At 27.5% G+C, this 72,089-nt stretch overlaps 5 protein-coding genes and 1 long non-coding RNA gene across 7 annotated transcripts in view; 1 reads left to right on the top strand and 5 right to left on the bottom strand.

The window, feature by feature from the left end:
• The window catches only part of LOC105848420 (uncharacterized), a 15,211-nt gene extending 666 nt beyond the window's left edge, over positions 1–14,545 (bottom strand). The window contains exons 1-4 of the mRNA XM_065790924.1: positions 14,400–14,545; positions 14,122–14,314; positions 12,812–13,041; positions 1–1,141 (exon numbers count right to left, since the gene is read on the bottom strand). The exon at positions 1–1,141 is cut by the window's left edge and continues 351 nt beyond it. Coding sequence (XP_065646996.1) covers positions 1–1,141; positions 12,812–13,041; positions 14,122–14,314; positions 14,400–14,475 — 1,640 coding nt within the window. The 5' untranslated portion in view covers positions 14,476–14,545. The remainder of the gene's footprint in view (positions 1,142–12,811; positions 13,042–14,121; positions 14,315–14,399) is intronic.
• Positions 14,546–24,160: 9,615 nt separating this feature from the next.
• On the bottom strand, positions 24,161–32,053 carry LOC136076941 (uncharacterized). The gene is made up of 3 exons (XR_010636705.1): positions 31,916–32,053; positions 25,181–25,256; positions 24,161–24,617 (listed from the first exon to the last, which is right to left on the bottom strand). It is a non-coding gene; the product is annotated as an uncharacterized LOC136076941 (long non-coding RNA).
• On the top strand, positions 26,530–33,859 carry LOC100208243 (hemicentin-1). Its single transcript, XM_065790923.1, has 7 exons — positions 26,530–26,654; positions 27,107–27,373; positions 27,480–27,524; positions 27,651–27,908; positions 31,938–32,105; positions 32,181–32,255; positions 33,537–33,859. Exons 1-7 carry the CDS (start codon positions 26,609–26,611, stop codon positions 33,710–33,712), a joined length of 1,035 nt encoding a protein of 344 aa, XP_065646995.1. The 5' UTR covers positions 26,530–26,608; the 3' UTR covers positions 33,713–33,859.
• Positions 33,860–35,416: 1,557 nt separating this feature from the next.
• On the bottom strand, positions 35,417–37,907 carry LOC136076064 (uncharacterized). The gene is made up of 3 exons (XM_065789528.1): positions 37,886–37,907; positions 36,010–36,760; positions 35,417–35,915 (listed from the first exon to the last, which is right to left on the bottom strand). The coding sequence occupies exons 1-3, from the start codon at positions 37,905–37,907 to the stop codon at positions 35,417–35,419; spliced, it is 1,272 nt and encodes a 423-aa protein (XP_065645600.1).
• Positions 37,908–39,155: 1,248 nt separating this feature from the next.
• LOC100204000 (transcription initiation factor IIB) lies at positions 39,156–56,971 on the bottom strand. Of its 2 annotated transcripts, none has more exons than XM_065790921.1 (10): positions 56,846–56,971; positions 56,647–56,760; positions 50,536–50,617; positions 50,347–50,454; positions 50,116–50,202; positions 49,291–49,420; positions 49,102–49,211; positions 48,925–49,019; positions 45,166–45,242; positions 39,156–39,572 (listed from the first exon to the last, which is right to left on the bottom strand). In XM_065790921.1, the coding sequence occupies exons 1-10, from the start codon at positions 56,854–56,856 to the stop codon at positions 39,439–39,441; spliced, it is 948 nt and encodes a 315-aa protein (XP_065646993.1). In that variant the 5' UTR covers positions 56,857–56,971; the 3' UTR covers positions 39,156–39,438. The 2 variants fall into 2 exon arrangements, with proteins under 2 accessions (XP_065646993.1, XP_065646994.1); XM_065790922.1 differs by having other exon boundaries at positions 50,541–50,617; positions 56,846–56,908.
• Positions 56,972–57,076: 105 nt separating this feature from the next.
• LOC100200408 (ER membrane protein complex subunit 2) lies at positions 57,077–58,482 on the bottom strand. The gene has a single exon (XM_065790919.1). The coding sequence runs from the start codon at positions 58,411–58,413 to the stop codon at positions 57,565–57,567; it is 849 nt and encodes a 282-aa protein (XP_065646991.1). The 5' UTR covers positions 58,414–58,482; the 3' UTR covers positions 57,077–57,564.
• Between the last annotated feature and the right edge of the window lie 13,607 nt (positions 58,483–72,089).

Here is a 72,089-nt window from a genome sequence, read left to right as displayed (position 1 = left end):
TAATTGTGAAAAACATTAGGCTTCTTTTCTTTAACTGCTACTGATTGATTATATGTTTCTTTATTAGTTGACTGTTTCATTTTTCTAATAATTTTTCTACAAAAATGATTAATGTTCTCATTTAATTTAGGGTTCAAAGATTCACTTGTTATAAATTCTTTTACAAAAAAGGGTGTTACAAACTTAGATAAGCTTGTTAAATTCACAGACTTTAAGATTTTTTGGAATTCAAGTGTGAGTAGTTGAAGCCCCGATACTTTTTTTTTTTTTTTTTTATTGCTTTTAAAGATGTCTTCTAAAACTAATACGCCATCGTTAATTGTAGCGTTTTCTAAAGGTTCAAATGTACCACTTATATCAAGCACTATATCCGAAGATTCCAACTTTTTTCTTAGTAAATCATCTAATGCTTGTAAACTTATATCATTTGTGTTGCTAAACTCTTTGTGTTTATCTTCAGGAGTCGAATAAGTGTTTATGTTCTTTCGAGGATAGTATTTGTCAACGCTCTTTGTTCGATTACTGGAAACGCCATAGGTTGCATTTACTTCGCGAGAGTATTTTTTAGCAATGTTGTAAGTATTTATCATTCTTTGAACAAAACTCTCTGTAGATTCAGTATTATTTAAAGATTCAACATCTTGCAAATACTTTCTTATGTTTTCCTTTAGTTTTTTGTCAACGTCACTCGATGATGTTTGGTTTTCATCTAAGATCAAATTAACAAGTTTTATATTTTTAAACCTTGTGTAATTGTAGTAATCACTCACATAATTCTTGTGATTCAATTCTTGTGGTTTCTCGTGGTTCGATTCTTGTGGTTTCTTGTGATTCGATTCATGTTCAATCATATATTGGTTGTTAATATGTTTTAAGTGATAATCGTTTAGTTTTTGTGGATAATTGAGGTCTTTTTTATGGCTGCTTAAAACTTCCGTCGAAAGATTTTTAACTTTCTTAATAGAATTAGTAAAGTCTACTTCAGATGGTTTGCTAATGATATTGAAAATCATTTTGTTTATTTTGCTAGAAGTAGATTGAGGTATAGATAAAATTATCTTCTTGAAATTTTTTCTCTTATTTCTTCTTCTGATCATCTGCATTTTTTTCTTTTTCTTTCTACTGATCATCTGCATTTTTCCTATAAAAAAAAGAAGGACAAAGAGGATATAAACTATATGTTTTAATCTCAGAAACAAATATGAATAAAACAATCAAAACTTTTAAAATTGATAAAACAAAAAAGACAATTATTGGGGCGACTGCCTGAGCAAATTTCACAACTCAGAATCAGTGTAAATAATCTGGGAACTGACAAAGTTACAAATTTTTTAATATTTGTAACTTTGTAACTTTTTAATATTTGTATACATTGAAAAAATACTAAAAAATAAAACTCTAGCTTTTTTAATTAAAACTCAATAGTATATGTAAACATATTTTGCTGTGTCTTGCAAAAAAAATTGTATACATTATTGATACCTTGTTATGTAAAGTACACTTTAATCAAAATTAAATTAAAATTTTGCTCAAATTGCTTCTATTGAAACCTGGGAATAAAAATACCCCAAACTTTGAGTAGTTCTAAATCTTAATGTGAGATAAATGAATAAACAAGATTTTTTGCAATTATGTTTTTCAAAGTTTATATTCATTGACAAGTTTTAAGATGGTTTCCCTAAAAAAAAAAAACTTAAAAAAAAAAAAAAAATCAAAGTTGAGTATATATACTTTTAAATGGCATTCTATAATCTTTCAAATGATATATTATTTGAGGGGTCTTTTGAAGTATAAAGATGAAAAATTTGGATTTTAGAATAAAAGTTTGTATTGTTTTTTTTTGTATTTAAGTTTTTTAATAGCATTTTCTGCGAAATACGATTTTCATACAATTTTAAGTTTTTCAAATCTCATATTTTCATAAATATTAAATCTTATGACTTGAAATTATTTGGAAACATTCTTCAAACATTTACCTAGAAACTGGGTGGAAAGAAAGTAACGACTCATTATTTGATTTCTCTTAATTTAATTTTGTATTTGGATAGAGGGTTTCAAAAGTGTATTTTTTTACGTTGGCCGCCATTATGAGTTTTTAAGCTTGTCTATAGATTTTTTTTTTGCTCATTTCCTTTATACATATGTTTCATTTCATATTATATGCATAAGGTGTTTTAAAATTATTGTGTCTAAAGTTTTTCCTAACTTTGCTCATGAAACTGTAAAAAAATGCTGACTCAGGTTTAAAAAATGCCCATTTTGTTATAAACTTATACTTTTTAAATTCTTACTTATTTCTAGTATTGAAAAATTGATATTAGAGCGTTTCGCAATCACCATAAAAAAAAAGCCTTTTTCTAGGAGTACCGCCTTAAAAATCATTCAATTTTTCTTAATAATAGTTCGAATTAAAAGTTTGAAATAATAGTTCGAAATAATAGTTCGAATTAATAGTTCGAAATAATAGTTTGAAATAATCGTTTCAAATAATAGTTTGAAATAATAGTTTGAAATAATAGTTCGAAATAATAGTTCGAAATAATAGTTCGAAATAATAGTTTGAAATAATCGTTTGAAATAATAGTTCGAAATAATAGTTCGAAATAATAGTTTGAAATAATAGTTCGAAATAATAGTTCGAAATAAAAGTTTGAAATAATAGTTCGAAATAATAGTTCGAAATAATAGTGCGAAATAATAGTTCGAAAGTTTTTGAATGACTATGTAAAGCTTTTAGTTTTCTTAAAATGAGGGGGAGGGGGAGGAGGAGGGGGGGAAGGGGGGGGAGTAGTGTTTGTATTCAAGACATGGTTAAAAACTTATAAATAGGTCAATAGAATGAACGCTCTAAAGGTAATTTTTTCGGCGTTAGTTTTAAAAAAAAAAACACCGAAAAAAGATAAATATACACTTGATTTGCACTTTGCCGAGTTTTTCAAGATTTGCACTATCGAAAACTAAATTTGAAATATTTTAGTTTACAATTTTATTTTGTTACGAATAAGTATTCTATAAAAATTTGTTAAAAATAAATATTTAAAGAAAATTTGGCGCCTTCAAAGCCTTGGTACCTGGGTGAAAATTACCCATTGTACCTGCCTTCCGCCGGGACTTTGTAAATATTAGATTTAGCACTACCGTTTTAAAAAGCATTCACGCAAGAATTCCTTTCTTGCAGAAATTATGTCCACAGGAAACATATTTTGAAACTATATACAGACTCAGAATAACCACAGATATGCGCTATTTGATTAGCTAATTGTGAAAGAAAGGTATGCGCGCATTTGTTAAAAAAATGGAAAACAACCTGAACACAACAAAACAACCAGAAAAACAACAAAGCAACCAGATTTTTGATATAAATAAAAAAGTAATGAAAAAATTGTGTTATTATCAGTACTGAAAGTTTATTTTAAGTACTCCTAGTACTTATTTCATTTTAAAATTTAAAGTTTATTTAAATTTCTAAGTTCTCCTTAAAATTTAGTACTTAGTTAATTTTAAGTACTCCTGTACCAGACTACTGATAAAGTAATCAATGCAAAGTGTAATTCTTAAGCCAGTGGTCTTTACACCGACCTATTGAAAAGAGTTAAACATTACAGTTTTGCAAAAAGAAAACTTTTACTGATATTTTAAAGAACTAGCTTACACGTTCCACGTGAATCTGCAAACCCTGAGACATTTTTGCTACCATCTTGAATTTCGAAAAGGCTGATTAGCATTTTAGTATTTTTCATTACTTAACTCTAACTAAACATCGTTTATAAATCTTTAAAAACAGGTGAAGATTTAGAAAATAATTGGAAGGCACTTTAAGTTATATATGAATAGGATGATAATCGGGCATTAATACTCTATTAGAAAAAGAAAATTTAACAAAAAAAGTTTAAATTTATACTAAAAAGTGATCATTTATACAAAAAAAATGTATAGAAGTCAAAAAAGTTCAATGAATGTGAAAAGTTAAATAAATGAATTAAGGCATCATAAAAATGTTAATGATTGCGCAATTTTTTTGTCTTGTGATAATTGATTGTGAAAAATTTAATTATTTATTTTAATTAATTGTGAAAATTTTATAAAAGCAGGATTAGTTAATAGTAAAATGTTATATTTATTGTAATAAAAAGAACTTCAAATCAAGATTTTACATTTGAGAAAGCATGTCTTCATTAAAAATTTATCCATATTTATGTAAATAAAGAATCACACGTCACTATTATTATATCAGAGATACCCATGGAAATAAGAAAAAACACTTGATTATATTGATTATACTAAAAATTACATTGAAATAAATTATTAAAACTATTATTAAAGTTGGAAATACAGAATATATTTTATTTTAATATTTTTTATTTTTCAGCAGCAGCAGGTTTGTTCTTCAGGAATATTAAAAGTAATATAATTTTATATGATAGCATAATGAATACAAAATTTATCAAAGTTTGTTGCTTTATATAGTATTAATTACCATCAGAGGATAAACATTTTTTACCAATTATAGAATACAATAACCAATATTTTATTCAGATAATAATCTGAATAAAATATTGGTTCCACTGCTCCCAGATAGGGGGTTTAGGTTGAAGATGAAGGTACTTGGATTTTTTCTTCATAGAACTATCAGGTGGATATAGTAGATTAACGCTAAACAAAAATTAAAATCATAGCCGCTCCTAAATTAGGAGTTGGATGATTTTTTTATTTTAAATAGTGATAATATTTTTACCGTCATAACCTTGTTGTCTGTGGTGCTACATATAACTTTAACAGACCCTATGGAACAGAAGCAATCTTACAACTTAAAATTATAATGATAATGTATAAATATAGGTCTAGCGGAACAGGCGGAGCTTAGGGGTCTTTAGCCTCCTCACTTTTAAAATCTTGGGGGCTTTGGTATTTAAAGTCCCCCCTCCCCCACCCTTTAACTTTTAAGACTGTTATTTCAAAATGTTTAATCTTGATAGTAGCAAATGATGCCAAATGATGATAAATCAACAAGAAACCACGGCAAAATTAATATTATTTTTAAATAATTCCAATTATATGTTAACAGTTGTGTTACCATTTAACAACATTTTAACCTATAGGGTTAAAATTATATTGAAGCGATTAAAATTATTTTAATAAATGTATAAAAATATTTTTAGCGCCCTCCCCCCATATTATTTCTTACCGCCACCCCTGTATAAATGTATGATTTTTGTAAAATTTTGAAATCAAGTTTTGATATTAAATTTTAAATGCCAAGAAAAAAAAATTTTTTAATGAATTTAAATCCAAACAATAGCTACAAATATTTTTAATAGTTTAAAAATATATTATTATAGTCGTTTCATCAAAAATTCTCATACCTTTAACATAAATTAAAAAAAAAAGGAAAAAAAAAGATTTGTACTCTCATTGAGCTGTATGTCTCAGCCATTCTTCTCAGTTTTATTCCATGACAAGGATTACTTTCAGAGACACTAAACCTCTTTATAATCTTATTAATGTTCTTGTGAAGAGCTTCTGAGGTTTGTTCTGATTTCAGACCGAGAGACATCTGATGGTGGTCCAAATAATCATTCAATTGATATTTAATGATATGGTACTTCCATCCGAGTGACATACTGATATTAAACCTTTCTTCAACATAATTGTTTATGTAGTCCATGGAGTCTATGAAAACTCTAATTTTGTAATCATAAGACGGATCTTATGTCATTCCAAAACAACTCTCAGTCACTAAAAATAAAATTATACATCTTAAAAAGATCCTTAAGTATGTTAGTAATATTGTATTTATTAATATTTACCTGCTTTAAATTTTCTTAGTGTGTTAATACACTCATGGTACTTCAGCTACAGTTATCATCTCATCTAATGACATTAGAACTGTTTGACAATTAGGTCCATCTAGTCCTCCACCTTTGTAGCCATGCTGAGTAACAGTTTTTTTTCTAAGAACTTAGTTAAGGTCTTATCTGAAAGTAGTACTCTGGACACCTGTGTGATAATATGCTCATATATATGCAGCTCTGGTATAACATCCAATATCAGGCTATCGGGGCTCATCAAAAAGACATGGGTTGATGACATTAAAGAAGCTTTGCATCAACTTGTATGGTTTCCCTGCATCAACAAAATGTTGATACTGATGGGATAAACTACCAAAAGTTCTAAATTCTCCTAATTTGTTCTTTGCACCAATACAATAAGCACAGGCATATTTCCCACCATGGGCAGATAATCCTAGCATAATATTAATCATGATGCAAGGAAGTATTTCCATTCATACAGTTTGCGAAGGTGGACAATTTGGGCTGAATTGTACTGTGTCTAAACTAATCTTTTTTAACTTTACTCTGTTTTTCATCCCCAATAACTGTTTTTATAATTTTTAATGTTACCTGTTTAGGTAATTTAAGATCTTTTGACATAATCATTTTTTCTAAGTTTTCAGCAGTTAATTTTCTATTGCAGGGGTGTCTAATACCTCTTCCTATATATTGAAAGCAATCTCCACACATTGACGCATTAACATGAGAACTTTAATTTGGACTACTTTTTTTTCCTGTGGTAAGATTGAGTCAATGTACTCCCTTAAGTTCATCTCAATGTTACTTCTAGTGTCCCTTGCCAGACTACAGATTGAGCATTGACACAATTCAGACACCACATGTATTCTGCCAAGCATTGAAATAGTAATTCTTCCTCTTTTACAGGAGATTTCTGCACTTTTAACATTTTTTCCTTTCTGTAAAAAATATTTTTATCTTGCATTTAAGAAATAAAAAATATTTTTACAAAAAGTGACAAATTAAAAATGACAAAAAAAGATAAATACCTCTTTCTTATATGTTGCAGTCTTGCACTTCGGACAAATTCCAGTAGGAAAGGAGTTCACTTTAATATAAAAACCTTTATCTATATGTTTCCTTACTAGATTTTTTAAATCAATTCGAGCCGTGTTTTGTAGGGATTGTTTGTTCTTGTTGCAACATCCAAAAAGACTATAAGATTTTTCACTCCTGATGATTTCTTTTCCGATTCATTTTTTTTTTTCAGTAATAATTTTTTTCTGCTAAAGTACATGAATTACTTTACAGACACATTTTAAATTTTAAATATATATGTTTACATATATAACATATATAATTCTAAAAAATAAATGTATTCTCATTATATTTTGAAATTTATTAGGCTATCTGTAGTGCCAAAGACAACAAAGTTTCGGTACATAACTACTTATTATTAAAAAAAAAACAAAAAAACAACGTGAAATTTCAATTTAGGAGCGGATACAATTTTAATTTTTGGCTAGGGTTATTTGAGTATGTCTTTCTAATATTTCTGCCAAAAAAAAATCCCAGGTACCTTCACCTTTAACCTAAACCCTCTATCTGGGAGCTATCTATAATTAACATATATATATATGTACGCACATGTATTTTTTGAAGTAGTAGACCTACAGTCAACATGAGTTTGTACATTTGCATTTGTTCTTGTTTCCAAGCATATGTGTGTTACGTTTTGTCGTCTTTTTTATGTCTTAGACTTTCTTTACAAGGCACAGTGGGCCATGACTGGGCAAAGGTATAAAAACCAAAGTCAGAATTTTGATGACTTAATGGTTTTAAACCATTATATAGATATTATAGAACAATTTAAAACCGTTTATATATACTTAAAATTTCAATAAATACACTAATGATGTGATTGAAGTAGACGCGAATGTAAATTTAAAAAAAAAAAATTAGAAAGAAAAAAATGTTGTTTAAAAAATTGATGGAAATAAATAACATTTACATAAGATATTGCGCTTTTTTAAAATATCATATTATAACTCTATATATTATTTGGATTTTAAAAGTTGTTAGACTAAAATTAGTAAGTAATTAACATATTTATAGCAACTTTAAATATGCCTAATATGTTATATTTTATTGTCTTTTGCTTCTGACAAAATGTTCTTTTTATTGCTACATCTTGCTTTTCAGATATTTTGAATATATGTTTGCTTTAATAATTTTATGAATCTGCCACTTTGGTTTTCTTTCACATTTGAATTCTTGTTCCTAAAAAAAAATCTGCAATTCCGCTTAAAAAATTTTATTTGCTCAAAATTTTAAAAAACGCGGAAAACAGAATACATCTTACTCATACAAAACGTAGTAATGAACAATAATATATATATATATATATATATATATATATATATATATATATATATATATATATATATATATATATATATATATATATATATATATCATCAATATACTCAAATATGTATCGTAGTTTAAATTTTGTTCTTATTAATTTAGCGCTTGTCAAACCAAATGGATTTAATAATTTGTTTTAGTTGGTTTGGTTGGGGTTACTCGTTTTAGATGTTGAACTGCAGTTTTAATTTAGGCTTAATGAGTGTCACAAGAAACGAAATTCACCAATTTATTACACTTAACAGTCTGTCAATAAATAAAAAAGAAGACAGTAGACAACTTTATTAAAGAATAAGATTTGAAGTTTTAAGGCGAAAAGTTTGAGAGTCAATTTCGTTTATTTATTTCTTATTATGGTAAGAGATGGACTCAATGTCAACGAGCTGATGCAAAGTTTATTTGAAAAAATTCAGTTTGGCTTGAAAATGATTTTAATACCAGATTAATGAAGGAGAGTAGAAATAAACAACACGGCAGACCTACATTACCGTTTGAAAATTCATCTTCAAAAACAAAGAAAAGAAAAGTTGCAACATTGTTAGAAATCGCGACTTTTAGAAGTACAACATGATGTTATATTTCATTTTTTTGGGTCAACTTGGCAAAACATATATGCATAAACTACCGATGAGCTGGAAAATAGAAGCATTATCCAAGTAGCACGTTTGTTTCTTACATGCTTTGTACCACTTTATTTGGCAGGATTCTCTGGTCGAGTGGAGAAGATTATTTGGAGAAATCTGCATCCGTCATCAACAATGTACTGCCGAATTACAATACTCAGAGCTGCTCATTTTGTGGTTCACTACCAAGTCAAATGAGCCAACTTAATATCGTTTGCAGTTTGCCATTGACTCCAACCGAATTGAAGTATGGCTTGTCATCACTTGTCATCACGCATGGATTTGTAGCATGGAATGTTTGTATTCGACTGAATTATATTGTACATAAGTCTTATATTGTACTTAAGTATAGAATTATAAGTATGTAAGTAGTTTAAATATATAGACCTACCACTTACTAAGTTTGTACTACTTTTAGCATACATTGCCAAAAATTTTCGGTGAATGTGAGTGCATGGGAACAATAATTAAGTATCTTGTATTTTAAATATATAGACCTATCACTTATTAAGTTTGTACTACTTGTAGCATACATTGTCAAGTATTATTGGTGAATGTGAATGCATGAGAACAATAATGACCAATACAAATTTGAAAGGTTCTGTAGACGCTCGTAAAATCTGCAATAACACTAGTTAATCATATTAAACTTAAATAAGTTTTGTTTTTCGCGAGCTAGGATTAAAGCGAGGATCTTTTAATAAAACGCGTGCTAAATAATGTACATAGCACAAACAAAATATATGCAACTAATAAAAGCTAGTTATTGCAAAGCAAAATTAGGTATCCATAGCGACTAAATAAAAATTATATTCACTTTTTTAAAAAGCGCGACCTCATATTGGTACTTATGTAAAATTCGGTGAACATACCACTCGTAAAAATATCTGCAAATACTTAACAAGAGGCCGGGTGAATAAAAATGAGCAATTGCTTTTACTTAGTAATTGTTCAGCTTTACGTGAATAAAAACTTAAAGAATTTTCGTTAAGTTTTTATTCACGTAAGCTGAACAATTACTGAGTAAATTGCTTAACTTTACGTAAATAAAAATTTGACCAAAACTCTCAAAGTTTTTATTCACTTAAAGCTGACCAATTACTGAGTTAAAGCAGTTGCTCATTTTTATTCACCCGGCCTAAGGTTTTTGCTATCGGAAATTAGATATCCATGGCAACGAATTAAAAAAAGAACACCTTCATAAGAGACGCAGACATCATATTATTACTCATCTTAATTTTAGTCAAAATAGCCCTGATATTAAATTAGTTATGAATTTTGTCCACTAAAAGTGAATTCTGCCCCACTGTGCAAGGTCAACGTAGATGGCAGCAGATGACGTGTGTTTTTTTTGACTGGTGAAAAAAAAAAGGAAGTAAAAAAAAATAAATTAAAAACTGAGTTAATTTTTTTATGTCTTACATTTTACAGCATAAAAAACAAAATAATTGTCACGGATTTTGTAACACAAAGTTAAAGTTATAAAAACCGTTAAACAATTGACTGAATTAAACTGAATAAAAATTTGAACAAAGTTATGTTTTTAAAAATCTTTCATTACCCAATGTTCATTGATTTGTTTACTTTTAACAACATTTTATTTAACTTGTCGGTTTGTTTATTTTTTAGTGTCCGCGCAAAACAAACACGAGGTCTTTTTATTATTATTACCACAATAATAAAAGAAACTGTTAAAAAAAGTAATTAAGTCAAACAATAAAAAGTAGACTTTTAGTTTGGCGTAAATGAAAGAAATCGTTAAAAAAAGTAATTAAAACAAACAAAAAACAACGAACTTTTAGCGCTCTAGTTTTGCGTAAATAAATAGAATCGCTGTTGAATAATAAAAAAAATACACGAAAAAAACTTTTTAAAAATGGACTAAAAAGTAAAAAATAAACTATTTCACGGGACCAAAGAACTTTGTGTATGTACACAACCTGAAGTATCCATTAAAGTCAATGACTGAAAATGTCGGGCAACTAAGTACAACTCGTTCGATTGGCGCCCAACATTTTCAGTCATTGACTTTATTGGATATTTCAGGTTGTGTACGTACACAAAGTCCTTGGGTCCCGTAAAATAGTTTATTTTTTACCTTAACCATTTTTAAAATGTTGTTTTTAAAAAACAAATTTTGTATATATTTTATTATCATTTAATTTGCTTTTTTTAATTAATTATTTTAATGAAGTTTATGCTGACATTCATTTTTAAAATCTTTATTTTTTTATGGTCCTCCTAAAATCACGTTTTGAGTTGTGAAGTTTTGTAAAAGTATAAGTTTTATCGGTTCAGTAATTTCCAACCGGATATATAAGTACTTTTATCGGTTGGGCTCAGTAATTTCCAACCGGATATACTTAACAATAACTCATGAAATATTTAACTAATTAATTCCAAATTTATAGTGAAATTTATTGTATCATTAATAGATTTTGATCAGTTTGTATTTCAGAAAACTGAATTTTTTTGAGAATAGTCATCATGTGCATGAGTGCCATGAATCATGACATAAATGTGCCATCATGACCTGGACCTTGCTTTCATTGACCTTTTTTGATGCTATTATCCATTTTTGTACTTTTTGTCATCTTTCGCTGATTTGTTGCTTTTCAACAAGATTCCTTTTACAATTGCCTAGAAACTCTCGATAAGGCACTGCTAAGTGCAGTTTAGAGAATTCACATCCTTTGGGATGATTTCAATGTCATTTTGGTTGAACTTCTCGTTTGTCTTCTTAGAGTAGTGGATCGTTACCAAATACGGCGAAAAGATAACTGCCTTGCTGCATTTGTAATTAAATGACAAAATAAGTTTCTAAAGACATTTAGTGATCTGCAAATCAAAAGCCAAAGTTTTTCGACTGACGAATGGAGCAATCTTAAAGCAAACAAGAGCAAATCGCTTGCCACACAAAGATTTTCGGTGCAAACTTTTCAGTCTAATTCTACTTAAATTTTTTGGTGACATGGGCACCTTTTGAATGATAATAATATTGATGGCCGGGCAATTCTTTTTGTAAAAGAAATTCTTTTTGTAAAACGTTTTTCTCGTCCTCAATAATGCATAAGTTTTCTCGGTTAAAAAGTTTGACAACTGCATTCGAACTACGATAGCATTAGTAAAACACCAATACAATTAAAAATCTGTCATTATTAAAAAAAAAGAAATCAAATCGTTAAGTATTTCTCGAGTTATTGCTAAGTAGTAACAGGCAGTACAAAATTCGATATAAAAATCCATACAAAGTTTGATGGTACAAAATTCGACATTAAAATCCGTACAAAGTTTGGTATACAAAATTCAATATAAAAATTGTAATTTTTTTGGTCATTATTATTTGATTTTTTATATAATTATTCGATTTTACTTTTTACATCTGTCTTGATTTTAACAAATGGACGTAAGTATGTACCTCTTGTAAAATCAGCAAATCAGGCTGTGCAAATCTTTGTCTATTTTGAGCCTGTGGAAGGTTTCAAAGTATGCCCACAAGAATTATAATGCTGCAATTATTATTTGTTAAGAGGAACGTAATAATTATTACAAAAAAAATTAAACAAAAATAAAATACTACACCACTTTGTAAATATAAGTTTTTTTAAGGTATTTTTAATATTTTATTTAACTTTTGTCTATAAAATGAAGAGATATTTTAAATCTGGAGCAAGCAAGAAGTATAAAAAAGAAATAAAGGAAGCTGACTCCAATAGTTGACTTCAGTAACAAAACATAAAACTTTTAGAAGAGCCTCTAAAATATAAAAAAGTTTAGGGGGCTCTTAAGTATTAGTTAACCCGGGTCTCACTTTTTCTCCGATAGGCTCTGTATATATGTATGTATATATTAAAAGTAATATGTTATATAAAAAAATACAAATGTTTCTAAAAATGATTTTAAACACATTGTTAAACTTAAATGTTTATTAATGATGATAAAAAGCAAAACAAACTATCAAAAAAATCTTACGCATTTTGTTTTTGATTAAAATATCTTCATTTTTGATTCGGTGATTTTGTATGCTGACATTTTTTAATAAATTATACGAGATTGGAAACATACTTGTGTCATCAGGTAAAAGAACACCAACAGATAGGTTTGGAACATGACTTCCGTCTTTTTTGTATATTGAAGATGCTCTTAAGTAGACTGGTACTCCAGCTTGCAAATAAATTAAATGCGAAACTTGATTTGGAAACCTTGTTATATTTAAAAAATGAACTATTTATATTTTGTATGTATGATATAGAACTAGCATAAAATGTAATTACAATTTTAATTATCCAACATCTAAATTTTTGTGTTTTGTTTGCAATCAAAGACTAAAATATTAAAATTTTTACAAGTTATTAAAAAAAATTAAAGAATATTTATTAGGAAAGTAATCTGGTTAGAATTAAATATTGGCATAGAAATAGGTATTTGAGTAGGAATTGGTATTTGAGTTGGACCTTGTATTAGAGTTGAAGCATGTACTTGAGTTGGATTATTTGTACTTGAACTTGTATTAAAAATCTATACTTATTTTAACAAATACGAACAGAATTTTAATTAATATCAATTAAATATTATTTAATATCAATAAAATTTGCTTCACGCAAATTTTAGTATTATATTATTACAGGTGCGGATCCAAAATTTTTTGGTGTTTGAGATAACTTCCAGATATGTACTAAATTCCAAACATTGGTATGTTTATACTTTTCAAGTAATGATTATGTCAGGTAATAATGCTTTGCAAAAAATTGCGATGATTGGAGGCTGGGAACGGAAAAGCCCTTTAACTTTATCTCTCCCAAACCCCCCACCCGAAACGTGAGGGACAACAAGTTGATAAAATATTTTTAGTCCTACTCTCAACTAGACTTATAATCATTAATAAATTTTGAGTTTCATAGTATTATCTTTCAGCGTTCAAAAATTATGACTATATAATGTTTAAGCCCTCCTCAATTTGAGGGGGTTACAAACTTTAAATGGTCATAAGTTTTGAACGCTGAGATAATACAATAAAACTTAAAGTTTATCGATGAATATAAGTCTAGGTGAGAATAGTGCAAAAAATGTTATATCAATTTGTTGCCCCTCACGTTTAGTACATTTGTAAGTACATTTGTACTTTTGTATGAGTTATACTTAGATAGTATTTTGGATGGTTCCATTATTTAGATGATATTTTATTACAGTTCTTTTTTTTATTATTTTGTTAGAATATAGCCAAAAAACTACTCCGTAAAAGGCTAGCTATTCGACTTTAAAGATAATTAAATGAAACTTACTCGTCAAAAATTAGATTCCTAACTTTATTATTTTGACTAATAATTTTTAATAGGCCAACTGATGGATTATTGAAGCCCAAAAACACATTGCATGGTAAGTTGCAGCTACTGTAAAATTTGTATTCACCGGTTTGAGGAGGAGTAAAAGTTCCGGAGATTGTTCTTTCAAATAATGTTATATAACGTACATCAACTAAAATAAACATTTCTAACTAGAATAACACTTTTAATTTTATGTGTTTTATTGCACATAAAATTGCTTACACATGTATTCTTACCTTTTTCTGCGCTTATTAAAAGTGAAAAACTGTATACCAATATTAAAACATTTATAATACTTTGTATCAACTGCATTATTTAAAAATTTCAAATAATTATTTAAAAAAAATACTAAAGTCTACAAAACAAAACAAGAAAAAGTGATGGCTTCTGATATTATACTCAAGTAAAATATATATTGAGAACTTTTTTTGGTGTTTCGGTTTCTCACAAAGGTCATTTGAAAAATAAGTTTTTACAAAAAAAAAATTAGCTGTGTAACAAAACTGTATAAATTGATTATGTTTCAGAAATATTGATATTTATATTTTTATAAATACATTCTTTTAACATAAAAACATAAATGAAACTTTTTTGAAATGCAATAAAATGTTCGAATGTATTGTATGTCTACGGATCAATTAAGGTAAAAAATTAAATAACCATAAATATCAAATTTTTCAAAATATAAAAATTAATTTTTTTTATTCAAAGTTTATCAAAGATTTGCAATCTGAAAGCCATTTTTGTAAATTTAGTATATATCTTTAGAAAATCAATATACTGAACCATTTATATTCTACGTGTTTCTATACCTCTATAGCAACGGTTAAATTAAATAGATTAATCACTGATTTTCTTATTATTAGCTTCCAGAAATTTTTTAAAAACGAGTCTCGGAGTTTTAGCAGTTTAAACTTTGAATGGGTAAAAATAAGTTAAACTTGATGCTTAATACAGAAAGAACATTTTTTTCTTTTGAAAAAATCTGTTTACAATAGATAAAACAAACTTAAAAAAACAATTTTTCTTATTTTCTGATAACATTAATAATGTCAGTTTAACAACATAGCTCAATGACGTAACACAGGTAATACACGTGACACACCTAATAGGTAACTGAGTTTTTTTAATATTTTGTTATCATTCTTGTAAAAAGAAAAAATAATGCTTTATAAATAATTGGACCACTCATTAAGGCGTGAATACAGGTGGTAAAATGGTAATGCTAATTGATGCGCATTGTGTAACGCCTTATTATAATACAAGCACAGCAGCTTGATTTTTCACGCTAACATAAAGTCCATAGCAAATCCAAATTATTCAATTTGTTGCATTTACATCACTAGAATTACATCACACGCATTTGTATTAAAATATTGTCAGTGTAGTTAAAACTACATTCTTGGTAACTTTTCAGTGTTTGTCTCTAAATAAAAGTAAAGTTACATTCACCTATCTCGCCATTGAAATTTTAAAAATCTATTTTTATAAGAACTATTTATAACTAAAGTTGTAAATAAAATATTGACCTTATAATTAAAATATAATACAAATGAAAAAACATATAGTAAAATAGATGCGGTAGATACAAGAGAATTAGACAACTCTGGTTATTTGTTACTCGGATTATCCACAAAAAAAAGTTGCAAGGATATAAATAATAAATTATGCATATTTATAAAATCAGCTATACTGACCGTTTGTATAAAGGTTGCTTAAACAAAGTCAGGTTTTGGCGGAGCCCGCACAACTTTAATCGAACTCATCCAAAGCAACATTCTCTTTACAAACCTGACCCTGGATTATAAGCCTGACTCTGGATTATAAGCCTGGCCGTGGATTATAAGCCTGATCTTGGATTAACTTTGATATAATTGAGATGCTAAATCTAATTTATGAAGAATAAAGCTTATTATATAATCAATAACCAAATGAGAGACGGAAACAAGTACCAAAAACTTTGTTTCATATTATGTTTAGAACTTATAATATTCCCCAACTTTCTAACCATTTCAAATATTATTATGGTTGGAAATGCATCAGTAATGATTTTTGAAAAACTTAAGACGATTCCGGAAATTATTACTGGAGAATTAATGATGGCTGCAAAAACAAAAATAAGTTTGTTATATAAAATTAATTCGAAGTAAAATTGTGTGTACTCCTGTATGTACTCCCAAAACAGCACAATCTGTAAACCCATCGTTAGTGTAAAACATTTATTACACTATGTAATAAATTTTCATTTTTGTTCTGTTCCTGGTTTGAAAGTGTGTTTTCCTAACCAGTTAGGTTAGGAAAACACACTTTGCTTCTATAACCGGGAAAATGAAGTTTGAAAAATTGCGTGATTTCGAGAAAATTTTCGATTTACTTTCAATGCCGAGCTTCCTCTTATAATATTCCTGAACTGCTACAGTTGTCCAGATATTTCTAGAATTCTAGAACTTTCAAGAAACACTCTATAACATTCAACAAACTTGAACGTTCCAACAACAGTTATTAATTATTACTTTTTCAACTAGCTCATCCCCAGTGGGCATCGGACGTAAAAAAGACGTCTTTTAAACGTCTTTTAAACGTTTTGGACGTCTTTTGAACGTTCAAAAGACGTCTTATTTAGGTCCTGTGCCCACTGGGTCTTTACCCATGTCCAGCCTGGACAGCCGCTGCGGACTAGCGAGTTTAAAAAACCCAGCCATCAAAAAATCAATTTCTTTTTTATTATTAGAAAAAAAAACAACTTTTTTCCGATAAATTATAAAAATTAAAATAAGTCACTACTTACTCTTCATTTTTATTGTTTAATGTTGAATTAATTAAAAAAAAAAATAATATTAATATTCTTGTTTACATATTGGAGAAAGAAAATTCTTTTACACCAGGGATAGCGAAACTTTTGCAATAAGACTTTTGCTAAACTTCATCTTAAAAAGTTAGTGTAAAAACCTTAGTTAGTTAAACTTCATCTTAAAAAGTGTAAAAACCTTAGTTAGTTAAACTTCATCTTAAAAAGTTAGTGTAAAAACCTTAGTTAGTTAAACTTCATCTTAAAAAGTGTAAAAACCTTAGTTAGTTAAACTTCATCTTAAAAAGTGTAAAAACCTTAGTTAGTTAAACTTCATCTTAAAAAGTTAGTGTAAAAACCTTAGTTAGTTAAACTTTATCTGAAAAAGTTAGTGTAAAAACCTTAGTTAGTTAAACTTCATCTTAAAAAGTTAGTGTAAAAACCTTAGTTAGTTAAACTTCATCTTAAAAAGTGTAAAAACCTTAGTTAGTTAAACTTCATCTGAAAAAGTTAGTGTAAAAACCTTAGTTAGTTAAACTTCATCTTAAAAAGTTAGTGTAAAAACCTTAGTTAGTTAAACTTCATCTTAAAAAGTGTAAAAACCTTAGTTAGTTAAACTTCATCTTAAAAAGTGTAAAAACCTTAGTTAGTTAAACTTCATCTGAAAAAGTTAGTGTAAAAACCTTAGTTAGTTAAACTTCATCTTAAAAAGTGTAAAAACCTTAGTTAGTTAAACTTCATCTGAAAAAGTTAGTGTAAAAACCTTAGTTAGTTAAACTTCATCTTAAAAAGTTAGTGTAAAAACCTTAGTTAGTTAAACTTCATCTTAAAAAGTGTAAAAACCTTAGTTAGTTAAACTTCATCTTAAAAAGTGTAAAAACCTTAGTTAGTTAAACTTTATCTTAAAAAGTGTAAAAACCTTAGTTAGTTAAACTTCATCTTAAAAAGTGTAAAAACCTTAGTTAGTTAAACTTCATCTGAAAAAGTTAGTGTAAAAACCTTAGTTAGTTAAACTTCATCTTAAAAAGTGTAAAAACCTTAGTTAGTTAAACTTCATCTTAAAAAGTGTAAAAACCTTAGTTAGTTAAACTTCATCTTAAAAAGTGTAAAAACCTTAGTTAGTTAAACTTCATCTTAAAAAGTTAGTGTAAAAACCTTAGTTAGTTAAACTTCATCTGAAAAAGTTAGTGTAAAAACCTTAGTTAGTTAAACTTCATCTTAAAAAGTTAGTGTAAAAACCTTAGTTAGTTAAACTTCATCTGAAAAAGTTAGTGTAAAAACCTTAGTTAGTTAAACTTCATCTTAAAAAGTGTAAAAACCTTAGTTAGTTAAAATTCATCTGAAAAAGTTAGTGTAAAAACCTTAGTTAGTTAAACTTCATCTTAAAAAGTTAGTGTAAAAACCTTAGTTAGTTAAACTTCATCTTAAAAAGTTAGTGTAAAAACCTTAGTTAGTTAAACTTCATCTTAAAAAGTGTAAAAACCTTAGTTAGTTAAACTTCATCTTAAAAAGTGTAAAAACCTTAGTTAGTTAAACTTCATCTTAAAAAGTTAGTGTAAAAACCTTAGTTAGTTAAACTTCATCTGAAAAAGTTAGTGTAAAAACCTTAGTTAGTTAAACTTCATCTGAAAAAGTTAGTGTAAAAACCTTAGTTAGTTAAACTTCATCTTAAAAAGTGTAAAAACCTTAGTTAGTTAAACTTCATCTGAAAAAGTTAGTGTAAAAACCTTAGTTAGTTAAACTTCATCTTAAAAAGTGTAAAAACCTTAGTTAGTTAAACTTCATCTTAAAAAGTGTAAAAACCTTAGTTAGTTAAACTTCATCTTAAAAAGTGTAAAAACCTTAGTTAGTTAAACTTCATCTTAAAAAGTTAGTGTAAAAACCTTAGTTAGTTAAACTTCATCTTAAAAAGTTAGTGTAAAAACCTTAGTTAGTTAAACTTCATCTTAAAAAGTGTAAAAACCTTAGTTAGTTAAACTTCATCTTAAAAAGTTAGTGTAAAAACCTTAGTTAGTTAAACTTCATCTGAAAAAGTTAGTGTAAAAACCTTAGTTAGTTAAACTTCATCTGAAAAAGTTAGTGTAAAAACCTTAGTTAGTTAAACTTCATCTTAAAAAGTTAGTGTAAAAACCTTAGTTAGTTAAACTTCATCTTAAAAAGTGTAAAAACCTTAGTTAGTTAAACTTCATCTTAAAAAGTGTAAAAACCTTAGTTAGTTAAACTTCATCTTAAAAAGTGTAAAAACCTTAGTTAGTTAAACTTCATCTTAAAAAGTTAGTGTAAAAACCTTAGTTAGTTAAACTTCATCTTAAAAAGTGTAAAAACCTTAGTTAGTTAAACTTCATCTGAAAAAGTTAGTGTAAAAACCTTAGTTAGTTAAACTTCATCTTAAAAAGTGTAAAAACCTTAGTTAGTTAAACTTCATCTTAAAAAGTGTAAAAACCTTAGTTAGTTAAACTTCATCTTAAAAAGTGTAAAAACCTTAGTTAGTTAAACTTCATCTTAAAAAGTGTAAAAACCTTAGTTAGTTAAACTTCATCTTAAAAAGTTAGTGTAAAAACCTTAGTTAGTTAAACTTCATCTGAAAAAGTTAGTGTAAAAACCTTAGTTAGTTAAACTTCATCTTAAAAAGTTAGTGTAAAAACCTTAGTTAGTTAAACTTCATCTGAAAAAGTTAGTGTAAAAACCTTAGTTAGTTAAACTTCATCTTAAAAAGTGTAAAAACCTTAGTTAGTTAAAATTCATCTGAAAAAGTTAGTGTAAAAACCTTAGTTAGTTAAACTTCATCTTAAAAAGTTAGTGTAAAAACCTTAGTTAGTTAAACTTCATCTTAAAAAGTGTAAAAACCTTAGTTAGTTAAACTTCATCTTAAAAAGTGTAAAAACCTTAGTTAGTTAAACTTCATCTTAAAAAGTGTAAAAACCTTAGTTAGTTAAACTTCATCTTAAAAAGTGTAAAAACCTTAGTTAGTTAAACTTCATCTGAAAAAGTTAGTGTAAAAACCTTAGTTAGTTAAACTTCATCTTAAAAAGTTAGTGTAAAAACCTTAGTTAGTTAAACTTCATCTTAAAAAGTGTAAAAACCTTAGTTAGTTAAACTTCATCTTAAAAAGTGTAAAAACCTTAGTTAGTTAAACTTCATCTGAAAAAGTTAGTGTAAAAACCTTAGTTAGTTAAACTTCATCTTAAAAAGTGTAAAAACCTTAGTTAGTTAAACTTCATCTTAAAAAGTGTAAAAACCTTAGTTAGTTAAACTTCATCTTAAAAAGTGTAAAAACCTTCAGGAAAATTATTTGTTTAAAAAGCAATAGTAAAACCAGGCTGCGTAATGCAAAAAAAAAAGGAAAAAAATTCTTTTCTTTGAAAATCTTTTTTTCAAAGTAAAATTTTTAAAATAAGTAAAAAATCATCCTAACTTTTAGAAAAAAGTCAGAATTGATCCAGTAGAAGTCTGAAGTGATCAATTAATGACATGGCTCAACCTGGCAAAATAAAGTCCGGTGACAAAGAAAGAGACAATTTTAAAACGTATAGCAAACCTAAATTTTGTAGCGTCCTTGCCAAAAATGACAACATTTTTCGCAAAAAAAATCTGATGCATTATAACAAGAGAGATGGATTTGTAATAGCAATAAAAAGTTGACTTTTGATATGTGTTTACATAAATTGAAAAAAACTTCCTCAAAATATGTCTTTAGCTGCCTTAAGGTGCTCAAAGTTACTAAAATAAAAGGCATTTTTCATGAAAACAACCTGTTTTAGTCATAATTTGGCAGTGTTAGTTACATTGGTTACTTCACTTTTATAGTTGTTCAATAAATGTTTAAAATAAAATGTTTAAAGCTCTTTTAAATCTTATTTTTATCGCTGCAAAGTCGCCATTTTTATCGCTGCAAAGTCGCCATTTTTAATAAAAGTATCGGTTATTTGATGATGTTGTATGTCGTTTTCTTAAGTTTTGCATACATTTTGTTAATTTTTTGCATACATTGTTATATTGCATACATTTGCATACATTTTGTTAATTTTGTTAATATCGGTTATTTTATCGCTGCAAAGTCACCATTTTTAATAAAAGTATCGGTTATTTGATGATGTTGTATGTCGTTTTCTTAAGTTTTGCATACATTTTGTTATAACGGAGAAGAGCAATTTAAATGAGCATTTAAATTGCACGGGCAATGAAAGAAAAGAGCTCACAACAATAGAATGGGAAAAATAATAATTCAATGCACAACAAAATTATTTAATTTCAATTGAAAATACATATAAACAAAGCATCTTATAATAATTGTTAACTTTACGTTTTACTGATGCAAAATGCCTTTTCTCAATTTTTATTTTTGTTTAAAAATAACAGTTTAGGCATTTCAGTGGTGTAAAATGGGGTCAAATGAATAGTTAAGGATTTTAATTATTTGTTTTTTACGGAAATAAAATTTTTAATCTTTTATTTTTTTAAAGTAATAGAGAATATTGAATATTTAAATATATAAAAATCAAATAATTTTTTGTTATAAGTTTTTTATGAAACTATATTTGATTAAAAAAAATTTATTCCATTCTACACTGATATTTGGGGAGAATGAAATACGCAAATATATGTGTAATTAAAACAACATTATTATTAAAAAAAACAAAAAGCAATCAATAATAACAATTAAAAAAAGCAATCAATTAAAATAAAGTATTTTATTCTTGTGATGATGTTGAGTCGCTTAGAGATACTAGAGGTTGAGTTGAGAATTCAGTTGTGCGGCACTTTTTGGTGCAAAAACTCAGCGCTTTTTACCTATATAAATTGGTTTGCAGCAGCAAACATTTTCGTTGGACTTGTTGCTTGGTTTATTTGCTGTTCGCCATTAGAGCTAACCTTACGTTGTTTTTTAACTTTGCTGCTTTTTTGCTCTCAGTATCTTTTAACCTTTCAAGTATTTCAGGTTTGCTGAGATACCTTCCTTCGAAGCTTAGCGCATATACATTTTTTTTTTTTTTTTTTTGTATCAACGTGTTGGATACGAAACATTTGTTGCTGCTACAAGTAGTTTGGCTGATTTGTTGCAAAGCTGCTGCAAGTGATTTAATTTGATTGCAGTTGTTGTTTTTTTTTGTTTTTTTTTTGGTGCCCCAAGAAGTCCTAACGGTCTTGTCACAGAGCACCGCGAAAGTGCATTTAACCGGGAAGTTCACGCCTCCTTCCTTACCGTGACGCGAAAATTTGCCCAGAGCTCGTTCCGAACCTGGATCTCCTGCTTAAAAAGCAAGCGCTCTAACCACTGCCACGGCCACACAACCTCTTTTTGAACTTCTTTTTGAAAAGCCAGAGTTGCTACAACATTGAAGGTTGTTTGCAGACAGGGTGACTTTTGAGGTGACTTTGAAGCTGATGCTATGTGACATATGCTGATGCTAGATGTTGGTGTAGATTCAGAGGGCAGAGGCTGAAGTAGTGTAGTTCCTAGTCCTAGTATTGATGATGGTAATATCATAGATTCTGGTTGTAGAGATAATGAAGGCTCAGGTTCAGATGACGCGATTGAGCTGGTAAACAAAATAAGAAGATATTGTTTTCGATACAAATAAGTACGGCCCAACAAGTGACATGTGTCACATGTCCATCTACGTCTAAAATATGACCTAAAATTAGATAAATAAGATAATAAGATTGATGTAATCTTTTGTGAATGTAAAATTAGATAAACATAATAAGATTGATGTAATCTTTTGTGAATGTAAAGTTAGATAAATATAATAAGATTGATGTAATCTTTTGTGAATGTAAAATTAGATAAGTATAATTAGATAACTAAAATTAGATTGAACTAATTACCTGGAATTTTCCTAATGGCGGGAACATACATGTTAGTGAGCTACTGCACAAGTTGCTTATCTTCCATCCATCCGGATGGAGATATAGCGTATATGGCATCATCTGGACCACTTAAACACCAATCTCTGTATAAATATTTTTTTGATTTAAAAATAATGTATGGAGCAAGACGATTACCAGCAGCATTAATGCTATTTTTATAATGGATTTTTTCATTGTTGCCAACCAATTTCCACGGTTGTTTTGCACCACGCCGGCAAACTATATTTTGCTTACCTGATCAAGGTAAGATCAATCCCACAATTCTCCTTTTCCGTTTATTACTCATAACTTTTTTTCCTAAATAACAAATTTAATTTTGAAAAAAAATTCTTGATCAGCGTAAAAAGTTCTAAGAAAACTTCTAAGTTCAATGATATCCAATTTTACTTTCAAGAGTTTTAAGTTCATTTTTCAAAATAATAATAAAAAAGTCTTATTTCGCTTACGGAAACTTAAAAATTTATAATAAATTTTTTTTCATCAAAAATAAAATTTTGTACCATCTTACTCAGAAAAGTATTTTCTACAACACGATTTAAAAAAATTTGCAAAAAGATTATCCAACAATTAGATAAAAGCAAAAAAATAAACATTGTCATAACTACTTCATTCTATTTCATTTTACTTTGTTTTACTCTACAATTTTTTCAATATTTTTCTTCGTATATCAATAAAACGTTACTACTGTTTGATGTTTTAGTTTAACATAACATTTTATTTATAACTTGCTGCATTAATGTATCAATCAATAATTACTTATGAATCTTATATAAAGTTGGTTCATTGTAGAACAATGTAGCTAACAATAAGTTAGGCACAATTAGGCTGATGGAAAAAGAATATAAAAAACCGCTGCAATGTTTGATTTTTCTTTTGTATGCAAACGAACTCTGCTATTTATTTGGATCGATCTACCATAGAAAAAAAGCCTCTTCAGGTCCAAGCGGTTAAGCATTTGTAAATTGTGAGAAATTACCAGTTGTTGCATTTGAAAAGATTAAATTAACTCTTCCAAAAGTTGAACTTAAAATTATGAGCACAAATAAAAAATGTATGTGGGAAATGTTCTATCCAAGGAAACTATCTAGTCGAGTGCTTTAACTAGCCTAAAAAACTCGGCTGTGGCTATTCCAATTTAACGTAAATTGAAATTGACTTTATTAGAATAGACTTTTTTATAAATGAATTTTTATTGGAATTGGCTTTTTATAAATTAATTTTAACTTTAGTCGATTAACTTATACGTCGGCGGCTTTATGAGTCAATGATATAATCAATATATTACCGATGAAAAAATAATTAATAATAATATTTAATTAAATAAAAATGCATGTAATAATTATTAAACAACAATAATAATTAATACCCATTAGCATAAATGATTATAATGTTAATATAACCTGCACCACAACATTGTCTTATTTAAAGACTCTATATATTTATATAAAAGTTAATTGTTACGTTAAATGTTACGTATTAATTAAAAATTAATTCTCGAATTAGTTTACAATTAATACGTAACTGCTGTCATTAGGTTAACCTAATTTCGGCATGTTTTCTACCTATTGCACAATCTAACATCATGTGCAATCCTGTCCGCTTTCTCTATGCTATCTTTCTAACACGATTACTTCTATCTTTTGCTCTAAGATAACTTCGTTCTTCCAAAACTCACTTTACTCTTGGCCGTAAAGCGGTTATGACGCTCCTTCTTGGGGGGCTGAACATGTCTTTGCGTGCCTTGGTATGGTGGTCTCTGTATGGCAACTAGCCGGAGGAGAATAAACCACAATACCTAAAAGTTAATTAAGTAATATATTTAACAAAAATTAAATATATTTTCGAAGTTTGGTCACTGTTAATTTAGAAAACTTTATATCGAGCTATAGGAGTATAATAAATAAGCTATAAAGAGTATATGTGCACACCTTTTCCCACATACATATAAGCTATAAAGAGTATATGTACACACCTTTTTCCACATACATATAAGCTATCAAGAGTATATGTACACACCTTTTCCCACATACATATAAGCTATAAAGAGTATATGTACACACCTTTTCCCACATACCTATTTAAGTCAGTCGATGTATGTAACTACACTTCGACTACGGCCATATCAATCAGCTTATGACATAAGTTATGTATGCATTGTATACATAATTTACACATAAGTTTTGTATGCATACATAAGCTATGCATGCATAGTTTAATATTATTTTGTGAAAATTTGATAAATATAAATATTAAATAAATATAGTTATAATTAAACGGCAATAATAGTTAAAACATATAGATCAACTTTTTTAAATAAAACACTAAAATCTAAAAAGTTGTTATCCTGAAGAGTCTTACCCTCAATCCTTGTTAGCCGCGCCTCTAAATATGCTGTGTTGATCATCCACGGCTCTGTGCCGATATGTTGTTATAGCTAAAAATTAAAAATTTAGTTTAAAAAAAATGCTATTATTTAAATTTCATATACATAATAGCATTTTTATGGGCTTTATTTGTACGCGCGTATAAGTAATGGCTTTCAAAATAATATATAATAATAAAAATTCATATGTATTTTAAATACATTCATTAGATAATTAGCAGCTAAGAAAATTAAAATAATTATCACATTTAAAACCACAAAAAAAAGTTTAGAATGGGGGGGGGGGGGGGTAGGGGATGGGGTACAATTTTGTTGCGTAATTTTAGGAGGGGGGAATAAAAATTAGTCAAAAAACAGTCCATTTTCATGAAAATTCCTATTTTCAGTAACTTTTTTCCCAATGAGGCAGCTAAATTTTAGAGACATTGAAATTTTAGAAATTTTTTTTTTCTAATATTTGAGTACATACCAAAAGACAATATTTTGTTTTTATTACATATAAATATTCAAATTTTAATTTTTTTTACTGCACGCTAATGTTTATACTAGTGTGCTTGTCATTTTTGCAGCTGCAGTGAAATCGTAAAGCGGCAAGTAAATGTTCAAAGTTGCTGTTATATGTATTACTTACAACTCCAAAAACAATAGGGTTTTCCTTCGAAAACTAAAACAACAGGGTTGTCCTTCGAGAACTAAAACAAAAAGGTTGTCCTTTGAGAACTAAAAGGAGATTAAATAAAACTTAAAACCTGTTGATGAATATAAATTTAATTTAGGATGAAGAATTTTTGTCATTTTAGTAAACCAAGTAATTAAGCGCATTACTAATTTAGAAAAATGTCTATACAACTTTGGCTTAACATAATCTATTGATTAATAGAGACTTGTGGCTGGGGGAGGCGGGATGGCATATATTATCCCACCTTGCGGAGTAGTATTCACAAGCTGTGTAAATAAAAGTATGGTTAAAACGTTTTTATGGTAAACTTATAGAAAAATGTGTTCAATTTAATTTATGTTAATTTATGTTAATCCTCATTTGAAAAAATCGATTTTTATATTTAAAAATCTTTTACGTCTATTTTCCTTTGTAAATTATAATATTTATGAATTAATTTTTTTTATAAATAAATTTTTTTTTTTAAATTAGGAAATTATTTTTTTGAAATCAGGATTTCAAAAAAGATAATTAAGACAAAGATAGAAAGTATTTAAAAAAAAAAGTAAAATAATAAAAGAAATAATAATAAAAGAGGAAAAAGTGTTAGATTTTTAAAAGTTGAGTTTATTCTATTTAAAGTCAAACTGTTTTTAGTAACTTGAGAACATGTAACTTAAAACGCGTACATTTTAAAATATGTTTTTCTCATAATGCAAATTAAAAATATATTCATGTAATCAAAATGCTTTTCTTTGTATTGATTGTATTAGTTTCAAATGTTTTATCAAGTAAGTTTAATTTAATTTTAAATTTCAAGACAAGTTTAAACTACGCTTGTTTGGCGTTTGACTCTCAAAAAACATCGAACGTTTAATTATTGTTTGAAGTATGACGGTTACACGTCAAACTTATTTGCCAACTTTACATTACACACGTCTTTACTTGCCAACTTTACATTATTACTAACAAGTTTATTATTTTTGCTTCTTATAATTTTTTATCTAATTTTATTTGTTTTGCTTTGTTGATTTTATTACGTATCTGCAGCAACTTTTTTTATCTAAATTTTTTATATACTCCTTAAATACATGCTTAAAAATATCTAAATTGTTGTAAATTAACTTTTATATTAACTTTTTTTTGTATATTTTTGTATATTAACTTTTATATTGCTATAAATTAACTTTTATATTACTGTATATTAACTTTTATATTTACTTGTTGTTTTTTATCATTTCAGTTACAAAAGTAGTTAATATTGATTTGAACAGTGAAAAAGAAGTTCTGTTAATATGTTTAACAAAAAACAAAGAAGACTTTGTGACGTGGTACAAAAAAAATTCGAAGACAAAAACTTTTGACGAGTTGGGATTCTCGGAGACGGTTATTTTTCCGGACTTAAATTCTATTCAATTAAAAGATGTTGAAAAAGAAGACTTGGGAATATATGTTTGTAAAGACCCTTTAACTGAAGTAACGTTTACAACTTTTGAGCTTGTTGAAAAAAGTATTTAATACTTATTTTGTTGATTTACACTTTCAATTTTTTCAAAATTGTTGTTCAGAAAAAACAAAAATACTATACAATCTTTAGCACAAAGTTGTTATTTTAGACATAACACAAGTCACCAAGGTAACAATAGAGCCACCAAGCCCACGTAAGTGTTTTTAAAACTGCTAAAATTGCTAAAAACTAAAACGGTAGAAAACAGCACGTAAAATTTTTTTTATTTTTCACGTGCTTTTATTATTACGTAATATATTACTTTTTAAATAACTTTTAGCTCTTCAATGGGTATTGCTACCAAACTCAGAAAACACTATTACAAACGGTAGATTGCATGTGTTTGCATGCAGGGCATCAGGAGGAAAAGTTAATGTTGAGGCTTTTCGCTTGAACAAAAATGGGTCAATTAGAGAAAAACTGCGACAGGGTGGAGTTGTTTTACACAATCCGTCAGAAAATGATACAGGAAAATATTTATGCGTTGCCAACAACAGCGCTGCTTCTATAAAACACGAGTTTAACATCTTTGTTATTGGTAAGTTTTTTATTTTTTAATAATAAATTTTTGAATTAGTTAATAATTAGTTCCCCACGTTTTTAGTTAATAGTTAGTACTTTCCCCACGTTTTTATAGGAAAGATAACTATTAAAATAATACGTGGGGAAAGTACTAATTATTAACTAATTCAAAAAGTGTACGCTTTATGGATTAAGATATAGTTTATTGTTTTGTTATTAAGAAAAAGGTAAATTTGTTAATACGTATTTTAATAGTTAAAACGTGCTAATGCGTATTTTAAGCATAATATATACGTCTTGTATATAAAACATTCAAAAATATTTATATGTATATACACTAGGTATATAATATAGAAATACTTTTGAAGGTTTTATTTTCAATAGATTTGATGTGAAATTTCCATGGTATATTTTCATCTAAGACCACTCCAAGGAAGTTAACGGTAGATTCCTTTTTAATAACCGTTTTATTTATGAAGAGATTCAGGGTAAAATGCAAAAAGCGAACTTAAGTAAAGTTCGACCTGAACTTTGAAGTCTAAAAATTTATTAAAAAGTGTTACAAAAACAACAATTTCTACTTTTGTATTAATTTTTATTAAAGTCCGGTAATTTCATAAAAAAACACTGGTTTTAATTGAACATGTTTAGTTTAAAAATCACTGGGTTTAATTGAACATGTTTAGTTTGAAAATCACTGGGTTAAATTGAACATGCAAGTGTTTTAATTAGTCAAAGGCTTTTCTACCTGGCAGCTGCTTTACATGGAAATGGTATTGGTGATTATATATGCGATACAGTTATCAGCTAAACATATATGACGGACACAAGATTATTGTTATTCATTTTTTGTTTCAAAAAAATTCAATTCCAACAAAGCTAACACTAATTACGTTGGGAATTAATAGAAAATTAATTCAAAAAATTAGACCAAACAACGGTACTCAATACAAGTACGAATAAGATATATAGAGAGGTAGAGAACAAAACCAGTAGTAAGAAAATGATTAATACAAGTTAAATTACATCTAATGTACGTGTTAACGGTTAACAAGTCAGCAATGGAACAATAGGATAAAAAACCTGTGCAGGTTGTCAAAGAGAGGTTGTCAAAAAGTAAGTTTTTTCTCTCATGATTTTGAAAATTTGTTAATTAAAGACTTTGCTAATAAAAATAATTTGTAAACAGCTTGAGATGTCAAAGCAATCTTCAGAGTTTTTAAAGAAATCATTTTCCAGCAGGGGGGGGGGGGGGGAGGATTTCGTACTTGTTAAATAGTTTAGAGAGCAATAAGGAGAGTTCTAAAAATTTTTTAAAATATGTGACAAGAATGTTGCCTTGACAACATATGTGACAAGAATGACAAGAATATAAATGAGAAATAACTACAGCAACAGAACCAGAGTTGTATAAATGTTCAACAGTAGGTTGACTTGTATTGTTGAGGTGACAGGAAGAATGCGGCTATTTGATTCAATATATGAAATCTGATAACAGTTTCTTTAGTGAATTCAACGGTTAACTGTCATTTTATTGATCTAAACTTAAATAGATCAAACTTTATTTTATTAATTTTTGCCTCGGTGTTTTACTAACGTTGTCGGCTAAACGTAAAAAATACTACCTTTGGCCGCTGTAATAACTGATGTTGTGCTTCTGTTAGCCCGACATGTCGGGCTATCAGAAGCACAACATATGTTATTACAGCTATCAGAAAGGGCTATCAGAAGCACAACACGGGCTATCAGAAGCACAACATAGGTTATTACGATATACACATGTTATCAGAAGCACAACATATGTTATTACACAACATATGTTATTACCGTATATAACATATGTTATTACACAACATATGTTATATACGGCTAAACCTAAAAAATATTACCGTTGGCCGCTGTAATAACTGATGTTGTGCTTCTGTTAGCCCGACATGTCGGGCTATCAGAAGCACAACATATGTTATTACAGCTATCAGAAAGGGCTATCAGAAGCACAACACGGGCTATCAGAAGCACAACATAGGTTATTACGATATACACATGTTATCAGAAGCACAACATATGTTATTACACAACATATGTTATTACCGTATATAACATATGTTATTACACAACATATGTTATATACGGCTAAACCTAAAAAATACTACCGTTGGCCGCTGTAATAACTGATGTTGTGCTTCTGTTAGCCCGACATGTCGGGCTATCAGAAGCACAACATACGTACATCAGAAGCCGACAGCGTTAGTAAAAAGACCGAGGCAAAAATTAATAAAATAAAGTTTGATCTATTTGAGTTTAGATCAATTAAATGACAGTTAACCGTTGAATTTACTAAAGAAACTGTTATGAGTTTTTTTTTATTTAGCCAGCATTGCTTACTCAGCCAGAAATGGAATTGCTTACTCAGCCAGAAATGATTAAAATAAAAACACATTTTTTGTCTATAAGAATATAAAATTTTGAAAAATGTTTAAAAGTAAACAAAACCATAATGATTCTGTGAAATCTTTCAGTATTAAATAATTTTATAATTTACAGTACGAGTATGGAATATGGAATTAAATAAATTAAATATTTGGTTTAGGGCAAACAAACTCACACTTAATATTGAGAAAGTTCTATTCCATAAAAAAATACCAGAATTAAACATTTCTTTCATGTTATCCAAACCTAATTTTTATGATAATATAAATAAAGCAAGTATAAAATTCTAAGGAATTCGATAAAAGTTTATCTTTCCAAGAAAAATTATATACAATCAAAAATTGCCTAAACTATTGACGTAGTGCATCAAGTTCAACCATCGTCAATATGCTCAATTTGATTAAAGTCTTAATTTTGGGCTAACTCACTATTTTATTAACTATGCAAATATATTGTGGGCAAGTACGTAAACAGCAAAACTTCAAAAAATTTATACCATAAACTCTAAACATAAACGAGAAAATGCAAAACCTCCAATGCAAAATATGAAAATGATAGATATATTTGAAATAATTATCTATCAGCATCGAATTTTTAAGTATAGGTATTATAGCTACCTCTTGCCAGCAAGCTTCAACAATAAGTTTGAAATAAATAAAAAAAAAGTATAATCTAAAATCAAGCAACAACTCCAAAATGCCTTGGAAATGTAATAAACTCTCAGAATATTGTATATCTTATGGAGGACCTAAATTAAGGAATGACAGTCAAAAAGAATATAAATTTATGAAAGAGTTCTTAAATTTATTTAAGTTTTAAACAAAAAAAGAAACTTTTAAAATTTGATGATCATAAGAAAAGTTATCGTTCTCTTTTTTTTATTAATTTATTGTTGTTTAGCTATTTTAAAGGTAACTTTGTTGTCGTTATTATTATTTTTTATACAAGCAATTTTATATTTTAATGATTATATCATATATATGATATAATCATTAAAATACATCGTTTAAACTTTAACAAAGGGGCTCTATGAAAAAATTGTTATAACGTAATGTTATTCTTTTCTTTGAGCCCCAATCTGCTTTAACTTTATTTTGTTGTAAGCTCAGTATATACTTTTGTATTTTATTTTCTCTATATGTAAACGTGAATTGTGAAGATAATATTTATACTAGGTTAAGCAATGAATATATATATATATATATATATATATATATATATATATATATATATATATATATATATATATATATATATATATATATATATATATAAGTATATATATATATATACTTATAATATACTTATAATATATACTTATATAATATACTTATAATATATATATATATATAAGTATATATATATATATATATATATATATATATATATATATATATATATATATATATATATATATATATATATATAAGTATATATATATATATATATATATATATATATATATATATATATATATATATATATATATATATATATATATATATATTTATATATATATATATATATATATATATATATATATATTCCTCAAAAATTGTTAAATAAAAAAGTTCATAAAATTCTTACTATTACCTATTTCATTACTCTTAATTAGTTCATGGTGGAATTTCTGAATGGTCACATTGGAGCTTGTGCAACCAAAATTGTGGCTTTGGAACACAAGTAAGAACAAGAAATTGTACAAATCCAAAACCAGCCAATGGAGGAATGCCTTGTTCAGAAGAAAGTCTACAAAGGCGCCAATGCAAATCAAGATCATGCTGTAAGTTCTCAAAAAACAACCGTTATATAGTCATTTCATAAAATACCTTTTACGTAATAATATTTGTTGTTTAAGCTGCTCCAAAGTTGACGAAATTTGGTTTTGATTTAACAGATGATAACAACTTGAAGCTTGACTGCTTTGCCACAGGTTTGATAACCTTTAGCTGTTGTTGTTGTTAATGTTTTCCTGTTTCAAATTTAAGACATGTTTTATTTTATCCAAAATAAAATAGCAGATTATGTAAGTGTTTCAGCATACTTGGTGTCACATACCTGTAACACTACGTGTGCTCTTTATTTTTTTTTTTTTTTAATGAAATAAATTTTTCTCAAGAACATTATGTGTCGTTAAATAATAAATTTGATAAAAAATTTTTATTATTTTATATATTTTATCTCCAGTGCGAACAGAAACTCAATAAGGAGTATTATAAATGTCATATAAACTTGTAAACATACCCTTTATTACAGACTATTATAATACAGTGCATAGTTGCTTTTTATGGTTGAATTAGATTCTATCGAATAACTATTCCGACTAGAATGAATTTTACAACTACCCTTAAAAAACCACGTATCAAAGATAATGCTTACTTTAATGCCATGGATATTTTAACGTCTGTGTAACAAAGGTTGTGAAACAAATAAGATTTAAAATTTTGCATAACTAAGAAGATGTTCTGTGGGCAGTTGTTGAGGATACGTAAACTTTTTAATCTTTGGCTCGAATTAATCATGGCCGAGATTATCTATATAAGAAAAAAAACTATTTGCAATCAGAAATTTTATTACTTATTCTTTTTATATATTAGTTTGAAAAATAAAATTTATGGATTTAGTTTTGGCATTTTTAATATTTGAATGATTTAATTAAACAATAATGTTAAAATATTCTTTCAAAATAAGTATGTATAAAACTAAAAACATTTTGTTCATTAATATCTCAAAAGTAGTAATAAATTATGTCCCAAATTACATGAAACCGCGTAGAGTTACTGTAAATGTTACGTTTTCAAAAAAACACTCAAAAACAATTTTTCAAGTTACTGTGTCTAAGCTTTTCTAGGCAGAATATATGATCACGATTAACAATTATTATGTTCAATACTGATATACAATAATGGTAATAACCTTCTATATGGTTATCATTAAAACGTTGTTGTTGCTGCTGCTGCTGTTATTGTTGTTGATATTGCTATTGTTGTTGTTTTTGCTGTTGTTATTTTTGTTGTTTTTGTTCTTGTTGTTGTTGTCGTCGTTTTTGTTTTTGTTGTTGTTGTTGTTTTTGTTTTTGTTTCTAATAATGTTACTATTTTTGTTATTATTGTTGTTGTTTTTATTACTATTGTTAATAATATTATTAATGATGATGTTATTTTTTTATTATTTTTAACAATTATTGCAACTATTTAACGACTATTTATCACAGGTATTCCAACACCTAAAATACTTTGGAAGTACGATGGTGATGATTTGCCAAAAGAGTATGGTAGTGAAGAAACCAGGTTGATTATTCCTAAAACTAAAGCTCGATCTGGAGAATATAGTTGTACTGTAGAAAATCCAGCTGGTTACTTTACAATGTATATAAATGTGGATTTATAAAACTTTGGTTACTACTCTAAACTACACCTTAATTAAAATCAAATAAAACTTAAATATATTTTATTAAAACATGTAATTAAAAAATATTTTATTTTAACATGTAACGAAAAAATATTTTACAATAACATATAACTAAAAAAAAGAAAAGCTGTATCTGTGGCTGGATAGCTCAGTTCGTTTGAGCGTCAAACGAATTGTTTAAACCCGGACTTTTGAGCCATGCGAGTTCAAATCTAGTTACCACCAACTCAGCGCTTGACCCCGGTGCGCTAATTCAATTACGAACGCTAAGTCAATAACGGACAATACCTTAGATTAGTCTTTATGACTATTTCTGGCTGTTCCTATATGCTAAGCCAACAAAATGTTTGGATATAAGAGCATTTTATAGCAAAGTATAGCATGAAATTTAAATAAATAAACAAAAAATTTTAAACAAAAAATTAAAAATTTAAAAAAATATTGTATGCATTAGTTTTTAAGCATTTTTTACCTTTACATACAACACATTTTTACCTTTATTAAGGTAATTTGCTTCAATTTTAGCTAAATATTTATGAAATGAACATTTTTATGAAAAGGAAAATATGTGTGAAATAATAATTTTTGATTAAAAATTTTTTTTTAATATATGCAGATAAAGAATAAAGATAGTTCAAATTATTGAAAATATTTAAGGTATAATTAAAGTGGTATTGCGATAGAGTCGCAACAACACCTAGATAAATTTTCCAAAAATGTAGGTTTTATACTTTTACACATCACTAGTTTAGTAAGTTTTTTAGTGACTCTAGTTTTTCACTCTTTTTTTTTGTTAACTTTTTGAAATTTTTTTTGTAAAATAAGTAGGAGATTTGTGAAAATTGTTTATTGACTTATATAGGCTAAATAGTAGCAGTAATATATTAGTGATAGTAATAAATAATAGTAAAAATTGTGACGAGCATTATTATATGTGAATTCACGCATTAGGACATTGGAAGATGATCTGCAAATTGGTGGATTATGCCAATTGATACTCTCAAAACCGTTTTCTAGCTTAAACTGTTGGATTAAGTCGCCACGTCTCCTAAGAGACTTAATCTAACATTTAACTCTATTCGTTTGACCATTCTGTGACAATGTTTAAATCGTTTTGGAGGATCAGGCAATCAGCATCGTGAAACTCAGGTCTTATTTCTTGTAACAGTTTAGTATAGTCAGCATAGATTTTATGAACTGATTTTAACTTATCCGTTAAGTCATTTATATAATGATAAATAATGTTGGACCAAGTACAGACCCTTGAGGAACTCCGCTTAGAACATCGGTCCAGTCGCTAGAGTGTTCACCTAAAACAGTTCGCTGCATTCTACTAATCAAAAATGACTCAATCCATTTTAGAACATTGCCATTAATCCCATATGCTTTCAATTTATGAAGTAGTCTACGGTGAGAAACTTTATCAAACGCTTTCGCGAAGTCCAAAAATGCAATATCGACAAAATTTCTTTTACTTAACGCTTTCGTGATGTAGTCGACACTCTCCAATAAGTTAGAAGTGCATCCTTTTTTGGACATAAATCCATGTTGATTATGTGAGATGCTGCTCGTTTTTTCAAGATATTTAGTTATCTGTTCCCTGATAATCTTTTCCAATACTTTACATGGAGCTGATGTGATAGACACTGGTCTGTAATTAGCGGCATCAAGACGACTTCCTTTTTAAAACAGCGGTGTGACGTGTGACTGTTTCCAAGCTGAAGGTGTTGAGCCTTCGGACAGTGCTTTATTGTAAAGTAAAGTAAGAGGGTAAGTCATTTGAGCTGCGCATTCTTTAAGTACCTTTGGACTAATGTTATCAGCACCAATAGATTTATTTGGGTTCAAACCTTTCAAATAAGCTAGCGTTGCTTCAAAATTAATGATTATATCGCCTAAGTCCTCTTGATAATGCCTTCTCCCAAAAATAGGAAACTGACTACTTTTACTATCATTAACAAAAACTGATTTGAAGTGTTCGTAAAGTCTGTTTGCAATATGTATTCCCTCTGTTAACGTTTCACCTTTCGCATCAAATATAGCACTTATAGATACATGAGCATTCTGTTGCACCTTAGCATAAGCGTACACCCTTTTAGGATTACTTTTATCTAATGCTAGTTGTGCTTTAAATACTCGAACACGACGTTTACATGCTTTCTGCACTTGGCTTCTTAGTTTTCTATATTCACAAATCAGTGTCGCTAATCGCCAGTTAGTCGCAGGTAAGTAGTTACCCAGTTGTTGTTTTTTTCTTTATTATAGCCAGTACCTACTTATTCATCCACGGCGTATTAATAGTGGTATGGACTTTTTTTAACGGAATAAATTGCTTGCTGAGTTTATCATACTTATTGCAGAAAAGTTCATAGCACTCATTAGTGTTTTTATTTTCAAATAATTGCTTCCAGTTAGTTTCCATAATATTTTTACCGAAATTTATATAGTCACCTTTATTAAAGTCATAATTTTTGTTTGAGAAAGAAATCTCATTTTTAGAAAGGACGACATAATCCCATCTCAATATGCGATAACCTTGCGACGAATTACATAACGACAAAGAGCTAGATAAGTTGATTACTCTAGTTGTTAAGTTTGTAATAATTAAACCCAAAATATTTTTTGCTTTACCAATAGATGCTTCGAATGTTGAGAAATCGACGAATTTTTCTAGGTTATGATTAGCTAAAGTATCAAGAAAAACACTTGCCGCACTATTTTGAACACTTAATAATTCGATCCTGTCATCATCGTGCCATTTGATATCCGGAAAGTTAAAATCACCTGCAAGTAACATACAACTATACGCTTTTCTATCAACAGCTTGCTTAGCCAATATAGTTGTTTTATTTATATCATTTATATGCGATAAAGGTGGTCTATAGACACAACCAATAAGAACAATTTTGTTACCGATTTTAATTTCACACCATATTTGCTCGGATTTGCTGTTGTTTAAGATCTCTCTAAGATGACGATCAGATACCTCATTCACGACTAGATCACGCTTGATGTAGATAGCAACACCTCAAATAAAGTCAGCACTTAAAATAATTAGTTTTCCTTGGAACTTTTTTTGGGGGTATGAACTATCTTAGATAAAAACAATTTTTTTCAGAATTAATTTTAAACTTGATTGTAGTTATTCACAATGTTCGTTTTTACACCGAAAAAATTCCTGAATCATTTATATATGATTTCAATCAACAACAAAAAAAAGTTGTAAAGTTCATTTTGACATTGTGAATTGATCAACATTCAAAAATATTACAATTTGTGAACCGTGTTTTCGGAGTTGCACACTAGTTCATCAGTAATAGATTTACCAGTAACAAGGTCGTCTTTGTAGATTTACCACTAACAAGATCATCTTTGTAGTTTGCGCATTATTAATTTTTTACTCTTGCTTTTCTAATACCTTTATACGTATCTTTATTTACAACACCTCGTTTTCATTTTGTTTCGCGTTCATCATTGGATTTACTTCTGCTATGAATTTTTTAAACCAAATTAGCCATAAGTCAGCATGTTAAAACAGTAATAAAACAATTTTTTTGTTAAAAATAATATTAATTTCAAAAACTGTAGATACTCTCTCACAACAAATCTGAACGACAGGAACGCTGGAGTTGATGAGTATGAAATGTGGCGCAATCTATAGTCAAATATGAGAACGAAACAAGGCAAACACAAAATTTATTGCAGAAAGCCGCCGTGTTACTTTACTTGACGAAACCCGTCAAGTGAAATAACATTGGTAAAAAACATTGGTAAAATACTATGAATAAAAAACCATGCACATGTTCTCACAGCTGTCAAGCATGATATTGTCAATATATTAAACAAACAATTTCAATCGGTTTTTTTCGGAAGAGCATGGCGAAATTCGGGGGTTTGAACTACAAATTACAAAAATTTTTAAATAGGATTGGATTAATGTTATAACAAATGAGGCAGTTCAACAAAAAATGGATTTTCTGAACGTCTATTGTTCAAGAAGTGTCGCAATTCAATTTACCTAAAATTAATTAAAACAGGAAATTTCCAAGCAAATGGAAAGAAGCAAATACTACGCCAATATTCAAGAATGGAAAAACAACAGAAACGCTCAACTATAGATTTGTATCGATACGGTTATATTATATTAAATACGGATATAGTGATATACCACCATCATTTATAATATGCAAAGTTACGGAAGCAATTATAAGAGGAGCGATAATGACTCAATTTTTGGAAAACAAATTGCTATCAAAAAATCAGTATGGTTTTGTAAAGAAAAAAGCGCGAGTAACAAATTTACGAGAAACAGACATTTTAACAGCAGGTACGAGTAATGGTATAGTATTGGATATGATTTATATGGATTTTGCCAAAGCCTTTGATGAAGTCTCACATAAACAACTGTTGAAAAGTGTGAAGCATTATATATGGCATTTAACATATACATATGGCATTAAGGGTATGCTTTTTGATTGGATATCGTCTTTTTTAAAGGAAAGAAAAGAAAGAGTCATGATAGGTGAATATGTGTCACCGTGGCAAGAGATTTTGGTAGGGTACCACAAGCTTCTGCGCTTGGTCCTTTATTGTTACTGATATTTGTGAATGATCTAGTTCAATTTTTAAATTGAAATTATACGCAGATTACAGTAAAGTAAATAAATTTATAAAAGATATCGAAGATCACGAGTCATTGCAAAACGACATTATTGAGTTAGTAAAATGGACGGATATCTGGTTGGCAAAGTTGAACGTTAAAAAGTGTAAAATGATGTAGGTAAAAAGAATCCAAAAATGAATTACAGTATGACCCATGACGACGAGGAGCAAACATTAGATATAACAGCAAGTGAAAAAGACTTTGAGGTTATTATTTTATCCTGCAACATAATTAAGTGAGTTCAACGACGGCAAAAGCGCAAAGCACTTAGGATCTAATTAAACTTATTTACATATTTTGATGTGGAAATAGTAAAAGCACTGTGACATTTGTGAGATTCTTGAGTTTACTCGCATGGCGACCTTATTTAAAACAGGATATTGATAATTAAATGCAATAGCATTCAAATATCTTGAAGTAAAAGTAATTTTAAATAATTTTAACTTGTTTTTTATATTACACTCAAAAAGATTTCTGTTTGATATTTGAAATTTTTGTGTTGTTCAATTAGTATCCATTATTGTTAATATCTTTGTTTAAACTGATTGACTTGAATTCTGTTAAAATATAAATCAATTTCTACTTGATAAATATGTTGTTTACAAAAATATTCATAAAGGTCCACAATTTCCAAAAAAAAAAGGGCTCTATAAGCCAGGGTTAGGCTTATAGAGCCCTTTTATTTGGAAATTGTGGAAAAACGGGCTTGTTCAGCAATTAACCCCTGAACACAATTATACATTAACACAAACATAGCAATTACCCCTGAACACAAATTCAATAAGTCTTCAATAGTAATATAACCATTTAGAATAAAAAAGTTTGAAGTTCATAATAACATGTTTTTAGCCCATAAAACATGTTTCACAACAGTTAGACTCTTGAAAGCATTTAAGAAATACGGACTAACGAGGTCATTCAACAGTTTTTAAAAAACTGACCGTAAAATCGTATAAATACTAAACATTTCGCAAAACTCTAAGCCCATAACGTCGATAATCGGTAAAGCTTCGAGTAAAATAAAGTTTGAAGGCAACATCTACTAACTTGTAGGCAATCTATCAATCGGTGTGTGAAACACAAAGTCAGGAGGAAATAGGTCAGCTGCTCGAACAACCAAACTGCGATATGATTGACGGATAGTAACATCAGCAACTCCTGCAATATCTCCAATATCTATTATGAAAAAGTTTTATAATTGATCAAATCACAAATTTATATAAACATACATACATACACATACATTTTTATATGATTATAAAGCATAAACACATTTAAATACATTTAAACATATAAAAAAATTTAAACACATTTAAATATAACAACTAAGTAATTAAAAATAACATATTATTTCATGTCATTATATTTTATTGTCATTATAATATATGGACGAATCCAGACCTGTTTTAGTACTGCTGGACGGTATGGGCGCCCAAAAAAAAGCGCCTAAAAATTATTTTCATTTTTTAATTTTGCTTTTTTATTAACAATAGAAAAAAAAAACTTCAGTTTTATATGCAGCAGTATATAAATAATTTTCAGTTTATTTTAGCTACCTCATTTATTCTTCAGGTCAATAAAATGAATTAAAAAGAAATTGCCTCTTTAAGTAATGTCCTTTGGTTACTAACTGAACCATAGTCATAATAACAGATAGTCTGGCCAGTTGGGCCGTTTTCGCAAGATTCTATTGTTTTAAACAATTAAAGTTAAAATTTTGAATTTATGTTGAAAATAGTTTATTTATCGTGCCCAGACTACCAATAAGTGCACAAAAATCTGAAAAATGACGAACTCAACAGATAAACAGTTCTTCGATTATTTCATATTAGATCTAGATCAGATATTTCCTTTTTGAGAACTCAAGTTTATCAATAATTTCAGTTCTTTTCTTGTTGAAATTGGGAGTAAATACGCTTCAAATTTACTTTCACCATTGTATGATAAAATGTAAATCGGAGCATAAATTCAAACGCCACATAACAAAGCAGCATTCAAATAGTCTCTTTAACACAGCAAATAAATGCATAAACTGATATTAAGCAAACATGTTCTACAATTAAGTTCATGAATTTTATTTAAAAAAACATTCTTATTGTTACAAACGATCTTTGTTGCAACGTGCTCTACAAATAAGTTCATCAATTTTGTTTTGAAAAACATTCTTATTGTTATAAACAATCTTTGGTGCCTTCCATATATCAGAAATGAGCTTTCAAAGTACATATTTTTAGAAGATGGTACGAAGCTATCATTCAAGTTATTAAAAAGAAGTTATAAAAATTATTTAGAGTGAAGTTTTTTTATCCAAAATTTAGTTGCAGATCAGAAAGGACTTTCCTCACAGTCATCTTTGTCATCCAACTGCATTAAGGCCAGAGTAAGCTCTTGTTGGTTTGTTATTGGAGATTTCTTATATTAGGGATTTATGGCTGAGCGTATTTCACTAAAGAAAGTAGAAGATATGATTTGTTCAGTGTATTTATGTTAAAGCATAACTTATCTAAATTCGAAATAAGTACCTATCAATAAAATTTAACTTTTTTCTATTTCCTTTTTCTTCTTTTTTTTTTTCTTTTCATATAGGTAATAAAAAACTACATAAGATAATATAAATATATGTTAAAAAATAATAATAATAAAATTACCGAAAATATTAAATAAAAAAATAAAAAAAGCGTGCGATTTTAGGCGACATTCTGATAAAACCGCGCACTTTAAGACGACATTCTGATAAAACCGCACACAGAAAATATTAACATTTTAACTTTTTTTTTAATTGTTTTTTTCAACACAACTTATATTTAGGAAACTGTATTAAAATTTTTACATTTTTTGCAACAAAATTTTAGTTCCAACTACATATTTCTTTGGTAAACATGTTTCTTTGCACAACCGTTCTCGACACACCGAATTTTCGCATTGCAACATTTCTGTGTGTAACTGTATTCTACATTTTGCAACTTTTAATAGTTTGTTGTATACCCATCTAATACTAAAATAAAAACACTAATAATTTGCTCAGTTTCGGGTATAAATACTTATTTCAGCCATTCAATAAACGTATCTTGCTCCATCCAACCTGATTTTGAAATTAAATATTTAGTGCCATTCAGAAGTACCACCTCTTGCCCATCCAGGACGAAAGTTTCTTTTGGCTTTGTATATCACAAATGGTGGTGCAAAATGACTATCAGCGTTGCAGCAATTGTTTACAGTATAATGATTTTTTTCATTGTTGCCAGTAAGTTTATGTACGTCTTGTCCTTTTTCGACACACTACGGTTGCTTTGCCTTGATCACCCGAAAAACCTGTTTCATCACAATTTCAATTATGCGACCCAGAAGTTATACTAGTCTGTTGATATTGGTTGGCGACGCTTTCAAAATAACGATTTTTGGCGTAGAAGAGGCTGCTCTTTTAGATGCTAAGTTATCCGCTTTTCTTGTTGAAAATTCTTTTGACCATCTTTTCATAAAGGCTAAAACCAGTCTTTACCAGGCTTGCAATTTTTAAATAAGTGCAATTGAGCTTCGCGTTTAAGATAGCCACATTATTTAATAATTTCGATCAGTTTGCAGAATGATATGGTGTGCTGTTTGACCCGGTTTTACTCTATGTTTTTTAATCAAAAAAATATATAACATTTTTAAAATTATGTTTGCCGTAATTATCTCTTCTTTAAATATCTTTAATTTAAAAGGCGCCTTAAAATCACTTTAAAAATTATTAACCTTTAGTAAAAGTTAAATGAACAGATTTGCTAATAAAAACCATTTTGTTATTTTACAAATATTGCGCGATTCAATATATGTAAATATATTATGTAATGTAAATATTGATTAAAAATTGTTTAAAGTATTTACACATTTAAAAATAACAACTAAAATTGAATTTACGAAAATATAGTTAAAATACTTTGAACAATTTTCAATTATTATCTACTAATAGCGTAGTATTTGCAACAAAAGCGTTTAAGTCTTCAGTAAAAAAGTTTTCTTATCGTAACTAAAGTAACATCGTCCACCAAATTCATGTATTCAAAAAAAACCTTTTAAATCAACTCCTTATCTTAGGATAAAACAAAACAAGATAAACACAAATGATTAAAATGATGATTGAAATAATGATGACTAAAAATCATTGTCGCGGCACCGGTTTTAAGTAGGAGAGAAGAAGAGGAGGGGTTGGGGAAAATTCAACCCCCCCCCCCCCCCGCTAAAGTGGTCCTCTCAGCCTTGGGGAAGTGAAACACAAATAACAATAATAATAAAAAAGTAAAAGCATAATTTTGAAAACCACATAAACCATAAACACATAAGCAATTACTTGTCTTTATAGAATTGCGGTTGTAGTTAGATGGCACTTTTTCACAGCTCCCAAGATACAACATCCGACAACTTTCTCATTGGAGAGACCTTGGTATCTATGTTCCTTCATATCCATTGTAAAATCGCTCTTCTTGTTCTTCAGAGTAGTTACCAATATTGTTATTGTACTTCCATGTGAGTGTTCAGCGTATAAAGTTTAATAGATATCCTAAATCCAATCGTTCCTTAAACAAATTATACACTAATTGCCTACTCTAGAAGATACTTAAAAGCAAGACATTTCGTTTAATTTTATTTGCATATTTTCTGATACCAGGTCTGCCTCATATTCTTGTAGGATTTACTTTTTTACCTAGGGGCTTTCGGTTGAGTACAGGGTTGAAGTAGGCTTAGTCAAAGACGTTAGAGGTAAGTAGAAAATATATGTCAATCAGCCATGCAACCCATTATCATCGAATAGGTACAATTGTTTCCAGTCTAAAATGACGAATCTTCTTGATTCTTTTGATGGTTTTTTCTTGTGTTTTCTTGGGAGCGGCTATACAACTCTTTTTGTTATTTCCTAATGAGGGTGCACCTTTTAAACTCGGTTAATAGTTCTGAGGCCAGCTGGTAGTAAGGTTTCCTGAACTCTGTGGTATCTCTTAGGGAACTAACAGTGCCATGTTGCGCATAGCTAATCTTTTGATGCGAATTTTGTTTTGTTTTGTTTGTTAATTCACCTCCCCAAGGCCGACAAGGCCACTACAGATGAGGAGGCTACTTAATTGTGGTTATAACCCTCTCTCAACTCTATAACTCCGAAACACGAACCTTGACGCAAAAGGCCGCTGCGCGGAGAAACAAGTTGAACGCGGTACTACCAGGGACGTGGTGGGGATCGAACTTGGATTTGCTGGAATGAGACAACCACATAGATTATTGCATAGGGTGTCTTTAGGGTGTCATACATTATCGAGTCAAGTTCAATGGTTAATAAAGATTGTGCTTAGTTTCTCGTTGTTCTCTATTATCTCTATTATCTTGTACTTATTCTACATCAGATTCACTCAATCACCTAACTTCTTATAGCTGACTGGAATTCATTTTTTAATTTTCTTTTAATGATCCTTAGGCTGACATTTTTTGTCTCTGCTGAAAAATGTGCCTCATTTATAAAATCCTAGATTCATTATATTTCCTTCAAAACAAATCTCTGGAGAACAAACACTTTTTTATTATTACAAGAAGTAGATGCAATAAGGTCTGACAATAAGCTGACACAAAGGTCCATTATTCTCAGAATATTAAATTTGATCTCAGAAGTTTGGTTTTAAAGTCTTTTGGAAAATCTTTAGCTGTGTCATTAACAGATAAGCTTAACATCTCCCAAGAAAAAACAAAACTATTTGCAAAGAAATTTTCCTCTACCTCAGCCCTTGAACCTAATGACCAGGCGGTGAGACAAGGGCTATTGCTTTTGATATATCAAAAACTTTCAATAAAGTCTGGTATATGGATTTTCTCATTTAGTATGGTGTATGAGAAAGTTTTTAAAATGATCAAATCATTCCTTTTAATTGCAGTATTAATACTGTAATAAAGTTGTCCTTAATGGACAACTTTATTACAGTAATGTAATAAAGTTGTCCATTAAGGACAACTTTATTACATTACTGTTAATGGATGTTTTATTACATTACGTTAATGGATGTTTCTCATCTACATTAATGATCTTCCTGGTAATCTTACCTATAAAGTAGTTCTATTTGCAAATGATTATACAGTCTTGACAAAAACCGATCACTTTTTGATTTCTTAGAACAGTCAGCCGATCTTAAATGTATTTTTTCTTCTTTTTCTTTTTCGTGAAAGCTTTGGGTTCTTAGTCAAAAACTCTTATAGGATTCTATAAGAATTTGGAACCAAAAAAATTTCAGATTTGAACCCCATTAAATTAAAACACATAAGTTAAAAAGTTAAGAATAGTTATCAAGGTTTTGTCTTTTTTTTGTTCCAAAATCCTATTGAGTCCTATTGTTCATATGACATATTTGGCAAAATCCTATTGAATCCTATAGGACTATTTGACTAGGGTTTGCTGTGGCTGGTGAAAAGCTGAACAACTTAGTTGATGCTAATAACTATTGCTGATATATTAATGCAACACTCTTACTGAGTCTTCTACTTTCCATCTTCTCAAATGATCAATTACTACTGGAAACCATTTAAACAATCCATTGCAAAGCACTCTTTATGGGGCTTGCCAGCACGATAAAGAGAGTGCATAAAGTCAGTTTTTTTTCGAAATCAACAACAAAAACAAAAATGAGAAAATAATGTTTGACAATAATTTTTCTAAATTATGAAAAAAATAAATATAAAACTCTGAATTCATTTTTTTTATGGTGGATATGTATGTATAGCACATGTTCATGTAACTGACAAAATATTCTACCTTTTTGTGATTTTTTGTCCAAAGATGCTTGTGAAGCTAGATATATAGCTGCAGCTGCAACTGAAACAGGACTTCGACTGAAATAAAAAAAAACAACAACTTAATAACTTTAAATAATTCCAATTCAAAAATTTATTTAGCAATGTAGAAAACAGGGAAAAAATGTACAAATATGTGATGAAAAAAAGACATACATTGGAAAAACTAACAACCTAAGATATAGAACTAGTTAACATATCTGTACATGCAGGTATTGGTTCAGATAAATTTGACTAGCATGTTTACAATTGCCATAAAAATGAACCATATTTCAACCTTTGTTAAAACTGTATGTGAAAACAAGCTGCAAAAACATGGCTTTTGGAACACATAAATAGAAAAAACTATTTTTTTTATTGATTTTACCTATTTCATCTTCTATAAGAAAAAGTGTCATTATATTAATGAAAATACAATTTTTTTTACATAAATCCTAATTACTTTCAAAATTTTAATAAGAAACTCAGATATTAAAGGTTTTAATATACTTGTTGTATTGAGGAACAACATTAATTTATTAATATACTTTTTGTATTGAAGAATAACATTAACTTATTGAGGAATAACATCTATAATATATATATATATATATATATATATATATATATATATATATATATATATATATATATATATATAAATATATATATATATATATATATATATATATATATATATATATATATATACACATATATACATATATATATATACATACATATATATATATATATATATATATATATATATATATATATATATATATATATATATATATATATATATATATATATATATATATATATATATATATGAGGGTGTGTCATACTTTATGATTTTTTTAAAAAAAAGGTTTTACAAAAACGCGATATATAGAAAGCTTGTGTACAACTAAACTAAAGCTAAAAAAATTATATTAAGCTACAGGGAACTATGTTTTAAAATTACATATTAATGTAAATTTTTTGTAATTTTGTGTAATGACTCTAACCACAGACTGTTTTGCACACATTTTTAAACGCAAGTAATTGTTTACACCCACTCACTTTGAGTTTTATCTGTGATATGTGTAAAACTATAAAAAGTCGCCAATTTATAAATTGTCAAACTAATAGTTTCTATCTTATTTTTATATGTCAAAAAATATTATAAACATTTGCATAAAAAGTTTGAAAATTATAAAATTTGTTACTTAATCATGAGTCAGTATCATCAAGAACTAGAAAAAGGAGCGGATCAAAGCTTTCAGAATATATAGGTTCTGAAACAAATTTTCTTGTATCGGAGTTACCAATGCTAAAAGATCTTCTTAGATATGATCTGTTTTTACAAGAAAGAAACAAAAAATAAAATAAATCTGATAAATTACTTAATGAATGATATTTACTTAAAGTTGATAAGTAAATGGATCCACGCAAAATTTGTATATCCTGTAACACATATCGAACATTATATTACTGCAAGATTGGTTGATGATCGGAATGCAGCCAACCTGGTTGTTTGGGGAAAAGCAAGCTTAACGATAAAGAATTATGGCTAAACTTGACAAATTGTTTGATATACTGAATTGTAATAAATAAATAATTACAAGAGAAAAATTGTTGGTCAGAATGTAAAAATGAAGTCCACATTAATTGCACATGTGAAAAGAAAAAAAGATTCAAAAAAAATAGCTAGTTTTTATACTTGGGCAAAATAGGGAGATACAAAGGGCAAGAAGGCCAAAGAGCTAAAATAGGGACTACAGGTACACATCAAATCGAATTAGCAGATTTAAAAGGAAAAAAAAGCTACATAAAATTAAATTAAGAAGATCGAAAGAAGAAGTAAGATTTTTTAAATTAGTTATGTTTTTAAACAATTATTAATTAATAAATAAAAGTTAACTAAAGTAGTAAAATTAATTATATTACAAATATCTGCCTGTTTCAACTTAAAACTAACAAAATCTAATTAAATTCAAAATTACACAATTAGAAGTCAGGAAAAAAGGTTTGCATTTGAATTTAGCGAAACAGAGGAACTATTTAGTAATGAATGTTGCATAACAAACAGCAATACTGAACTCAATCTAATGTGTTGACAAAATGAAGTTCAGAAATGAGGACAAAAGAATTATGAAAGTATTTCAAACATAGCTTTAGCAAGCATACAATATGGTACAGGCTTAAGGCAAACAGCTGCAATTGCAACAGCAGCTTGGATAGATACAGGATAAATTAAAGAAGACAATACCAAGTTAGTTATTGATCACAACAAAGTCAAGCAAGCGCAAGAAAAAATTATGCAGTCTCAATGTAGGACTAGCATTATTGATTGTGTATTTTTTTTATGGCAGAATTGATAAGGCAAAAGTTTAATAGTTCAATTAATAGTTGAAGGTTCGACTAAATATTATCCTGCTACAATCAAAGAAAAACATTATACAGTATGTCAAGAGCCTGGTGGTAGGTTTCTTTTCCATTTCACACTTGAAAAAGTTCAAAAACATATAAACACACTGAAGTAATTGCTGAGAATATATATGAATTTTTGAAAAATAATGGTGTCAATAAAAGATTAAAAGCGATAGGTGGTGATTCTACTAGAGTTAATACAGGGTGGTCAGGCAGAGCAATACATTGACTGGAAGAGAAAGAAAGCTAAACTATCTGGTTTGCCCACTCCATACATATGAATTTTAATCCTCTACGTCATCTGATGATAAATCTTTATGGAGAGACTAAGCAGCAACAAATAGAGAAGCCGGAAAATTATTAAATGACATAACTGGTCATAACATAATTCACCCTCTCAAAAAACTGATGTCAGAAATCCTCCTATTACTCGAGAGGATGAAGTAATCAAAAATTTATCCTCTGATCAATTTTATGAGTATAAAATAGTCACTGCCATTTGAAGTGGAAATATAAAAGTAGAAAAAATGTAAATTTTTTTTTCTTAAAAAAATGATAATAAAAAAGAATTCTTATTTTATTAAATAGATAGCTAAATGATAGATAAATGCTTATAAATAAAAACTATTATAAAAGTTTTAATAATGATAGATGAAAAAAATGATAAAAAAAAAAAATTTAAGCATGAAGTTTAAAAAATATACAACCACAAGCAAAAATTTGCTATTCTTGTATAAAATTTTCCCAGAATTTAAATGAACCCAAAATCACGATTCCCGGTAGCTTAACCATTTTGAATTTTTTAATCTAAGCTTTTTTATATATATTTATATATATATATATATATATATATATATATATATATATATATATATATATTTATATATATATATATATATAATATATATATATATTTATATATATATATATATATATATATATATATATATATATATATATATATATATATATATATATATATATATATATATTTCAAACTCTTCAACAAGCTTAGTTATATTTCATTTGAGCTTAAAATCTGTACATTCTACAATGAAAAACAGTGTATCGCACTGGTGTTTTTCATACTTCCTACGGATTTTCCTGGATTGATGCTATCTGTTAACTTGATGCACTAAATGATATCATAAACACTTGCAGCAATAATTTGTTCAGACGTTTGTTGCCAGCATGCAGAAGTTCCATTTATAAGCAATTATCTATAATAATTATGAGTGGCTGGATTTTTTAGGCCACTCTTAATTATCTACAATAATTATGAGTGGCTTGGATTTTATATAGACACATTTTAAAAATTATTTACCCTGGCACTAAATCAAGTTCCATAGCTCTTCTGGCAATATAAGTTGCAGCACGTTGCACACTTGCAGGAAGACTTAAGTTGGAGCAGAACCTAGACTAAACAAAAAAACCGTTTAACTTGATGGTGTAGATGTAATTCTGTTACAAAAACAGCAAAAGTACTTAAAAGATTAATAACCATAAAGTCTTCTGATGTTATTATATCAACACTAGCTTCAAGTGCTTTTAAGATTAACTTAAAACATCGACCAATTTCTTTTTTAGGTATTTTGCTTATTGCACAAATCTCTATAAATAGCGAAAGACAGAAAAACAGTAACTATATGTTTTACAGTTTTATTGACAACTTTTTAAATGTGAAACATACCTTTAAAAGTTCTTGGAACACCTTCTTGGCGACAAGCAATATATAAACAGGCAGATGCTATTGCATCATTACTTCTACCTTTTAAACTCTTCTGATCGTGAACTTGTTTGAACAATTGATTTGAGCGATCCTAAAAAACTTGTTAAAATTGATTTGAATAGTCAAAAGTTTATTGGGACGACTGAATAAGCGCGAATTTCAAAAGTGCAAACTGGAATAAGTGCAAATGGCATAAGTGTAAACTGGCATAAGTGCGAAGCAGTTACAAAAACTGGCACAAGTGTGAACTGGCATAGGTGCAAATTGGTATAAGAGCGCCGAATAAAATTACAAACATTGACATAAGTGCGAATTGCCATAAGTGCAAAAAGTCAATTTGCACTTATGTTGAAATTTTATTCGGCACACTTATGCCAATACGCACTTATGCCAGTTTGCACTTATGAAATTTGTGCTTATTTAGCCTCCCAGTTTATATATGTATAAAAAAAATTATTATTATTAACATTTGATTAATGATTCAATCATTCTTAAAAAATTTAATATAAAAAAAAAAGCCTGAAAAATATTCAATTTATAATTAAATATTAATTTATAACTTTTTACACTAACAGAGTAATAATAGTCAGAATTATAATAAAGAAAAGTTTAATTATAAAAAAAAAAAGTTTTTATCTTATAAAATTAATGATAGACTTTGTAAAATATAAAAACAAGTTTAAAAAAACCTCAAAAATATATATTTTTTTAAATTCTTAAAAAACAATAAAAAATGCTGTACATAACACACAAAAAAAGAAGAAAAAAAGCAGTTAAAGAACTTACTGTTATTGTCTTAGGTAAATTTATTCGAGAAGCCATAGTTTGAATTTCTCTAAAGGCGTTTAGCAAACTTCTATCTGATCCACTTATCTGTATTATAAAAATATTATTCAGCAGAACACATTTCTCCAACATAACTTCTTTTAAATTAAACTTAACTTACTTATATACAACTTTTCTTAACTTACAATATATATAACTTTTCTTACACTATACTAAAATAACTTCTCTTACGCCACTTCTATTTTGGTACCGAGCATATCCTTGTAAGTCCAATCCAGAACCACTGGCACGATCAGAACCAACCATTGTTGAAAGATCAGTACCATCCAAAAAAGGATTCTAAAACATTTCAAATTAGTAACACAAGAGAAACAAATAAAATACTTGTTTATTATGGGCTTAATCAAAAACATGTGCAACCTCACCACCACCAACACGACAACGGTCAACTCCATTAGCTTCGTTACTAAAAGTTCTCCATTCACTACCCACATCTATAACTCTAAATATAATATAAAATATTAAAAGTTAAACTTCCGTAAAATAGAATATATAACTATAAACTAATAAAACAATCAAAACTTATGCTAAAATACATGTATAATATAATTCATGCATAATGTTAACTTAATGCAAAACATGAAGAAAGTAAGCAATTGAAAACAGAATAGATAGAGAATTTTGAGAACTGCTAAGATGTAACTGTTGCACTCAGTGAAATAGAATTTCTTTCTGATGTAAAAGCTGCCAAGTCTTTTCTGATGTTTTTGGAGCAAAATGAGGATCAAACTTTATTTTCCTAAAAAACTACTTTGTCATTTCTTGAATTATAGTAATAATAATTGAATTTAATTTTTGTTATTATAATTCTTGAAATATTGTATTTATCTTTTGGGTAGCTTTTATTCTTTAATACTTCCGTGCATATTAATGCCATACTGTTAACAAGCCTTTGACATCTTTTGAAAGTTGTGGCATCCCAGATGTTTTGAATTTCCCCCAAAAATTATAAAAATTAGAGGTTTACTTACCTCGTAAAGCCACTTCATTATCATCCCATAGTTTCTTGATTGGATTCAAATCAGGTTTAGTCCCGATCTGAATCCAATGTTTCCAGAATATTCATTTTATTTTACTCAAGTCAAGATTTTAAAGACCATGCAGCATGCTTTTGGTTGTTGTTATGCATTAAAAGTAATAAGTAGGTTATTGTCAGCATTAGCTCCATTATGTTTTGTAACATATCTTTGTATTTGTATTGAACTAAATTTCCATCAATTTTGCAGTGCACTGATACCATACTAGGGCATAGCTTCTCAAACTTTAATACACCCACACCTCCCCACATATATATATGTATATTTATATACACACACATATATATGCGTGTGAATATATTATATATATATAGATATATATATATATATATATGTGTGTGTGTGTGTGTGTGTATATATATATATACGCGTGTGTATATATATATACATATATATATATATATATATATATATATATATATATATATATATATATATATATATATATATACACACACACACACACATGTGTATATATATACATATATACACACACACATATATATATGTGTGTGTATATATATATCTGTGTATATATATGTGTATATATATATATCTATCTATCTATATCTATCTATCTATTTATATATATATATATATATATATATATATATATATGCATATATATATATGTATATGTATATATGTATATGTATATGTATATGTATATATATATATATATATATATATATATATATATATATATATATATATATATATATATATATATATATATATATATATATATATATATATATATATATATATATATATATATATATATATATATACAGTACTGTGAATAAGTTTTAGACCACATTTTTCAAAAAATCCCGGAGAATTCTTCTCTAATATTTAAGTTTGTAGTTCTAAATTATAAACTTATTAAAACACATGTATTTCACACAAAATATGAACAATTACAAACTTTTTAATGTCAAACTTCATAAAAAAACTCTTAATATTTACTATGTACTTTTTTTGCCTCAATCCCAGCCAATATTTGCCGGGTAATAGATTCATTCAAGTTAGTTACAAAATCCTGAGGTATGTTGTGCCATTCTCTTTGAAGTACTTTAAAACATTCTTCAGCATTTCGGGGAGCATGTTGAACCTTCTTTCTGTCCAGGTAATCCCAAATATGCTCAATTATATTCAAAACTATACTCTGGGGAGGCAAGGTCATCAATTCCAGTGCTCCTTCCTCTGCCATTTCATTTAAATAATTTTTTGCCACTCTGGAATAATGTTTTGGGTCATTGTCTTGTTGCAGAATAAAATTATGACCTATTGGTCTCATTCCGGATGATACAGCATGGTGCCTTAGGATATCCACATATTGTTCCCCGGTGAGTCGCCCCCTATTTTGATCAAATCACCTACTCCAGATGAAGATAAACAGCCCCAAACTTGTAAAGAGCCTCCTCTGTGTTTAATAGTAGGGTTTAAACACTCAGGCTGATAGGCTTCTTTAATTCTTCTTCAAACATATTGGTGTCCTTTCATTCCAAAAATTTTGAATTTGGACTCATTGGTGTAGAGAACCAGATTAAACATTTCCTGGGCCCAATCCTTGTGTTGTTTCGCATATTTAAGTCATTTTTCTTTATTACAACAACGTAATAATGGTTTTTAAATTGCAACACACCCTCTTAATCCTGATTTAAGTTGGCGCCGTCGAATAAAAGAAGAATTGATACTTTTGCCAGTTGATGTGTTAATGTCTTTTGCCAGCTCGGTTGATGCTTTTTTTGTATTTCTTAAAGATAGGGTTTTTAAATATTTATTGTCATCTTTTGTTAGCTTAGGTCTACCACTTTTCTTTTTATCTTCAAGGGAGCCAGTTTCTCTGATTTCTGTAACAGCATTCTTCGAATATCCTGTTTTGGATGTAGTTGTTATGACACATCGTTTTAATAAATAAACAAACAAATCCTTCATGTTTCGTCATCAATTTTGTTTATTTATTCAAAATAATATATTCTTTCAACTTTTCTTATATATTATTAAACTTAAGTACGCTTTAAAAAAATTACATAGGAAAAAAATTGCAAATACGCCTAATTATACAAGTGGTCTAAAACTTATTCACAGTACTGTATATATATACATACATACATGTATATGTGTGTATATATATGTGTGTGTGTATATATGTGTGTGTATATATATATGTGTATATATATAGGTGTATATATATATGTGTGTGTATATATGTGTATATATGTGTGTGTGTGTGTGTGTGTGTGTGTGTGTGTGTATATATATATACACACATTAGGGTGGCTCTTAAAACAACATTTTTGAAAAAAACCTGTTCCTACCCCTTTACTTTGTTCTATATAATACTAAAACACTAGGTTTAATTATTATAAGTTTGTTGGCGAAGAAGTTATAAAAAATAAAATAAAACAATAAACCTACAAAAGTAATAACACTCTAGTCATTAACTGAATTATAAAAGTAATAAAACTATAACAGTGTTATTACTTTTATAAAGCACTTATAACTTATAAAGTTCATTCTTTGTTCAAACAACATTAGTAATTCTAAACTTTGATCAAATTAGAAAAGCATCTAGAAAAAATAGAGTTTAAGCGTTATGTCAAGGCAGTGGTAGGAATACAAAGGAATTTCTCATAAATAATTAATAAGTCTTAGGGAAACTTCCTTTCTAACACATCGCATTTAAAATGTGCACTAGAAACCTTACTTCTTACCACTGCTTGAAAACATACATTACATGAATAATTAATGAGATTAAAACTCATACTTCTGTTTTGAATGATTTGCTTTATTATTTTTGAGGTTAACATCTCTGTAACTCCCAATGTCATCTTTAAATTTAAAGTAAACTTTGATGCAGATTTTCTAGTAAGATTGCTTTGATTGTTTATAGAGCAGATTTTTTTTGGAATTCTATTTGGAATTGCTTTTGAAATTATTTTTTGAAGTACTTTTAACTTAAAAATAAGTCATTAAAATTAATGACTTGAAATATGGATGTTGAAAGTTTTTCATGCTTAACGTTTTTTAAACTTGCAGTGGTAACAAAGTTGCTAGCATTTGTACTAACACTGCCTGGAGATAACGCGTGTAAGCCTTAACTCTTTAATAAAGTGGATATTCAAATATTATTAAAAACTTAAGGAACTTTTACAAATACACTTAAACAATTTTATAAAAACGTACTTTATAAAAATTTTAGCATTATGAAAAAGTTTAGTAACATTTTTCATAATGCTAAACTTTTTATACAGCATGTTTTTATAAAATTGTTTAAGTTTCTTAATAAGTTTTAAATACTATTTGAATATCCACTCCATTTTTCTAGATGCTTTTCTATTTCAATTAAAACTTGGGATTACTTCTGTTGTTTGAACAAAGAATGAATTATAAAATTTACAGGTGCATTATAAAAGTAATAGCACTATTATAGCGTTATTATTTTTATAATTCAGTTAGTTTATTTACTTATATGATTCAGTTAGTTACTAGAGTGTTATTACTTTTGTAGTCATAAGTTTGTTTTATTTTTTATAACTTTTTCGTTGACAAATTTGAGTTGATTCGCCTCTCTTAAACAAAGAACACAGTTTTGCATAAACTAAAATTTTGAAGCCCAGATAACTATCCAGATTTTGTGTTTCGCGATAGCTTAATTCAACCCTTGATATATATATATATATATATATATATATATATATATATATATATATATATATATATATATATTACAGCATTAGCTTTGATTTGCAGATCACTATATAGCTTTTCCATTTAAATTTTTAAGGATTTGTACACACAGAATATCTTTGTTTTACTTTCTCATTAACTAATTTTCTGTCAAACAATGGACTTTCTAATGGCAATTTCATTTTTGCTTCTCTTTGTTTTGGTTTTTACTAAATTCTTCAAAATTTTATGATTGTCTTTAAACATATCAATATTACCCTCTAGTTTTTATATAGTTTACATTTCATAGCCATACTTTTACAATTTGTTTACTTCAAATCTTTATCATTTTCAAAATTTATATTTATATTAGTACAATTTCTATACTTATCTTTACTTTATTTCAGCCTATATTCATTTTAAATTGGTAACAACCTAGTTACCAATTGGCAATAAACTAAAATTGTAAATAATTGTATATAATTTTATTTCTATTAACTATGAATTTAAGATTGCATTGATAAAAATCAAAAAAATAACCAAAAAGCAGTATTGATATTTTAAATAACGATAAAAATAAAACTCAGCTTAATTTTAAACAATATGTTGACTGCCATGCATGCTTTTCTAACTAAGATAAAGCAGAATCGTTTTTGACACTTTTAAATTCTCAAGACAAAGCTATTCAATACATATGCAAATACCAAAATAATCAAGATCAACAACTTTTTAGATATCTACATTTCAACTAATCATATAATTCACAAATATAACTTTTCTATATACTCACGTGGCTCAAAAAAGCACAATGTTTTACTGCTATTATGAATCAAGCTTCCAATTATTATCATCTATAATTTATATATATATATATATTTATATATAAATATATATATATAAATATATATATAAATATATATATTTATATATATATATTATATTATCAATTATTATCACTTATCATATACATTATATATAAATATATAATATATATAATAGGTGATATATATTATATATATATATATAAATATATATATATATATATATATATATATATATATATATATATATATATAAATATATATATATATATATATATATATAAATATATATATATATATATATATATAAATATATATATATATATATATAAATATATATATATATATATAAATATATATATATATATATATATATATATATATATATATATATATATATATATATATATATGTATATATATATATATATATATATATATATATAAATATATATATATATATATATATATATATATATATATATATATATATATATATATATATATATATATATATATATATATATATATATATATATATATATATATATATATATATATATATATATGGGTCCAGGTTTTGTCAGGTAAAAAAAGGAAAAAAAGACAGAATAATCCGATACCCATCACTTTTATATTTAGAATACCCATAAAAACTGCTGGTTGTTTGGTTTTCCTGGGTACCAGGAATATGTGTCAGTTGCTTGGTTTGGATTATTCTGGTGGTTGTCTTGGGTACTTGGAATATATAGATATATCAGGTACTAGACACATCTATATACTCCAGTACTCTAATATATTATATATATATATATATATATATATATATATATATATATATATATATATATATATATATATATATATATATATATATATATATATATATATATATGTAAATATATATGCACTCATTAAATGCAAAAAAATAAAAACAACCTATCACCAACAACTAGCCCACACTCAGGACACACCATATCACCGGCACGATAATCTTCAACTAAAGGTGCATTAGGATGACTAGGGCACATCAACCGTGAACCAACACCTTTTCTAGAAAAACATCTTTCATAGTTAAATTTACACTTTTTTGGGGAAAAAAATGCATTAAAAGAAGTGAACAAAAAACATATGCAACCTTGCTGACATCTCCTTGCAACAGCGTAAGTCTAGTTTTAAATATGTTTTAAAACTCTAAACTATAAAAATATTTACTGTTAATAAAGATAAAAACATTTACTCTTTTCAATTAACATAACACTATCAAACATAAGAATGTCTTTTAATTTGATTTATATTTGAATATTTGATTTTTTAAATAGCTTTTTAAATAGCTTAATAACAAATAAGAAACACAAAGAAAACTAAATAAAGAAAAAAATATATTAAATGAATATTACTTGCAGATACAAAATTACATAACAATTATTACAATCTCAAAATAAAGGGTAAAAAGTAAATTTTATAAATAAAAAAAAGTTAAAACATTATAATATAAACTCAAACCAAATTCAAAAAAATCAAAAAAAAAAAAGACTCAAAAAAAAAAAAAAGTTCAAAAATAAAACTCAGATGAAATTTAAAAAAAACTGATACTCAAAACAAATGAAACAAAATAAAATATAGTCAAACAAATTTTTCTGATTCAAGAGACAATTTTTCTTGTTGTAAAACATTTTATAAAAAAAAAAAAAAAATTACATTAAGAAAACATTTTATTAAGTCTGTTTAGATATTCTTTATTTACATGACTAAATTTTTTTAAGCAGAACATTTATCTGCATAAATATTTTTATAAAGCTAACTAAAATCAAAGCTAATCTTTTTATAATTTTATCATTTGCATAATAAATAATTTTAATTTGTTATGGACAAACTACCCATCATTTCCGTAACAGCTTGTTTCTGGTATTCACCTACATTGCTGTTAAACATACTAGCGATCCTTTCAGCAGTCCAAGTACATGTTTTCATAGCATCTGTTCCTTTTTTAGCTACACAAGAGTTTGTAGTCAGAAATAAACCATAAAGAGCACGTACATTGTTAGGATCTAGTTTGAGAGCTTGTGCAAAATACATTCTTGCTTTTTCCATACTGTCTGGTGTGTTAATGGTATATTGAATTTCTGCATAGCGTTGGTGGTACAAATGATTGTGCGGATGTGATAACATAACTTCTTCCATACAAAAAGCAGCTTTTGAAAATTCTTGTTGTTTTATATAAAGCTCACTTAATTCCATCCATGCTTCTTGATCTGCCATGAAATCTTTTAAATATGCATTTAATGCAGATATTGTCTCTTCTGGATCATTTTTAATTTTTGTAAGTGCAATAAGTCGTTTTCTTATTGAAAGATTTGCTGGATCATCTTCAAGCATAACTTCATAAATTTGCTTTGCATCATTATATTGGCCTAAAACTTCTTTACGCATTGCTTTTAACTTTAACACTCTGTTTGATCTAGGAAACTGCTTGTCTAGAGCACGGAGACATTTAAGAGCTAGATCCATTCGGTTGCAATCAAAGGCTGCTATACATACTTGTTCATAAAGTAACCATAGTTCATCTCCAAGTTTATTAGCATGATCTAAAATAATACACTCTCCTAAGCTAATAATCTCATCACTGTTGCGATACCCATCATCTCTCCACTTCTTCATTTTTTGACGGGCAACGTCTAAATCTAAGATCTCATCTGTTGACATTTCTAATAGTTTTTATTTTTGAAATCTTAAAAACAAAACAAGTATTATCAGATATTATAATAGATAATCTTAGAATTATCAGACATTATAATATATTAAGTATTATCAGATATTATAATAGATAAAAATTTAGTGCCTTTCTGGTCTGAAAACTCACGTGGTGTAAACAACCAACCATTCTGCTAGACAGTAAAGCTGTCAAACAAACCAAAAGTCAACCTCTGTTATATGTATGTATGCATTTGTATGCATATGTAAGTATGTATGTATGTATGTATGTATGTATGTATGTATGTATGTATGTATGTATGTATGTATGTGTGTATGCATGTGTGTATGTGTGTATGCATGTATGTATGTGTGTATGCATGTATGTATATATACATATACACACAATCATACACAATTATAAACACACACACAGACTCTCACACACACAAACTTATCTAATATAATGTATATCTCAACAATGAAGAAAAATGTTATCAAAGATAAATTTATAAAAATAACATAACATAATAAAATAAACATCTTTAAATAAAAAAAGACTTTTAATGTATTAAAAGTGTAATTAAAATTTTAAAATAAGAAATTAAAGAGTTACTATAAAATTTATCTTATAAACTCTACATTCATAGTACAAAAACTGTCTTTTAAAAAGTGTTAAACCTCAAATTTCATACATTCGAATTACAAAGCTACTTTATATTTTTCGACATTTTCCATTCTTTAAAACTTTAAAAAAAAAAAAGAGTAAAATAGTTAATAATAATTTAAAAGAAATTTCTGAAAAAAAAAAAAAATGATAATAATTTCTTTTTACCTATTTATCGTTTAGGCATCAGGCGAATGTGGAGGTTGCATTTCTGAATTTGTACCAAGAACAGTTTTTAGCACTTCATCAATGTCTATGTTCTTATTATTCAAAGTTTTCTAAAAATATACTTTGTCATATATATATATATATATATATATATATATATATATATATATATATATATATATATTATATATATTATATATATATATATATATATATATATATATATATATAATATATATATATATATTATATATATATATATATATATATATATATATATATATATATATATATATATATATATATATATATATATATATATATAAATATATAACTCTTATATGTTGTCAGAAAGTTTTTTCCATGTAAGACCAGAACTTTTTTTTTTTATTAATTGATAGACTGCCTGCCCCAACCAAGCCCTCAGTCGATGTAGCAGCACTCCCTTGCGAGTCAGCTAAAAGGGAGTAGATGTAGCAGCACTCCATTGCAAGTCAGGCTATTTGTCAGCCAATGTAGCAGCACTTTGTTGCGAGTCAGGCTATAAAGATAGTCAATGTAGCAACACTCCGCGCATAATTTACAGTAAAAAAAAATAAAAATAAAAACATTTTATTCAAAAAAATAAAAATAAATATATTTTATTAAAAAACATAAAAATAAAAACATTGTTTATATTGTTAAAAACATGGTCGATTAAATTTACGTTTTTGCAGTTTTTTTAAGAAACGATTAATTTGTAATTAAATAAACGGTTTTTACTTTCTGACAACAGGCAAATGTTGGAAGTAAAAAGTAAATAAAAGTGACGTATTTGTTGGCATAAGAATCATTTTTTTCCTTCCGTACTCCCAAATGCAACAAACTATAAATATATGTATATATATATATATATATATATATATATATATATATATATATATATATATATATATATATATATATATATATATATATATATATATATATATATATAAGTATATATATGCATATATATATATATATATATATATATATATATATATATATATACATATATATACACATACATATATACATATATATATATATACATATATACATACATATATATACATACAAATATACATACATATATATACAGTATTGGACAAAACATTTGCAACCAACATCAAACATTGCTAAAGAGTGTTCCTAATTTTATATGTCTTAAAAACGAAACGAACTATACTACCACAGCAAACAGTTCAGGAGTCTGGAGTCATAGCATGCCATGACATGAGCAATCAGCTGACAGGTGACAGCACACTGGCAGAATTTCGTTGACAAGTGCCATTTTGCAGCGGACAAAACAAATGCAACTTTTTTGGTTTGTTTCATTTTCTTAAGTCTGGTCAACGTCACGGAAGTTTATTAATTCCGTGTCAACGTCACGGAAGTTTATTAATAATTAAAGGAAGTATCCAGAAGTTCCCAGAAGTTTCCAGAAGCATGCAGAAGCTTCCAGAAGTTTCCAGAAGAAGCATCTGGAAGCATCCAGTAGCATCCAGATATATCCAGAAACATTCAGAAGCATCCAGATGCACCCAGAAGCTTCCAGTAGCATTGAAAAGAAGCATCTAGAATCTTCCAGAACAGGTTCACACAGGTTCATTTTACTCTATAAGAGACATGTAAATCGACATGTTATTCAAACAGTATATGGAAGTGAATTAGTCAGTATTATCAAGACAGTTTATCAAAGTGAGTTTTATCAAAGTGTTTTATCGAAGAACATCAATACAAGAAGTGAAATACAACAAGTGTTTCATTACATCAATACAGTCCACATCCAATCAAGATGTTGTGTTCCACAGAGCATTATTGTATCATCACAAGGTAAATGTAACACGGTAAGCCTTGAGAAGCGTGATTATTTATTTTTATTATTTTTATGACTTCAAGTGCAAAAATGGCTCCTGACAGTCTTGGATTGGAACTAAGAAAGAAAATTATTGGCGATTACGTAAGTGGAATGTCACAAAAAAGTAAATATCGCCTGAAAAAATTGACCGTATCAAGACTAATATCGTTCCAAATATCGTTCTACGGGAAAGTTGGCAGCAGATAACAAAGGTGGAAGACCGCGTTCCACCACTTTTAGAGAGGATTCTATGATCGTCAGATCCGTCAAGAAGGATCCCTGGATATCATCAGTCGAGATACAAAAGCAATTAGAGCTGCCTGTATCGGACCTAACAATCAGACGACGTGCTGTTGAAGCTGGATTGTTTTCTCGACGCCCTGCAAAGAAACCACTGACTTCACTAAAAAACCAGAAGAAAAGACTCCTGTTTGCTACATCTTATATTGACTGGAATGTGCAGAAATGGCGAACTGTCCTGTTCAGTGATGAATCGAAGTTCAACATCATTGGGAGCGATGGCATTTGCCGTGTACATTGACCGGCCGGAAAACGCCTCGATTTACGTTACTACCGTAAGACCGTGAAGCATGGTGGAGGCAATGTAATGGTCTTGGGGTGTTTTTCTTCTAACGGTCTAGGTCCAATACATCAAAATGATGGAATAATGGACCGTTTCATGTATAAAAATATCCTGAAAGATGTTATGTTACTTCATGCTGAATGGAATATGCCAATAAAATGGGTTTTTCAGCAAGACAACGATCCGAAACACACTGCAAAAGTAGTCAAGCAGTGGTTTCAAGACAACCACCTATCGGTGATGGATTGGCCGCCTCAATCTCCGGATCTCAACCCTATCTAGAACCTGTGGGGGATCGTCAACCGCAGAATTAATCGTGAAGGTGTTCATAATAAGGATCAACTGTTTGAACAAATCCAAAAGGCCTGGGCAGCAATTCCACAAAGTTTCATTGATCACCTGATCGAATCTATGCCTTGAAGATGCAAGGCTGTGATCGACAATAAAGGATTCCCCACAAAATATTGATAGCGAAATACAGCTTGGTCAACATTTTGTCGAGTTGCACTTGTTTTGTCCAGAAGGAAATCAACTTTTTTTAATACTTTTGATTAATTTATTAATTTTCGTGTACAAATAATGAACTTTGTGATGAATAAAACTTGAAGAACTTTGTCTCTAAACAGTTACATAGTTATTTCTCTAAATTGAAAAAATGCAGCACTTTTATGTAAAGAAACTAAATTAGCATTATTTGGTTGCACTTGTTTTGTCCAATACCGTATATATATACATATATATATATATACATATATATATATATATATTTATATATATATACACTATATATATATATATATATATATATATATATATATATATATATATATATATATATATATATATATAATACATACATACATACATATATATATATATATATATATATATATATATATATATATATATATATATATATATATATATATATATATATATATATATATATATATATATATGTATATATATATGTAAATTATGTTAGTGTATTTTACAAATAGAGTGCTCAATGTTCTTAAAGAAGAGAGCAATAAAAAATGAATTACATATATATATATATATATATATATATATATATATATATATATATATATATATATATATATATATATATACACACACACATATATATATATTAGGGTGTCCTAAAATGACATGAATTTTTGTTTGACCCTCTCATAACCCTTTTAAAGTGTTTTTGCCCCAAAATAATTCTTAATATACTCCTTTTATGTATCTATTATTTATATTCAATATAATAAATTATTATAATAATTTCAAATAGTTTTGTAATAAATAAAAATAAAAATTTATTAAAAACAAATTGTCACCTGGTTTATGACCCCCCCCCGCCCTTTTTCATAATACCCTTGTTGTATGATTTTTTTTTGCCTTAATATGGAACTTTATAAATTATAATTTTTAAATTAAAACAAAAACCTTGATAAATACTCTATTGTTAAACATAGAAGCAAAGAAATGATTGGCATAAATTTATAATATTAAAGCACAATAGGAATAAGTACTAAGAAACTCAAAATCTCATTTTTTTTTAATTATAACAACAAAATAACAATATTTTAAAGGTATAATAAAAAAGAGATCGTTTAGAGCATATTTAAAAAAATTAAGTTTTTGAATTGTTTGTTTATTTATGTGAGGAAGAACTTTTCGGTGGTGTTCTACTGCATGTAAAAGAAATTCTTTCTGCTCTTCATCTTTCGTAATAGATGCTGCATAGTCTTAGTATAACAGCTTATTCTATTGTATCGTTTACAGATTTCAGATTTCATTTGATATGCTCAAACATGTATTTAAAATTTGTGTTAGCTTTCCAAAACTTTCAGAATTTTGCCAACCAACCACCATCCTTGTTTGATTATCTGAATAAATTTAGAATGTTGCTTGATTTTAGTCCAATTAAATTAGTCAAACAAGTACTCTGCTTCAGAAGAGGAAATTGCAGAAACCCTGTCATGTTCACAGTTTTCTTTTATATTTTTCAGAACTGTTTTAGCAATTTTAGTTTTATCACGATCAGATACCTTATTAGAAAATAATGAAAGAGGGGACATTTCTTCAGTTAAATACCAAAGATACCGATTAAATGTTTCCAGGGCAGCAACAGCAACAACATTGTCAATTTTTTATAAATAAGCATTTCTTTGTAGAATTCCAAGTCATTAAATGGGGCATCGATTGTGCTTGTGCACAAAAGCCATATTTTCACATAAAAAAAGTAAATTTACAAAAAATAAATTTACAAAACTGTGATAATTTCTCTATAAAACTTTCTTCATACTCTGCCAGGTCAGCAAAAGCAAACAATTTTGATGTGTACAAGATTGTACACATACATCTTGCATGATGGAAGATTCCAGGTTTGTGCCACTGTATATTTATTGGTTTGAGTAATTGCAAAGCAAGTTGACAATATTCTTGATAATAATCTCTTAATATTTTTCGAGATTTCCAGTTTAGTAAACCAGACCAGGACCAAAACCAGAAAAAAATTATTACTTCTGCTTGTTTGGTCTTTAATACTGGTTCTTCGATTTTTATTTTTCTAAAAGTAGTATCTGAAGTTAATGAAAGTTTAGGCCATACCTCATTTTTAAAGTGTCTAAATGGCTCGTAATTTGGAGATCTACATTCTCCTAAAACTTTTAAGTAAACAGAAGACAAAATTCTTTCAAAAATATGGTGTCGGCAGGTGCGCCAAAGTAACTTTTTATTAAAGTGTTCTTTAATTAACTTTGCAGAACCATTTATCTAACCTGAATTTGATGGAGTTGAGTCAAGAATCATTGCCACAAGTGTTTTTTCTAGTTTCGATGCTTTTACAGCATCTATGGTAGCTGTTGCCTGACTTCACCCAGTTGTATCAGGAATCCTGGATACACACAACAATTTCCCTTCAAGTGCACTTGGTTTTCCTGTTACTACAATAGCCAAACCTTCCACTTTACTATCAACCTCAGATATTAACTTTGAATCCCAGTGAATGGAAGAGTACATGGGTAAAATGAATGTTTTCTTAATATCATCTGAAATTTGCTGTTGAATTTTATTACCTGATCTGTTCGCTGTACTTTTTGAGATTAGATATTTTATCTAAATTGTGACCTAATGTTTCAGCTACAGCTAAAATGATCCCAGACCTTTCTCTGTTAGATAGATTCAACCTATCAGTCATTAAGGAAACTTAAGGGTTTTCTAATATCTTGATTTATTTTGTTCTGTCTAGCAATAGTACTTTCTTCATTTTTATTATGAACTTTGTCTTCATTATCAAATGCTGCCAATACATTAAAACTTTTTTCTTTTATGTTTTCCTTTCTAGATTGCTCTTTTTCAACAGCCTTGATTTTATGTTTCTCTTTTTCCCCCTTTCTTTTCACATTTATAGCATAATTCTTGTCTAATGGCCCCAAAAATTGCTTTTTTAAGTGACGCTGATCTGAGAGTAAATCTATATCTGAGATCTGACTATTGATACTATGTGAGGTATCTTTTTTTATCAAATTCTCTGCATTTGATGCTGCAATATCAAACAATGATGATAGTTTATTAGTAAAACTCAGAAGTTAAGCTGCATAACATTTTTTTTTTACATTTTTAATGAAGTTCTCTCTAAGATGAATCAGATGCAGTATCATTCTAACAATATATTTCTCCTGTTCTGTTGGAATTCCTGCCATTTTCCAAAAAACATTAACTTTTTCTCAAACTACAGATGCAACTTCCTTTTTACCAGTTAACTTCAAATCAAACCTTGTAAGATAAAGATAATGACATACAACATCTCCATTTGTTGGTAGTTGACTATACATCTTTGCTTTAAGGGTAGGTAATAATTTACCAACAATATTATCAAACTTCTTATAATTTTTCCTCAATTTACTAATGCTCATAACTGATCGAATATTTTTTATATATGATATTATATCTATAGATAAAAAGTAACTATAAATTATAAAATGATTTGAATAATGTAACATTAATATTCATCATAAAAAATTTTCTTATCTTAAACATTGTGAATAATATTATTTAATAATTTTTGAGAACCATTGAACTGAAACAAATTATACTTACTAATATTAACTATGATACATAGTTTAGAATTATAATAGTGATCAATATTGATACAAAACATACTTAATTGCAATAATACATTTATATATTTAGCCTAAAATCACAGTTTGAAAGTAAATCATTTTGAAAAAGTGGGTGGCAGGGGGTAAAAACTTTCAAAGAAGGGCGGGGGTTGGGGTCAAACTTAACATAATTTTCCAAAAACCTTCTTATTTTCATTAATGGATAAAACTACACAAAAAACTAAAGAAAAATAAAATTTTTTTTGAGACTTTTTTTCAAGCTACTGTGATTGATGAAAATCCTAATCCTAAAGAAAAAGAAAAAATATATTTTGGTATCAGCAAGACACCATTCAAACTTAGATATGCAAATCATTTAAAATCATTTAAAAACTTTTAATACTGTGAAATACAGAAATGATATCAAGCTTTCTGAGGAGATTTGGAGTTTAAAAGAAAAAAACATAAAGCACACAAACATAAAGCACAAGTGGAAAATTATAAAACAACGTTAACCTATTAAAACAACATCCAAAATTTGTAACCTCTGCCTTGATCAGAAATTTATAATTTTATTATAATTCTTACTTAATAAAAAAGACAAAATATTATCTAAGTGTCGACATTCCAACAAATTTCTACTATCCTCTTTTGATACCAGAGACTAAATAGTTACATCTTTTATTACGCCAGAAAATGTTCTACTGTAATTTTTAATTCATTTGTAAAAGAGTTTGTTTTTAAACTGGTTTTTTTATGATTTAATAGCTGATGATTGCCGTGTATAGCATGAAACTTCAAGTACTATTAATAATGTTGTTTTTCATTTAAACAAAACTTAAATATATATACAAATATATATATACACACACATTTCCTCTGGTCTTTTTCCAGTTGCCCTGCTGGCAACTGAAACAGTTTTTTTTCTCATTTGAGTCATCCGCTATGATAATCAATAGCCCGGTGTAAAAGTTTTTTTTTTGTATTTTTTCATGGGTAAAAATATTAAAGAAAAAAAATTTTAATGCTATTTAAAATAAAACTACTAAAATATGTGTAATAAAAAAAGGTTTATTTAAAAGTAATTAATTTATTAACTAAATCAAAGATATATTGTCATTTTTTTCGTAGTCGATATCTTCATTGTACCAATAGTTTTGTCAATCTTAACAAAGGTTTCATTAGGCAAAGCAAAAATGTTGAAAGCCAAAGTTGCAAAGAAGCATTTTATATATAGTAAAATGTTCTACTATTCTCTCTCAATCTTCAATCAAATTTAATTTAGTTGAATGTTTAAAACATTATGTTTTTTAATGTTTTGAACAATTTTCATTCTACCAAGACATTTTAAAAAAAAAAAAAAATTTCCACTTGCATCATGCGTTTAATTAATAATTTTTCACATGCAACTTAATGTTTTTTATTTTGTTAATTTTGTTTGACAAAGTTAAAGAAAAATTATTTTACTAATGAAAAACAAAAGAGATTCAGTGTTATTAATGATTCAACTGCCCATTCACTTGATTCAAAATGTGACTATAAGGTTTAAAAAATACAATAGCATTTGGAAATTAAATAAATTGTAATTTTGAAACTCATTTTATATCAAGAAGCGTGCTTCAAAATGCAACAATAATGTTTAAAAATTCAGTACAGTCTCACTTCAAAATATTAAATGTGTGGGCTATTTTTTATTAAGCAACATAGTATACTCATCCTTAAATGAAGTGTATATTATTTTATATGCTTTTTAAAGTTTTCTTTTAAATAATCGCAAGGAACAAAAAACTTTAGAACAAAATATAGTTTTATTAAAAAATACACTTTTGTAAGTAACAAACTGTCTGGTTGCCCTGCTGTGCTACTGGCATTTTTAAAAAACTCATCACCCTTGGAAAAAAAGAGTTGTCCTTGGAGAAAATTAGTTGTTCCATGCCACCAGACAACCATGAGAGTACACCACTACATATATACATATTATTTACACAAATATATATCTATGGTATATTGGCACATACATATTTATGGTACACCATGGTACATTTTTAAATAGAGTAGTCTGGACTAAATTATGGGTTTCTGGTTGGAACAGTGAAAAATATTACATAGAATCAGCCGTCTTTATCAAAAAAATATTTTTAGAGGAACATGTACTCCTAAAAAATATTTTTAGAGGAACATGTACTCTTAAAAATGTTTTTAGAGGAACATGTACTCCTAAAAGGTAATTGAGGTTCTGACAGCTTTTACAAATAAGATTCATTTTTAATATTTAAAAATAATTTTTAAAAAAATGAACCTTGATGAACAAGGCCGCTGCCCAGAGAAACAAATTAAGAGTGGTACTACCAGGGGTGTGGTGAGGATTGAACTTATAAGTTCTCACTTATGAAGCGACAACTCTACCACTACACCACTACTGCATCTTAGGATCAACTCAAAAAAGTCACAAAAATATTTGAAATTTAGAATAAAATACTTTCAACAGGTTGAAACATGTTTAATGTTAATGGTATTACTTGTTCATATTATTGTTAATATCTACCATTACTTGATAAAAAAGTTATTTACAAAATAACTAAATAAAGTTAAAATTATTTTCCTTAGTTTAAGAAGCTATGAAGTTATTTAAATAACAATCTTTTTGTAATTATTTAAGCAAAAAGCGGTTAATTAAGTGTAATTAAATACTAAGATAAAAATGGAATAAAAATCATTAAAAAAGAATAAATAACAACTACACGTAAAACAAACACTAAAACTAAACTATAAGAGGATTTGTAAGTGGCAATAAAACAAAAAATATATACCTCATCAAAAAGTAAAAATACATTTAGAAAATTGTTAATTTTAATTGATTTGTCTGTGAAAATTGTCAAGATAAACTATCTAATAAATACGGTGCCTAAATGGTTTTTCGAACAGAGACAAAACCATCATTGGTAAACCAATAAAGGGCTTATTGTAAAAAACTCCTTATTTCTAAATTTGAAAATAATTTTTACAAAATCTGAAAAATTTATAGTTTTCATTTTTTATTTTTTTTAGATCTTAGTAGTTTCAGAGAACTTGTTTACAACCTAAATAAAAATAAAACCAATCATTCCAATATTCATATTATTCCAAGGCCAAAAACCATGTTGGCCTTGGAATAATATGAAGAAAAAGTTACATTTTGTTTCATAATTGTAACACTTTGTTTATCTTATAATAAAATATAAACAAAGTATTACAATTAAGAAATAAGACAAAAAAGTACTATTAAACTAAACATAAAAAGGCAAATAATAAAAGATAGAGTTTATGATAGGGGGGAAAAAAACTTAAAGCGTAAAGATGCATATATAAAACATACACACATATACACTATATTCTGAAATAAATTGTTTATTAACAGAAAATTTATTTAGAAGAAAAAGAGTTCAAACAACGATAACAAAAAATAACAAAAAAAAACAATATTCATTATTATATATATTCATATGAATATTGTTTTGAAGATATATTTTAGAGTATACACTTTTTTTATCTAACAAATCATTTATAAGCCTTAAGCATTTTAAACATCAATAAAAATAAATTATAAGTATTTAAAGTACAAATGTTTATTTTTTAAATTTAAATATATTTAAATATATTAACTAGTTTACAATAAGAGAATACTTATGGAATGTGCTATGGAATATCATATAGAATGACATAGATTTAAAATGTCATAAACAAATTTTAGTTTTCCAGTTAAAATAAAAAAATAGTTTATTTGATATGGTTTTAAAATAAAAAATTGTTAATTTTTAAAATGGCTTTGAAATAAAAAATTATTGTCTATTTAAAGTGGTTTTAAAATAGTGATTATAGCCGACATAATAAAAGGTAATAAATAAAGGTAATAAATTCATAATAAAGTTTTGATTTTTTAATAGTTTGAAAAGAATTTTTTTTTAATTTTAATAAAACAAAACTTTTTCAAAGATGTTTAAATATAACAGCATACTATTTATAACTAAACAGAATTGATATGTAGCCTTGCTGTAAAGCTTTTTGTTCAGTGAGCAAAGCATTGTATTGTGTAGAATTTATGTGCATTTTGCAAACTTTACTTGCCATAGAAGAATTTTAACTTTCTATAAAACTGAATGTTGCAAATACTATGTGGTTGTTAAGAAATAACTTTTTATGGAAATTATTTAACCCCTTAAGGACCAATATTTTTTCAAAGAAATGCACTAAAAAATCAAATTTTTTTTTATGCTAAGAACTTAGATATTGACATATTAAGAATAAAAAAAAAGTCTGTTTTAAATATTATTAATTTGATTGATTCTTAGTTAATATAATAATATTGTTATAAGATTATTTTTACGAATTATTTTGGGCTAATACATAATGAAACGTAAAATATGTGACTGCCCGAGTTATCTCGGGTTCGGTCTTTTTGGACCACATAGCATGACCCGAGATATCTCGGGCCTGGTCTTTAAGGGGTTAAGCAAACTAAATAATATTTCAATTAAACAAAGAGAATACAAAAATTTATGTCTGAAGTAATATACATTATATCTTTGAATGTTTTATATGTTTATTTGTTGCAAATTAAAAAAGTTATTGCAAAATTTATAACAAGGTCTTATGTATTATGTCTTATATTTTTCATAAAGAGCAATCAATCATTTTTTGAAGAAAGTAAAGATTAGAACAAAGAAACCAAAAGACAGGTGCTTTATAACACTTTAAAGTTGTATCATTTAACATTGCGTTAAACTCAGTACTCAGATGGTCTAGAAAAGGAACAGTGATAACCAATTTAGAATAATTTGAAATGCAGTTTTAAGGCTTGTTTAAGCAAATAGTAAGGAATTGATATTTTAGCAAAGAATCTGTTTTATGAAGAGATTGAAACCAAGGAGAATGGAATGGTCTAAATATTTATTCAGGTCAGTTCAGGTGTTCATTTTTAACCTTTACCTAGACAAGTCTATTTTCCACTCTTTAAGTGTATTTTTAACCATCACATTAACAAGTACTGTAAAACATGCTGCTTTTGTAATTATTTAAATGTTTCTGAAGATATTAGTTGGAGGAACTTGTATATTTTTCTTAAGAACAAAACAATGAATAGACACTTAGATATAGTGGAGAATCAACTCTACAACTTGATGGCTTTACATAGGACTTCGCATTACTTGAAGGACTACATGGGACTACACATTATTTCCCTATGTCATAAGTCAAACAGGATTACAAAAGTGTTTTGAACTAAAAACTTTCAAGTGTTAAACAGTCCTGAGAACTCCAAAAATCTGAATCCTATGAACATCAGTTAGAATTATATAAAAAATAGACTGAAGTATCACTATTCATCATTTTTAATGATGATAGAAAAGATTTTAAAAATGTGAGTTCTTAAAATGTTAATGGAAAATTTCAAAAATTTATTATCATGCTGAAAAGGCTACTAAGGGTATTATATAACATGGTACTATTAATGTATTATAAAAACATAAAAATAAATTGATTATTTGCATTTGAGTTTGCAATGATTGTTTGCATTTGATTTCGTAATTAGATAGACCCCAGCCTGCAAAATCCAGGTTGGCATTTGACAATGCAGACAGAAAAGGCAACCTATCTTAGTTTTACTTCAGCATACAATTGCCAAACTAAATCTCTAAAAAAGCTTGGTAGGTAAAATAACTATAAGTAAAAAATATATAATTTTTGTGCAATATGAGTTCATAACTTATTTATTGTAATTATTTATTTTTTCAAGTCAAACTTTATTTAAAAGAATAATTCACAATTTTTTTTTAATTCATTTTTTCAATTTTTTTCAAATTCATTCATAACAAGCATAGCAATGTCATTAATTCATTCAAAGGTTTTCAATAAACAAATTCGATAAAATAATTCAATAAAACTTACTGATCTAATATCTGTTGTTCTCACGCATTATTACAAGAAATCTTAGCGTGATTATTATGTTATTAAGTTTTAAATTCTAATATTAATTTATTTAATTAGGTAAAACTGTTCAATTACATGTGGACAGCTATTTTAATATTATTTAAGATCAGAAAGTTTAACAGAAAGGTCTTAGTATAGTTAAGTTATGATGAAACAAATGTGGCGAAGAAACAAATTATTTAAAAACATATTAAGAAACATATTAAACTTTTTTAAATTTAAAGCAAGTTAAGTTTTTTTATTAAAGCAATTAAAAATAAGAAACTCTACACAAAGAAAACTCTAAACAAGCCATTATGTCTAACAGAACAGTTATTGGAAAAT

The sequence above is a fragment of the Hydra vulgaris genome, chromosome 02 (genome assembly GCF_038396675.1).
Source record: "Hydra vulgaris chromosome 02, alternate assembly HydraT2T_AEP".
NCBI lineage: Eukaryota > Metazoa > Cnidaria > Hydrozoa > Anthoathecata > Hydridae > Hydra > Hydra vulgaris.
The sequence above is the reverse complement of the archived record's forward strand: the minus strand, read 5'-3'. Positions and strand labels throughout refer to the sequence as shown.

Coding starts and splice junctions, on each gene's coding strand:
- LOC100204000 (XM_065790921.1), bottom strand. Junction 50,618..56,646: donor GGGCTAGTTGTTGGTGATAG/GTTGTTTTTATT, acceptor TATTATATTTAG/AGTTATAGATGTGGGTAGTG. Junction 49,212..49,290: donor TGTTCCAAGAACTTTTAAAG/GTATGTTTCACA, acceptor CGCTATTTATAG/AGATTTGTGCAATAAGCAAA.
- LOC136076064 (XM_065789528.1), bottom strand. CDS start 37,907: ATGGTGGTATATCACTATATCC. Junction 36,761..37,885: donor GGTGGTATATCACTATATCC/GTATTTAATATA, acceptor ACTTTATTTGAG/GTGTTGCTATCTACATCAAG. Junction 35,916..36,009: donor AATACGCCGTGGATGAATAA/GTAGGTACTGGC, acceptor TTGTGAATATAG/AAAACTAAGAAGCCAAGTGC.
- LOC100200408 (XM_065790919.1), bottom strand. CDS start 58,413: ATGTCAACAGATGAGATCTTAGATTTAGACGTTGCCCGTCAAAAAATG.
- LOC100208243 (XM_065790923.1), top strand. CDS start 26,609: ATGCTTTTCTTTGTATTGATTGTATTAGTTTCAAATGTTTTATCAA. Junction 27,525..27,650: donor AATAGAGCCACCAAGCCCAC/GTAAGTGTTTTT, acceptor AATAACTTTTAG/CTCTTCAATGGGTATTGCTA. Junction 27,909..31,937: donor GTTTAACATCTTTGTTATTG/GTAAGTTTTTTA, acceptor ACTCTTAATTAG/TTCATGGTGGAATTTCTGAA.